General features: G+C 46.0%; 1 protein-coding gene across 7 annotated transcripts; it reads left to right on the forward strand.

Annotated features, from left to right (window-relative positions):
• Positions 1 to 48,995: 48,995 nt before the first annotated feature.
• On the forward strand, positions 48,996 to 53,928 carry LOC103698200 (putative E3 ubiquitin-protein ligase RF298). Of its 7 annotated transcripts, none has more exons than XM_008780188.6 (4): positions 48,996 to 49,211; positions 49,510 to 49,550; positions 49,770 to 51,849; positions 53,264 to 53,928. In XM_008780188.6, the coding sequence occupies exons 3-4, from the start codon at positions 49,801 to 49,803 to the stop codon at positions 53,780 to 53,782; spliced, it is 2,568 nt and encodes an 855-aa protein (XP_008778410.4). In that variant the 5' UTR covers positions 48,996 to 49,211; positions 49,510 to 49,550; positions 49,770 to 49,800; the 3' UTR covers positions 53,783 to 53,928. The 7 variants fall into 7 exon arrangements, with proteins under 7 accessions (XP_008778410.4, XP_008778409.4, XP_017696328.4 ...); XM_008780187.6 differs by having other exon boundaries at positions 49,014 to 49,319; XM_017840839.5 differs by having other exon boundaries at positions 49,032 to 49,319; positions 49,510 to 49,579.
• The last annotated feature ends 18,161 nt before the right edge of the window (positions 53,929 to 72,089 follow it).

Consider the following 72,089-nt stretch of genomic DNA (forward strand, 5'->3'; position numbering starts at 1 on the left):
TCCAGACAACCAACCGAAAACCTTTTATTTTTTGGGATCACAAACAACCCAGTTGGTTTTCAGACAAACCAACTAAAAATTTTATACGGTTTGTTTTTTCGGGCTCACAAACAACCTAGTTGGTTTTTTCAGGCAACCAACCAAAAATCTTTTATTTTTCGGGATCACAAACAACCTAGTTGGTTTTCAAACAAACCAACCAAAAATTTTACACCGTTTGTTTTTCCGGACTCACAAACAACCTAGTTGGTTTTCAGATAAGCCAACCAGAAACTTTTTTCTTGCTGAATATTTTCGATTCAACAACTTCTAATCGAGGCTTGGAAGAGTCTTTACAAGTTTCAAATCAATGAAACTGTTACAGCAACAATTAATCCAACTAAAAGAATACTGTAACTAAAAAACTTAAAGCTTCAGAGCATATAAAAAATAAATCAATGAAAGTAAAAACTGAAGCCGATGAAGAAGTTGGCTGTGGAAGGATGTTCCAATGTCCGAACAGCAGCTCTTCATGATGTAGTGAGAAACTTCGACTGAACTCCTCACAAGAGAAAGTTTTAGATTACAATGCTGGTGAGGAAGATGAACTGTTAAGCTTTTCTTCTCTTTTTCTCAGTGGAAATCTTTTGTTTTCAATAGAATCTTTTTCTTTTTCTTATTTTTTCCATTCTGAGGTTCCTTCGTATTTATAGACAAATTCTTCAGCAAGATTTGAATTTCTTTCTTTCTGTTCTGATGAGAATCTTTTTCTGTTACAGAAGAAAACAAAAGTCATTCACAGCTTCCCGTTGTGGTCCCAGCAGTACAAGGGTCGACTCATGTATCTCAGGGGTCGACTCCTGTTCATTCTGGATTGGCACTTCAAAACGTGGAGAAAGCTTTTGCTATGTCATCTTCAGAGAGTCGACTCTTAATTCTTAAGAGTCGGCTCATCTTCATCAGGAGTCGCCTCTTTAAATATAAGGATCGACTCATCGTCTTCAGGAGTCGCCACTTTAAATATAAGAGTCAGCTCATACCATAATTTTTCGGCTGTCGCTTAAACTGAGCTGGGATCGACTCTTCAATTTTGGGGGTCGACTCATTTTGAGCAAGGGTCGACTCTTCAAGCTTATCTCAGGCAGTAAAGACTTTCTGTTTACTTTCAACTACACAAGGGTTGACTCATGTTTTGCGGGGGTCGACTCATTGACTATGTTCTTTGAATAAAATTTATCAGAATCAACTTAAACTTATCCTTTTTGCTTAGGAATTGACTCAAGTCTTTTAAATAGAAAACTTTAGACTTCATCTCTGATCTTCATGGATTAGATTAAGATCATTTTCTTTTAGAACATATCCCATGAGACGTTTGCGAAGAACTTTTGATTTTGCAGTGCTTCATTCCTTCTGATTTTTCTTGACTTAGAAATCTTCACAATTAGACCAATGTCATTAGTACACAACATGATCTCAAGTGTTTTGTAATCATCAAAATTCATCCTTTAGGGTTAACACATACCTATATTTTTCTAATTAAATGGATACGAGTATCCGGCTGATAATGCCTCCAATGAAATTATAATATAATTAGTATTTGTCGCAGCGATGGAGAAAAATAAATAAATAAGAACACTAGTAATTTTTTTAATATTTTTAAATAAAGAAATTAGAGTCGAATAGCTATTAAACATCTTGTTTGGCGCCTGCTTGGGGAATGCTAATTGGAATGCGAAGCATTATTCTATTTCAAAACATTTTTTTTTTACTAAAGATTTCAAAACGTCTCACTGGGAATGAAGTGGCGTTGCGTGGACGTATGAGTCCACTTCCAAGATTTCCATGTCAATACGTATCCGACACGTGGGACATACGGGATGCGGCAGTGGAAGTTACCATGGTTGCCAGGTTTGCCAAGGCTCGGACTCTTCCAAAGGTGAGTCCAACACAGCTCTTGCCGGATCGAGTTCGCTCGAATCCACCGTTGGATCGCACAATGGTGAATGCTTTGACATCCATGCAGGGCGTCGTCCAACGGTTGACATCGTGAAAAGCACGATCTGATGGCAAAGAGTGATTTTCATCTCAGTTTGGATTCTTTTTAGGGCCGGATCAACTCCTAGGCGATTGAGCCTCGGCCCCCAAATGCATTTATGATAGTGAGTTCCAAGATGAGCGTCCAAATGCATTGAGGCCCAATATATTTGGGGGGCTCAAATGCTACATACTTTATAACTATAAATGTATTGAGGCCTCCAAATGCATTTATATTGGGACGTATCTCTTATCTAAAAAAAATTATTGTTATTTTTATTTATGCATTAAGGCCCCTAAATGCATTTATATTGGGGCCTTTGAGTTCGTCTTAGGCTTCCAAATGCAATAAGCTGCTCCCGGTTCTTTTGCAGGGCGGAGAATCCACGTTAGAAAGGAGGCATGCTGCAAAAAAGGACAAAGGCCGACTTTGCTGGTAGGGTTGGACCAATCTCATACTTCTCTAAGCGGAAAAGAGAACAACAAAGACTAAAATTGGCTCACGACACCAACTTGCATGGCTTAAAATAATAGTTGTTGTTGAGGTTTGGAAGGCCCCCTTATTTATCATACGTGTGTATATGACCAGTGATTGGTATAACAATTGTTATTTGAGATACAACAAGGTCGAAACCTAGCACCAATAGCGATCAATAGGACCTCAAAGTTGAATTAGAATAGATAATTATCTTTTAAAAGTGAAGTGGGTAGTTATGACCAAATGGAAATAGCGTGTGAACGTTGTGGATGAAGTGTCTCGCATGCGATGACCCTTAAGACTAGCTAGTTTGAGCTGTGTCCGGAAATATATCATGCAAACAAGAAGCGTCCTAAGAGTAGACTTGGGCATCAGGCCGTGCCGGGCCGGCCCAGCCTAGGCCCACCCGGCCCGAGGTCTAAACGGGCCGTGCCTGGTCCGGCCCGCTTATGAAGCGGGCCGTGCCGGGCACGGCCCGTTCAGCACAGAACGGAAGCCCGACCCGGCCCCAGGCCCGTCTATTGGCGGGCCGGGCCGGGCACGGCACGAGACGGGCCGTGCCTGGCACGGCCCGTCTGGAGAGGGGGGAGAAAAATAGCCGTTTCCAACGGCTATTTTGGAAAATTTCCAAATTTGCCCCTCCCAACAGTCCAAAAACGGCTAAATTGAGGGGTATTTTGGGGAAAAAAATTTGGGCTTCTATAAATAGCCCTTTCCTCCCTCATTCTCACCACACCAAACCAACTATTCTCTCCTTCTCTACTACTATTATTTCTCTCTTCTAAAGTGCTCTTCTAGCAATTTAATTTTTAGTTTGCATTTAGCAAGTGTTCAAGTGCTACACAAGAGGAGGTTCCTGTTGAGAACAGAAGGTCACTCCTGTTGAGAGCACAATAGGAAGCTCAGAATTTCGGCTCTGCCTCTGCCCTCCGACCCTCTACTCAATTCCTCCTTGTGGTTAGTTTTTATTTTTTGAATTCATCAATTTAGATATGTCATCTTTTGAGGAAAGTCAGTTTGGCATTCCTCCTGTTTCCGAGGGAGAAGAAACTAATCCCCAACCCCATGTTCCTAGTTCCTCTAGAACTAGTGAACCGAGTGAAGATCAAACCTCTTCTCGTAAGAGGACTAGTGCTGTATGGAATAAATTTGATAGAGTTATGGTTGATGGAGTCTGGAAAGCTAAATGTAAAAAATGTGCCAAACTTTACAGTTGTAGTAGTAGTGGGGGAACAGGGCATTTAAAAAGACATCAAGAGAGTCATAGGATGCATGATTCTCATGCTCAAACTCAAAGTACCCTTAATATACAAGGGGGATTACTTGTAGGTAATTTTGCATATAATCATGAAAATCAAAGAAAAGCACTTGTAAAATAGATAGTTAAGGATGAATTACCTTTTAGTTTATGTGAATCTTTTAATTTTGAAGAATATGTTCAATTAAACCTACAACCTGCTTACAAAAGAACTAGTAGGCGTACATTTAGAAGAGTAGCTATGACTAACTTTTTAGCAATGAGACAAAGTTTAATTGAAACACTTTCTACTTTAAATGTAAAAATTTCATTAACTTCTGATATTTGGTTAACATCTGTAGGTAGTAATTGTTTTATTGCCATTACTGCTCATTATATTGATAATGATTGGCAATTAAATAAACGTATTCTTGCTTTTCGTGCTTTTGATTTTCCACATTCTGGGCAACAAATTTCAAATGTCATTTATCAAACTGCATGTTCATATAATATTAATGATAAAATTATGTCTATTACTTTTGATAATGCATCTAATAATAATTCTGCTGTTGCATTATTAAAAGACTCATTGCATCCCATGTTAGATGGAAATTTATTGCATATTAGATGTGCATGTCATATCTTAAATCTTTCTGTTCAAGCTGGCATGGGCATGATTCAAGATATGATTTCAAAAATTAGAAATGCAGTTTCTTTTATTCATGCTTTAAGATCAAGACTTCAAGAATTTAAGGAACTATGTATAAATCATGGTAAACGTTTTAAAAAATTTAAACTTGATGTAATTACTCGTTGGAACTCAACATATAGCATGATACATGATGCATACCCATATAAAAACTTATTAAGTGCATATATTAATGATCGTGGATTAGGCTTTACATTGACTGAAACTGATTGGAATAAAGAAAAAATTTTGGAAGATTTTTTGCTTAGTTTTTATAATGCTACCAATGTTCTTTCTGGTATTTATTATCCAACTTCATGTTCATTTTTACAACAAGCATATATAATTAGTCAAAAATTTGCAGAACATAGATATGATGATGTTTTAATGCCTATTATTGACCTAATGAAATCTAAATGGAATGAGTATTGGGACAAGATATGTCCTATGTATAACTTAGCTGCTGTATTTGATCCTAGAGTTAAATTAAATGGCGTGCTAATTTTACTTGATGCATACTGTGAAAATATGAATCAAGATCCTGAACCTGCTAAAAATGAGGTAAAACAACTTCTTTATGATATTTATGCTATATATGATGAAAAAATTTGTGGATCTAGATTTTCCGTACAAACCTCTATTTCTTCTTCTAGTAGTTCTCGTTCGTCATCTATTTTTTCATTCATTGCACAGAGAAAACACACACATGCTTCAAGTTTATCTTCATCTTCTTCATCTTTAAGTAGTGAACTAGAATTTTATTTACGAAATGATCTTCAGACTGCATATGATGAAAATCAAATAGAGAATCTAGATGTATTAACTTGGTGGAAGAGTGTTAAAAATCAATATTCTGTTATGTCTGCAATTGCACGCGATATTTGAGCTGTGCCGATGTCCACGGTAGCATCGGAATCCGCTTTTAGTGCAGGTCGGCGTGTTCTTGACGAAAAGAGAAGTAGGATGACGGGCGAAACGGTGGAGATGATTCTCTGCTTCAAAGATTGGTTGGATGCTGAGGCAAGACTTCAAGATAAAGGTGGACATAATACAACATCCTCTGATGATGATGATACAAACACTACTGAAGAGTGAATACTGATTCACTAAATCACTGATGATTAGTAAGATTTCTTAATTTTTTATAATTGTACATTTTTATTGTATTCTGGAGGTCAGACCAAGGTCCAAACCTCGGCCTTTTCTTATTGTATTCTGGAGGTCAGACCAAGGTTCAAACCTCCCTTCATGTACCATTTTGATTTAAATTAATAAACTGGTAGGGGTCTATGCCAAACCCCCCACCATTAAGGTGGCTTTATATTAATAAATCCTTAGTTTTCAATATTTATTAATTTATTAAAAAAAATTTATGAAGCATTAATTTTTATGGAGACGGGCCGTGCCTGGCCCGGCCCAGGCCCGGACCGGGCCAAGCCCGCGGGCCAGCCCGGCCCAGGCCCTTATGGGCCGTGCCGGGCTAGCCCGCGGGCCGTGCCGTGCTTGGCCCGCGGGCCAAGAGAGGGCCGTGCCGGCCCAGGCCCGAAGCGGGCCGTGCCGGGCTCGGCCCGCGGGCCAGAAACTCGTGACCCAGCACGGCCCCCTTAAATGGGCCGTGCTGGGCCGTGCCGGCCTGCTTCGTGCCGGGCCGTGCCGGCCGTTAAAAATGGCACGATTTTTTTTTGTTTAATGCCTCCCTTCCAAGTTTCAAGTACCGCTAACAATCAGCCGTTAGAATGGGGGCCAATTATGCATATAGTAGTATTGATGTGGCACACAGCTGGATTGGTGGAATCAATCTGACTGCACCCTTTAATTCAGCTAGCCACTAATTTTATTTTTCGTTCAATATTTTGCACGATAATATGGCAGGTAATATTTTGTATGGGTCAAAAAAATAAATTTATTTTTAAAATCTATTTAGATTTTTTAATAGAATTGTACTAAAAGTTCTGTATAATTTATAAATTGGACTGGTATAACCAGTAAGGTCACTGGCTACGCGAAATTTGTATGTCTAATATATTCAAAAATATTTTTGGGGCAGGGTAACCCAAATTTTATATAAAAAAAACGTAAGGTCTTCTTTTTTATTTCTGTGGACACAGGTCAACTAACTTCAATATTATTTTTGATTATTTTACTTATCCACTTCCTACCCTACGATATTATTTCTGAATCTCCAATATTTCGGTACTTGACGTCAATTCTCCAGGGGTATGGTTCGACTCTCCAGTTGGCATCACCCTCTTCGAAGTTTGGCGCCTCTAGCTATAGAAACGGCAATGATGTAGAATTTTGTCACCGTCGTAGAATAGGTAGAAATTTACAAAAAAGGATTAGATTAATAATGCTGCTGGCTGCATCGTTTTTTTTTGCCGCACAGCATTTGGAAGATTTTTTTTTTTTTTTTTTTTTGTGGATGAGCCACGAGTTTGTTCCGTTAAAAAAGATTGGATTGCACATCCCATCAAGTAATGATAGCACCTCCAGGCTCCTACCAACGATGACGGACTTTTCCCATCTCCTAGCTGTAGAGCACAAGTTAAGTCATTACAAGGTCGATAAAATGATGGAGCTAGTTTCTCTGAGTCACTGATTCGTCAGCAACCTTTTGCTAGTGGTGCAGAAGGACACGTAATAAGTAATAAAATACGTAAGGTGATGAGAAGTTTTCCCTGTTTGCATGAATCATTCATTTGGTGGCACATGATGATTCTAGAGCAACTGCAAATGCTACGTACGGCACAATAAAAGACGATAGGACTTCTTCCAAAGAATAATAGAAGATGGAACGATGCAGTGGACGGGCCTTCACGGCAGGGCTTCTGAGCTGATTGGAAGCGAGCCTGATTTATTTTTGCCATTGTTTTGGTTGTGTGGTGTTTCTTTGATTGCCACGATCTCACCTATAAAATACCTACCTATGTAGAAGTTGTCTCTCTCTGTTTTTTTTTTTTCAGGAGTTTCATCTACATCGCAATTTTCTTTTTCCAAGGATTTTCAGATTGATGATTCCTTCTTTTCCTCTACGATGACTATTCCTGCCAAAATCAAAGAAAACTTCAAACTTTTGCTTCTTTTGTCTGGCTCGGTTGTCTAACTGTTCATTCCTCCTCCCTCTGTTATTTTGACAGAAAATGGCTGCTTCAGAGCTCAGGAACATTCCCTCAAAGGTGAGACGGAGCTAAATAAGACCAGAACTTGTTAATACGTCATACTGGGAAATGGTTAAAATAATCAGCTCCTAGGCATGCAGTTGCTCTCCACACGGCTAGTTAGACTAGCTTAGTGCATGGTTTTAAGGTTTTTCCATACATACAAGTCCTCCATTGATCTTAGATGCATTGGGTCAGCTAGTTCATTTTTTCCATGTGCCTAACACAGACCTGTAATTAATTGGTCTGGCTAAAATTGATTCCACGGATTCGTTTGATCTGGTTGATGAAATTGGCCAGGTGGTGCTTTTTCTAGCCTGTGTTGGGATTTGTATTAGTTTAATACTGGACTAGCAAAGCTTGATCCGGTCCATCTGCATCTTAAGTTTTGACATACAACTTTTCTGCCCAATTTTTATCTCAAAAAACAAAGACATATAACTCTTGTGATATGGTTTCTATCTTAAAATCTAAAACAGCAGCAAATGGCGCTTGAACAGAAATAGTTGAATTTTTCTCAAAAGAGGGGAACAAAGAACTGTTGGAGTTGTTACAGATTTACAAAAATAATACTGTTCTGCAATCCTTGTCAAAGTTGTGCTTTCTATCCATCATCCTTGCTCTTTTTATGTCACTAGCAAGCACCGAAATCCACCAAGCTCGTCAAGCAACGCCTTGTTTAGTTCTGAAGGCCAATGTTGTGGCATCAATTGGCTTTTGGTGGTAGACATCTTGACATTGAATAGCTTTCAATGGTAGCGATCTTGCCGTTAGATCACGGCTTGGCTTGCTTTATATGCTCTTTAGGTGGATCTAGACCCTACGTTGTAGTCTTTGGAGGTTCCAATACAAACAAAACCAGGGTCACCACATCCCAGGGTCAAGCATCCCTCCCCTTCCCCCACCTCTCCAGCTGGGCTCAAGATAATGGTTGTGGGCTCGAGCCGTGTAGGCCCAGGCCTGGAATCTTCTTTAATGAATTTCCGACGGGCTAGAACTGCCCGAAATTTTAGCCTGGAATCTTCGTTTCCGAGCTCCCTACAGCCTCAAAACCCCTCCAAGGGGCATTCTTGAAACTCCCGTGGGTCCCATGTTACAATCTGTCATTGGCACTCCAATTTCGAACCTTGTCAGTGCGAAACTGCGAGTTTTAGGGTTTAAGCCTCATCGACGCGTGCCGCTCCCATCCTCCTCCCAAGATTTCAAATCTGTTTCTTTCCATCGGATTTTTAGGGTTTAAGGAGCCATAAGGACTGGAGTGAGGAAACAATGGGGATGGCCTACGTCTCGCTCGAACAAGTGAATTGGTGGGGCTCGGGAACTAATGGAGGCCCGTTGATGTCGCTCACCTCCTCTTTTTTTTTTTTTTTTTGATGGGTTCATCATATAATGCGTATGCGAATACACCCAATAAAATCAGAAAAAACACAAGCTCACGGAGTACCCGAGATAACTCTCCCTCTCCTGACCATATGGTACTCCTTGAATGGTTAGCCATATAAGCAGCCACCCAAGCGGCAGCTCCATTAGCCTTTCTAAATATATGCTTGGCCTGAAAGGTCCCACTATCACTCGTCATCATCTAAGTATTCCGAAGCAATGGGTGGTCCGAGCTTACCTTCTTCCACAGAGCGCCTTTACATTATCAAATATGCAGAGATGGGAAGGAGGGTGCCAGGTAACTCTTGACATCGACAATGCTAAAGGATAAGACTTCAATCGTGTCGTAGGAGCCATCGAGCCAATGTGCAAAGAGGTGAGATGTGAGAGAGGAGGATAGGAGGTACTAGAGTAAGTAGGATGGGAATTTGAATTTATGGTATAAATTTTGGCCATCTATTATCATTTGATGGAGTCCAAATCTTGCACCAAAATTTTATCCCTCGGGGGTCGAGAAAGACGAGGTTATATGGATATCTAATTTTATGTGAAATATTTATTTTCAAAAATATCTGTTTGTTTTAACTTTCAAGCTTTGGTCTGGGCATGGTTGAAGCCAAGCTTTGGTTAGATGCAGCCTGAAACTCATTTGGGTTTTGGATTTTAGGCCCAAGCCTGACCCATTATCTTGACCCAAAACACAGCCTGAAGCCAACTCGGCCCACAAGTTTCGGTCCTGTTTGAGCCTATTTTCATCCCTATAAACAACAGAGATATATGAAATTAAAACACAAATGTAAAATAAAAATGAAGGAAATAGGAAAGATAATAGCAGACCCACTTTGGACCTCAAGACTTTTAAAACCCTTAAAATACTGTCACATGAAATGGTTACTGTTAATGTAGTGCAAATAGTACCATACAAATAGTACTAGTACAATAATGGACCTGTGAAGTTACTAAATGGTAGGAGATCTTTCTGATACAACTCTTGATTCAGAACAACCTACTCAAAACTAAAAGTAACCAAAAATGAAAGAAAAATACCTCAATTTGACAACTAAAATGAAGTCTAAAAGTCTCCAAAGTCTTGAAGCCCTCCACTGCATCATTACTCATCTTAGATCTCCATCATTTTGTGAACTAAAAAGTTGTTTCTATTCCAATAAAAGATCTAGAACTCTCATCAGATAGTTTTTGCACCAAATTAACTTCTCTTCCTTTTCCTCTTTTTTATGGAGGGGTTTTAAGATGAGTGGTTTGTCTTGTATCAATATTAAATATAAGAGATTTTTTTTTCTAAAGTATAACATCCAAGTATTATCTATAAACCATCAAGTAACAATAATTAGTCTTTAACTTCATCATTATTTAGACTAAACTTTTTATACGTAAATCCAAGCTTTTGGGCCATTATCCCATTCATCAGAGATCATGCAAATCTTTTCATCATATATGGGTGCATGGCGACTCTAAGGTGACGAGTCTCCATACAAGGATGAGCAGATTTTACTGCTAGACGTTGACCTGACAACATCTCTTGAAAAGTTGCTGCTGAATTCGTCAGGCAGATTTTGGCAAGAGAGTGATGTACTGTGAAATCTATGAAGCCAGTTGACAACTATATAAATCTACCTCGTGGATTGAAGTTTAAACTGGCCTCCAAAACCCCTGTGACTCTGGAAAGTCTTATGGACTCTTCAGCTGCAGCAAAAACTTAAAATTGCCTATGCTACAATGCCGTGTGATATTCTGTGTTTCTGCCTATGCTTCTTTAAAGATTCAGAAGATCTTATCAGTTGGGTGTAGGTTGATAGCAATCTGTGAGGACACCTATGCTGCACGGGCAGAGGGTGAGTTAGAAGTGGAAGAAGTCCTTTACTGGACACTCGTAAAAATCTACAGGTCACCACGCATGCTTCTGGAGTCCACCAAGACTGACTAAATTTGGAGTTCATGATGGCTACTTTGGAAATGATGGAAGATCATGCTGATTATTACCAGCTGAATACAAGATCACAGTGCATGGGGGCAAAATGGAACCTCCATGGGTGAATTTAGTGATGATTCTCTGGCTCATCCAATGCAGGTTTTATTTGTACATGTGTCATTGCATTTCTCTTGAATTCCTTTGCCAGATGAGTTGGTTGTATGCATCGAGTTGTTTCCATGGGTGGAAGGCTCTTTCACATGTATACCTGAGAAAGAAACTTGTAGTTCAATTCATTTTGTAAAAATGATGTTTATATGGAAAAGTAAAGAAGTTCAATTCTTTTTGAAGGTTTGCTTCTCTCATATAATTTATATTTCTATACCGTGTTACCACACTACCAATTTGTCCTTCGGGGGTTGATGCATGCATCTTTTTACTACTGTTTGTGGACCCGATCAACCACGCATGCCTTCAAAGATGGTAGTTCATTTAGAATCGTAAGTTTGTAGCAGGCTTCTTTTTGGAATTCTTGATCATGCCATCTTCAAAGTTATTTCTGCAGTTGCCAGACATGCATTAATGTAGAAGAATACAAGGATACAGATATGCATAACATTACTGATGCACCGTATTTTGACACAAACACTGTATGGACTCTCATTATTACATCCTTCTCAGGTCTACTTATTGTGAACTTGGCCTTTGACATTATCAATGATGAGAGCACACCAACCAGTTGAAAAATTTGCAGCTGCAAAAAAAAAAAAAAAAAAAAGAACGGTGTTGATTTGTGTTATTGCACGCAGTTTGATGAGATTGCAAATTCAGAAACAGCTGAATATTAGAAGAATTCTATGGCCAAACCGGTAGCTCCATGACAAATGGAAACTATCAATGAAGTACTTTCTCTTCCCTACTGAACATATCAATGCTCCAAAGGCATGTCAGCTGTAATCCCTAGAATCTCCTCCATCTACTGATTATTTATGAGGAGACCCTGTTCTGGTGGTGGTAGAGATTTGAATGTAGCAGGTTGGCAATGGCATTATCTTTAATTTTTTGGTCGCTGGCTGTCAATTGTAGAATATATTTCGGAGGAATAAGGGAGAGTTGTTTGGATAAATATGGAGGGTAGAGCTATCCTCTTGAATAAAAGTTCTATACATTTTATTGGATGATTAAGCGTGGGATTCCAAATCCCTGCAGTACATTTTTTTTAACTTTATGCTGTAGAGAATATGTGCACACCTTGCTATCATATCCTCTATCTTAGAAATGGAAGGCTCTCGCTTAATCTCTACCTGTGATGTATTTGGCATCTCAACATGATACTCCCTTGGCCAGAGTCAACCATTTCCGGTGTGGGCAACGTAGGGCCAATCCAAGCATGCACCACTCAATGTGGTCCAAAAAATGCACTGCAGACAATCTGTTTCTTCTAAGTCCAAAGGTTAATTGTCATGATATTATTTGGTGGAAAGAAAAGTGGTGATTTTTCTCTTACAGAGCGGAACTTAGGGCAACATGAAAGGAAATCTTTGATGCGAGGCGAGCACTATAGACCGACAGTATCATCCTTGAGGGGGACTTAGTAAAGATGATTGAGCGGATTCTATAGGAGAGATCGGAGAAGGCAAACCATCCACTTATAGAGAACATCAGAAGGCTACTAAAGGAGTATGGCGCCTTCTAGGCTGCGCATATTTACAGAAAGGCGAACATAGCTGCAAATTAGGTCGCCTCTTTTGCCGTCCATATTCCGAAGAATTTTTTCAGAGTCGTCTTGTATTTGTTTCTCCATTTCTAGATTGTATCCTTTCTCTTGACTCCAATGGCAGTGCTCACATGAAATTAGTGTGAGCAGCCGATGTACCAAAAAAAAAAATTATAAAATTTAAAATTTTAACAACTCTCCATCGATGCCATTGTTTGCTTCATTCTCTTGTCCCCTGTCACGTTGGTAAATCAAGATACCTCAAATGTCTAACCCACAAATATAAATAAAATATAAATTTTCATAAAAGAATTAATATTGCATCCAACCTGTTGCTGGAAATTGGACCCGGGGGCGATCTTCGGTCGGGGAGAGGGAGCGGGAGGTCCTCGCAGGGGAGCGGCGATCTGTCGGCGGGCGGCGTCCTCCGTCTGGGTGCCTGCACACGAACCGGTGGCCGGGTTTTCTGGCGCCGGCCCTCCGACGCTCAAGTCAGAAGGGGGGCAAAGTGTGTAAAGAGGCGATAAACAGTGTTTGTAGAGCACGGAATTTTCCAACCCCCTCCTGAGAAACCAAGGCTCCCTTTTATAGGCGGGGGTCGGTTTACCTATGATGTAACAGGGCGAGGCCATAGTACGGCTCGGCATGTGGCTCAGGTCGGCGCACGGTCAGGCGAATCATTGTGCTGATGTCGGCGGTGAGGGCGTCGTACGACCCGAACTAGCACGCTACCAGGCGAATCATTGCACTGATGTCGGAGGTAAGGCCGAGATCAGAGACTTATCATAATTGACTAGACTCTGCTGGGCTAACTTGCCGTGGAGAGCTGAGAGTCCGTAGATGACAGGAGTCATGCGCATTAAATGTGGAGTAAGCCGGAGATCCGCATTAATTGTGGAGTAAGCCGGAGGTCCGCATTAATTGTGGAGTGAGCCGGAGATCCGCATTAATTGTGGAGTAAGCCGGAGGTTTACAGGGGCCATGCGCAATAAATGCCGGGGCAGTGGCAGGATATGGTCCTCGATCGGACCTCGGAGGGGTATGGCCGTAGTAGGTGGCTGACAAGGATAGATCTTGGGTGTCAGGATTTTCCCAGGTCGGAAGTTCTGAGGTCGGATGTCTCGAGGTCGGACGTTCCGAGGTTGGACGTCCCAAGGTCGGACGACGACTTCGGCTGTCCAAGGTCGGCGATTGTGCGACTTCTTAGGGGCATTTGTGTCACTGGGGGGGGGAAAATCTTGTTCCCCCAACACTACCCCCCGACTTTCGAGTTCGAGCGGCTTACAGGCTCGGACGTGGGAAGTAAAGACTGTCATTAAAGCCAGAGGGAATCTCGTCCGCACCCTTACGCTTCTCGGAGCTTTTATGGCGAAACCTGCGCCCTTTGGTGCTTCGAAGTCGCTTTATTCAGCGAACTTATGATGGGGCTCGTACCCTTACGTTTCTTGGAGCGGCTGTAACGGGGGTGGCGCCTCTTGGATCCCCGAGATCGCTTCGTGCGGCGGACCCATGATGAGGGTCCTCGAGCTCGACGAGGCGGCGCCTCGATCCCGTGGTCGAGGCTCCCTGCTCATCAATGAGTATGCCGTTTTGCGTTTCAAAATGGACACGCGGCATGATCTGAGGTCGGACGTTTCCAGTCTCGTGTTAGTAGACTATAGATCTGGGGAGGTGGAGGCTATATCGGGGCTCCACGTGTCCCAGATCTTCATTTAATAAGGAGAGCGGGGATGCCGTCCGCTCGTTCTTCAAGGTGATTTGATTCTGCGGACCCATGATGAGGCCCCGAGATCCGATGGGACAGGGTTTCGATTTCGTACCCGATTTATTGATCCGGAGTGAATGCGGTGTCTCGGCCTCCGAGGTCGACACGTGGCGCAATCCGGTCGGGGGATGGAAACCGACCCTGCCGATCTGGGCCGTCAAGGGGGTCTATATAAACCCCGCGAGTCTGCCCTAAGAATTCTATTTGGCTGCCTCTCATTTTTGCTGTCTTCCTTCCTTGCTTCCTTCCTCAACCAAACCTCGCCGTCGGTGCCCGGAGCGATTTCCGGCGATGTCCCGTAGGTTCCTACCCTGCAACTGCTAGGGTTCCTCTTCCTTTTCCCTCCCCAGTTTTCATCCTCTGTTTTCGATTTTATTTCGCTCTTCCGTAAAATGGGTCTCGGTCCGGAGGAGGTAGGGTCGAGTCTGTCGGGGGAGGAGTTGGAGTTGATCCGCTCCCGATTTTTCTTCCAGCCCGGGTTTCGCCACGAAACTGCAGGGCCGGAAGATAGGGTGACGCGGCCGCCCCCAGGTCGGATCGCGGTTCATCGCGAGACTCTCTGGGCCGGTCTGTGGTTCCCTGTTCACGAGTTCGTGAACAACTTGCTGGTCGAGTACCAACTCGTCCCAGCACAGCTTGCTCCGAACTCGTGGAGGACTATCATCGGGTTCCTATCCCTGTGCCTCAGGCATGGGATCCCGATCTCGGTGAGCGTTTTTCGCCGGTGTTTTTTATTGAAGAAAAACCCGGCGGACGCGGAGTGGCTATAATTCGCCTTTCGGGGCGGTATGTCACTTTTTCACGGAGCCCCTTCCTCTATTCATGAGTGGAAGGAGAAATTTTTCTTCCTCGCTTCCGAGGCGCCGTGGGGGTTCAACCCGAGGTGAGGGCACCCTCGGTTGAAGACCCTCAACAAGCTCTCCGAGCCCTCGGGGAGGGAGCTGAGGGTTCTGGACTCTCTGCGGGCCCTCGGGAAGGGGTATAACCTGACCGAGCTCTTACGGAAGGACGCCCTGGCGAGCATGGGTCTGAGTTCGGCGCGCCCCGAGGGTAAGAGCAGTCGCATTACCTTCTTGTCTGTCTTTTCTTTTCGCTTTTATTGGTCTAACGCTTGGAAAATTTTTGGTTTCAGATATTCCCCACATGCCTACCAGCAACGTGTCCCTCTTCTCCCGCCTGAAGAGGCGAGAGGCCGAGGCCGGGGGAGCTATTCCCCAGCCTCGGAAGAAGGCGAGGTCGGCCGGTGCTTCCACATCGGCCGGGACGAGTGGCCCCGAGGCGGGGGCCTCTACAGCCGACCCGAGGCGAACGCGGGTCGCCAGCGACGCGGGCCCAGCGGCCCCTCCTTGCCCTGCCCCCATTGCCCAGCGGGGGGAGCCGTCCATGATCCGGCCGCAGCGCCCGGGGCCCGAGCTGACCCGAGGCCCCGAAGCGAGCGGCTCCGGGACCTCGGGCTTGGGCGTGCCGGGCTTTTCCTGGGCTTTCCGGGAAGAGTCGGTCGAGCCGGACTCCCCTATTCCCGAGGGGAGCTCGGCTATCCACGACGCCGAGGTCGCACGTTCCGTATTTCGGCGTGCGATACTTCCTGCGGACCGGGCCGAGTTCCGAAACCTACCGTTGGAGGAAGTCATTGACAGTACTTACTGCAACACCGCCCGGGTAAGTTTTCTTCTTAATCTCCTTAAAGTAATTAGTGAACTTGTATGCTTTTCAACTCACGACCATCTCTGTTCCTTTCTTTGCAGCATATTCACGAGCTCGACACCTTGGTGTTTATCGCCCAAGGATGTCAAGAGGAGGCTCGGCGGCTTGGCCGGCAGTTGGAGCCGGCCAAGAAGAGAATCGCCGAGCTAGAGGCGGCGTTGGCCGAGGCCGAGGCTCGGCGAGAGGCCACCGAGGCCGGGCGCCTTGCTATGGCGAAGGTGCTCGAGGAGGAAAAGGCCGGCCACGCCCTGACCAAGTCGGCCCTGCGCGCTTCGGAGGCGCGCCTGGGGGAGGCCCAATCCGAGGTTGCGGGCCTCAAATATGAGGGCGGGGTCCTCCGCCTTAAAATCGAGCAGCTCGAGGCCCGGGAGAAGAGGGCGCTCGAGCGGGCCGAGCGCGCCGTGGAACTCTTCAAGGAGTCGGAAGAGTTCCGCGATATGTTGGAGGAGGAGACGGTCGACGGGTTTCTCCGGGGTTTCGATAACTTCCGGAAGCAGATGGCTCGGATCTGCCCCCAGTTCGATCTCTCGACGGTTCGTCCGAGGATGAACCTAGGTTATGGGCCCGACACGGACGACATTCCCGCCATTCTGACATCCGAGGCGGGATTGTACGAAGGCGACGCCGCCGAGCCCGCGACGGCAGTGGCCGAGTCGGAGGCACCTGCCGAAGCCCCCGCTGCCGACCCCGAGCCCGCACCTGCCGAAGGCCCCCAGGTCATCACCGTGGACGACCTCGAGGGTGATGCGGATGCTGCTGCCGCCGCTTAGGGCTTGTGTACTTTTTCTTCTTTTTCATTGAATCGGGGTCGGCTTTTGAATGGCCGACCTCCAATTTTGTAATTGGCCTTCCAGCCCTTTATTAATGAAAGGCCATTTTTATAACTTCGTTTCTCTTCCTTTTCCTTGTCGTGAATGAGGCCGGAGTCTTAATCTATCGATTCTCCGACTTTTAACTTTGTATCTTAGTTTTCGAGCTGCTTAACGAAGTCGCCCTCTTTCCTTGGCTATTTTTTGGCCTTCTCGGGTTCCGGTCATCCCAACCAAAGGGGGCTCCGAGCTTAGGTTTTTAGAAAATTTCTCTAAGTCCTACAACTCGGATCTTAGAGTCGCAGGAGTTGCCGTGCTTGGCCTTTAGGTTCTTAAGGCATCGAGATCGGGCCTTAGCCTTTCAAACGAGATTGTGTTAGGTTCGTATGTGGCGCTATTTGAGGAGTCTAGTCGGGTTTCCGAACTCAACTCCGGACCCTTCGCAGGGAGCGTGGGCTAATAATCAAGTTATTGCCGGGGGTTTTCATAGTCATCGTTCTCGGAATTTACCGAGGTTTCGGTGAGCAAGGCTGGAATCTCTAAAGATTGCCTCGGTGTCTTTGTGTTCGACTGGTACACCCGCGGCCAGGATCACTTTCTTAGCTAGGTATCGGAGTCTACGTACGGGGGCCGAGTTGGGCCCTAATTTATGAAGACTTGCACAAGTTGTGGAGATTTGACGGTCGGAGCATGCATAATGTTGTTAGGAGATCGGTCTTATGCCGACTCATTGGGATAGCCCGACTTTGGGCGAAATAAGGCTCCAACTTTGACCGGGATTCCGCTAACAGCATGTAGATAAAATTTGACAAGGAGGGCGTCGAGTTAGATGTACCTTTTGCATTCCCAGAATTGTGCTCCACATGGCGGAGCGGGTTGTTTCCCTTCCTCGTCGACTTTCGGAGCCACTTTTGACTTGTAAGGGGGCTCGGGCTTCTCACGGGCCCGACGACACCCGCCGAAGTTGAGAGGATCTGGGGAGGCTTTACTGATTTGCAGCTCTTTCTGAGGTCAAGGGAGCTTGAGATCCTACGGTCGGACCTCGGGGTGCCCCGACCTTGGTCGAGGGACCTTACGTCAGGTCGGCGGGTCTGAAGATGCTTCGCTGACCTGTGGTGCATCCCGAGGTCGAGGGAGTTTGGGACTCTACGGTCGACCCTCGGGGCATCCCGACCTTAGTCGAGGGATCGTTCGCCAGGTCGATGGGTCTGGGCATGCTCTATCGACCTGCGACGCTTTCCGAGGTCGAGGGAGTTTGGGACTCTACGGTCGACCCTCGGGGCATCCCGACCTTAGTCGAGGGATCGTTCGTCAGGTCGATGGGTCTGGGCACGCTCTATCGACCTGCGACGCTTTTCGAGGTCGAGGGAGTTTAGGACTCTACGGTCGACCCTCGGGGCATTCCGACCTTAGTCGAGGGATCGTTCGTCAGGTCGATGAGTCTGGGCACGCTCTATCGACCTGCGACGCTTCCCGAGGTCGAGGGAGTTTGGGACTCTACGGTTGAGCCTCGGGGCATTCCGACCTTAGTCGAGGGATCGTTCGTCAGGTCGATGGGTCTGGGCACGCTCTATCGACCTGCGACGCTTCCCGAGGTCGAGGGAGTTTGGGACTCTACGGTCGAGCCTCGGGGCATCCCGACCTTAGTCGAGGGATCGTTTGTCAGGTCGATGGGTCTGGGCACGCTCTATCGACCTGCGACGCTTCCCGAGGTCGAGGGAGTTTGGGACTCTACGGTCGACCCTCGGGGCATCCCGACTTTAGTCGAGGGACTCTTGCGTCAAGTCGATGTTTCATCGTCCTGCGATACTTCCCGAGGTCGAGGGAGTTTGGGACTCTACGGTCGAGCCTCGAGGCATCCCGACCTTAGTCGAGGAATCTGAGGATCACAAACGACCCAACATTAGAGGCGTATTGTAATCATCAAGATGGGAGAATTATTTGCAGAAAAGAAGCTGAGTCCATTGTCCTGATTATCTTGAACCCCTAGGGGTTTCACTGGTAGTACATTCGCAGATTCTCGGAGTTCCAGCTTCGCGGAATCAGAGTCCCCTCTAGGGACTTCAATTTGTATGCTCCGGGTCGCTGTACTCGGGCGATTTGATACGGCCCTTCCCAATTTGGGGCGAGCTTTCCTTGCTCGGTAGGTTGAGAAGCCTCGGCTCTCCTGAGGACGAGGTCCCCTACTTTGAAGAGCTTGGGCTTGACTCTGGAGTTGTAATATTGGGCCGTCCTCTATTGATATCTCGCCATACGGACCCGGGCGACCTCTCGGGTTTCTTCAACGAGGTCCAAGTTGCTCCTGAGCTGGGAGGAATTGGTGTCGGGGTCGTAATGCTCCACCCTTGGAGAAGGAAGGCCGATCTCTAGCGGGATGACGGCTTCAGTGTCGTACACTAGGTTGAAGGGGGTCTCTCCCGTGAGCAATCGGAATGTAGTCCGGTACGCCCAGAGGACATTGTACAAGTCCTCGACCCACTGTCCTTTGGACCGATCAAGCCTAGCCTTGAGCCCCTGCAAAATAGTACGGTTAGTTACCTCGGTTTCTCCGTTTGTTTGGGGATGGGCAACCGAGGTGAAGCGGTGGTCAATGCCAAGCTCGGAGCAAAACTTCCTAAAGTGGACATTGTCGAACTGCCGACCATTGTCGGAGATAAGGATACGGGGCAGTCCGAATCTGCAGATTATGGACTTCCACACGAAGTCTCGCATCTTTTGCTCGGTAATCCGGGCTACAGGCTCGGCTTCAACCCATTTGGTGAAGTAGTCGATGGAGACGACCAGGAACTTTCTTTGTCCAGTGGCCAGGGGAAAGGGCCCCAAAATGTCGATCCCCCATTGGGCGAACGGCCAGGGGGCGATGATGGAGGTCAGCAGGGCCGAAGGTCGGCGCTGGATATTAGCGTTCCGTTGACATCGGTCGCACTTGCGGACGAAATCGGCCGCATCCTTCTAGAGTGTGGGCCAGTAATATCCTTGCCGCAGGATCTTATGGGCTAATGCCCGACCCCCCAGGTGATTTCCGCAGATCCCTTCATGGACCTCTCGGAGGGCATAGTCCGCCTCGGAGGGGCGGAGGCACCTGAGAAGAGGAGAAGTAAATGATCGACGATAAAGTCTATTCTCGTACAAGACATACCGGGGGGCCTGGCGCTTGATTCGGCGAGCCTCCGTCTCGTCATGAGGTAGGGTCCCGTCTTTGAGGTAGCAGACGAACCCGTCGATCCAGCTCGGTTCAAAGTCGTGCACATGGTAGGTTCTGGCTCCTCTGTGCTGGGGGTCTGAAGATACTCGAGCGTTGTTCCCTTGGGAAGCTCGCTCATGCGGGAGGTCGCCAATTTGGACAACTGGTCTGCCCTGAGATTTTTCGCTCTGGGAATATACTGAATACTGAAAGAGTTCAGGGCAGACGTGAGTTCCCGCACCTTTTGGAGATACTTTTGCATGGATGGCTCTTTAGCTTCAAAGCCTCCTTGAATCTGGTTCACCACCAGCTGGGAGTCGCTGAAGGCCCTCAGGTCCTCCACTTTCAGTTCTTTCGCCAGCTTGAGCCCGGCGATGAGAGCCTCATACTCAGCCTCGTTGATCGAGGCTGGGAACTCGAGGCGCAAGGCTTGCTCGGCCACCACTCCGTCTGGACTGGTGAGGATGAGCCCGGCTCCGCTACCCCCCCGAAGTTGAGGACCCGTCCGAGTGCAGGACCCATGGCGGCCTTGGTGCTTCCTCCATGGATTCGGATGGCAACTCGGGGTCGTCCGGCAGGGTGCACTCCACGATGAAATCGGCGAGTATTTGAGCTTTGATAGCCGGCCTGGGCCGATATTCGAGGTCGAATTCTCCGAGCTCGACCGCCCATTTGGCGATTCTCCCTGCACGATCCGACCTTTGCAATATTTGCTTCATGGGCTGATCGGTTAGTATAGCTATTGTGTGGGCCTGAAAGTAAGGCCTGAGTCTTCGAGCCGAGATGATGAGAGCGAAGATGGTCTTCTCAAGCTTGGAGTATCGGGTCTCAGCATCCCTGAGGACCCGACTGATGTAGTAGACCGGCCTTTGGAGCTTGTCCTCTTCCCGGACGAGGACTGAGCTCACTGCAACTGGGGAGACGGCCAGGTATAAGTAAAGGATTTCGCCCCTCTGTGGCTTGGTGAGTAGTGGGGGAGAGGCCAGAAGGCTCCGGAGCTCTTCAAAGGCCTGCTGGCATTCTTCTGTCCACCGGAAGTCCTTCGGCCGTTTGAGGCTCTTGAAGAATGGGAGGCAGCGTTCAGCCGATTGGGAGACGAACCTCCCCAAGGCAGCTACCCGCCCTGTAAGCCGCTGCACCTCCTTGACTGTCTTCGGAGGTGCCATTTCTTGCAGCGCTCGGATTTTCTCGGAGTTGGCTTCAATTCCGTGTTGGGTGACTATGAAACCCAGGAATTTGCCCGAGGTGACTCCGAACGCGCACTTCGCCGGGTTGAGCTTCATTCGGTATCTCCTGAGCTTGGAGAATGTCTCGTTGAGGTCAGCTACATGGTGTTCCGCCGCTCGACTTTTCACCAGCATGTCGTCTACGTAGACTTCCATATTTCGGCCGATCTGATCTTTGAAAATTTGGCTGACCAGTCTCTGATAGGTGGCCCCAGCGTTTTTCAGACCGAAGGGCATCACCTTGTAGCAGTAAGTGTCCTTGTCGGTGATGAAGGCCGTCTTTTCCTCGTCTTCCGGCGCCATTCGAATTTGATTATACCCTGAAAAGGCGTCCATGAAAGTTAGCAGTTGGTGTCCTGAGGTGGAGTCGACGAGCTGGTCGATGCTCGGGAGGGGGAAGCTGTCTTTTGGGCAGGCCTTGTTCAGGTCGGTGTAGTCCACGCACATGCGCCATTTTCCGTTGGCCTTTTTTACGAGGACTACGTTGGTGAGCCAGTCCGGGTAAGAGACCTCCCGGATGAAGCCGGTTTCGAGGAGTTTATCCACCTCCTCGGCTGCAGCTCGTTGTCGTTCCGGGGCGGAGCCCCTTTTCTTCTGCTTTACTGGTCTGCTGGTCGGCTTCACCTGGAGTCGATGGACCACGACCTCAGGGTCGATTCCCGGCACGTCCGCGGGCGACCAGGCGAAGACGTCAGCATTGTCCCGTAGGAAGCTGACGAGGTGATCCCTCTCACGGGCTCCAAGGCCGGAGCTGACCTGCACAGTTAGCTCGGAAAAATTTTCTTGTAGTGGAATTTGGACAAGAAGCTCACTGGGCTCTACTTGCTTCTTCCAGAGGGTATCCCTCGCATCGAGGGTTTCTATGGGTAGTGAGGGGCCCGTTGGCTGAATCGTCGCCTCGGTTGGTGGCTTTACTCCGTGGGCCGCCATGTAGCATTGCTTGGCGACCAGCTGGTCTCCGCGGGCCTCGCCTACTCCTTGGCCGGTGGGGAATCGCATGAGCAGATGGCGGGTTGAAACCACGGCTCGAAGGGCGTTTAGCCCTGGCCGTCCAAGGATGGCGTTGTAGACTGAGGGCAGACGGACCACAAGGAAGTCCGTCCTTACCGTGCTCTCCCGGGGAGCGAGGCCAACTGTGACAAGGAAGCTGGCCTCCCCTTCAACTGGGACCGAATCTCCGGTGAACCCAACCAGTGGGGCATTAATTCTCCGGAGATGTCCTTCTGGCAACCCCATTTTTTGGTAGGCATGATAATACAAAACGTTGGCTGAACTTCCATTGTCAACTAGGACACGCTTTACATCAAACCTATTTACAATCATAGAGATGACCACAGCGTCATCGTGAGGGGTCTCAACCCCTTCTAAGTCCTCGTCCGAGAACGAGATGACTTCATCAGCGCGGGGGCGCTTCGGGGGTGCTCCCTGGGCGGCCGTTCCTGCCGAGGCCCTTCCAATCATGTTGATGGTGCCGGCAATGGGCCTGTTGTCGTCTAGATTTTCGGTCGGTATGGCATTCTCCGTCGGCCTCCTTTCCTCACGTCGGTTCCTCACGAACCGGTTGAGTACTCTCCGACGGATGAGCGCTTCTATCTCGTCCCGGAGCTGGAAGCAGTCCTCCGTGTCGTGCCCACGGTCTCGATGGAAGCGACAGTACTTCCTGGGATTACGGGGAACTCCCGTGTCTCGCATAGGAGGCGGGGGTCGGAAGAAGTCCCGACCCTCGATTTCCATCAGGATCTCGGCCCGGGGAGCATTGACAGGCGTGTAGTTCTCGTACCTCCCTGTGCACGTCCGAGGCCGTGGTGGAGACCTCAGTCGAGGAGGGGTCCTCTGCTGAGGTCGTCCCTGCTGCCGGGGCGGGCTCCTCAGCCGGGGGAGATTCTTCTCTCGACGGGGAGATCGACTCCTTTGTCGGCCGCGTTCCTCGTGGCGTTTCTTCTGCTTCTTTGAGGCGGGCTCAATTGCTCCCCGCCTGGAGGCGACCGCCTCCTCGGCCTTGGCGTACTTCCGGGCTCGGGCCAGCATCTCGGTGAAGTCGGCCAGGAAGCTCTTCTCGATGGAGAAGAGGAATCGATAGGAGCGAACCCCAGTCTTCAAAGCCGACATGGCTATTGACTGGTCTAGCTCGCGAACTTCCCAGGTGGCGGCGGTAAAGCGATCCAGGTACTCCTTAAGGGATTCCCCCTCCTTCTGTTTGATGTCCAAGAGGAAATCTGACGTCCGGCGTTGGCGTCGGCTGGCAGCGAAATTAGTGGCGAACTGCCTGCCGAGTTGCTCAAAAGAGGATACCGTGTTCGGCTTCAGTCCAGAGAACCAAAGCCGAGCGGTCCCTCGGAGGGTTGCTGGGAAGGCCTTGCAAAGTATGGCCTCCGAGGACCCTTGTAGGGCCATGAGGGCCCGATAACTCTCCAAATGGTCGAGGGGGTCGGTGATTCCGCTGTAGGGCTCCACCTGAGGCATTTTGAACCTTGCGGGAACCGGCTCATCCTCGATCTGGCAGGAGAAGGGCGACTTGGTAGTGAACTCAAAGTCTCCCTCCTGCCTCGCCTTCTTACTGTGGAGCGCTGCAATTTGGCGCTCCAAATGCTCAACCTTTCTGTCGAGCTCCCCCACCCGCGGGATTGTCGCAGTGGTTTGCGCCGGCTCATGGCGGTCCGGGGCTGACTCAGCCTCAGAAGGCTGGAGTCTTCTGTTGAAATCTTCCCCCGGTAGCTCTCTCTGGGGGGAAGTCCGCTCTTCGTTGTTGGCTCTGGAGGAGCCATGCAAATTCTGGCCTGGGAGAACCGGGCCGTTGGGAGGAAATTCCGGCAGGACCTGGGCCTGCGGGGGGAACGCCGGTAAGCCCTCATCGCGCCGTAGGCCTTGAACGGCGGCGGCCAGGGCCTGGACCTGCTGTACCAGGGCATTGAACTGTTCCGGCTGGACCTGAGGAACCGGGTCAGCCGGAGTAGGCGAATTCTGGACGGAATGTGCAGGACTCTGTGGGGGACGCCGGGAGATGTTGGAGACTCCCTTGCTTCTCAACTTCATGATCGCTACTCGGGCCTTTCCTCTAGCGCCAACTGTTGCTGGAAATTGGACCCGGAGGCGATCTTCGGTCGGAGAGAGGGAGCGGGAGGTCCTCGCAGGGGAGCGGCGATCCGTCGGCGGGCGGCGTCCTCCGTCTGGGTGCCTGCACACAAACCGGTGGCCGGGTTTTCCGGCGCCGGCCCTCCGACGCTCAAGTCAGAAGGGGGGCAAAGTGTGTAAAGAGGCGATAAACAGTGTTTGTAGAGCACGGAATTTCCCAACCCCCTCCTGAGAAGCCAAGGCTCCCTTTTATAGGCGGGGGTCGGTTTACCTGTGATGTAACAGGGCGAGGCCATAGTACGGCTCGGCATGTGGCTCAGGTCGGCGCACGGTCAGGCGAATCATTGTGCTGATGTCGGCGGTGAGGGCGTCGTACGACCCGAACTAGCACGCTACCAGGCGAATCATTGCACTGATGTCGGAGGTAAGGCCGAGATCAGAGACTTATCATAATTGACTAGATTCTGCTGGGCTAACTTGCCATGGAGAGCTGAGAGTCCGTAGATGACAGGAGTCATGCGCATTAAATGTGGAGTAAGCCGGAGATCCGCATTAATTGTGGAGTAAGCCGGAGGTCCGCATTAATTGTGGAGTGAGCCGGAGATCCGCATTAATTGTGGAGTAAGCCGGAGGTTTACAGGGGCCATGCGCAATAAATGCCGGGGCAGTGGCAGGATATGGTCCTCGGTCGGACCTCGGAGGGGTATGGCCGTAGTAGGTGGCTGACAAGGATAGACCTTGGGTGTCAGGATTTTCCCAGGTCGGAAGTTCTGAGGTCGGATGTCTCGAGGTCGGACGTCCCGAGGTCGGACGACGACTTCGGCTGTCCAAGGTCGGCGATTGTGCGACTTCTTAGGGGCATTTGTGTCACTGGGGAGGAAAAAATCTTGTTCCCCCAACACAACCCACAAATATAAATAAAATATAAATTTTCGTATTGCATACAAATAACATTGCAAGTAATGAGTCCCTAATGGGGTTGGCAAATTCTCGTGTTCTTTTCCATCCCTCGCTGTAGAATCACCTTGCGCGCAAGTACCCTTGCAATTTAGGATGGACCCTCCAGTCGTCCTCGGTCTCCTCCTTTCTCCAATCTATGGTGATTGCGCCCAATCTTCGACAGCTTCCCACCTCTCTCTCTCTATCTCTCTGGCCGTCAAAAACACCAGTCTCCGACCTCAACCCCAACAGCGCATCCTAATTCTCAATCGCTGCCTCATGCGGCAGCCTGAAAAAATTTTCCAATCACGAATTTAATGATCGATAAAAGGAGCGGTTGCAGTGGGAGAGGACTGATCTGGCGACATCCTTCTCATCAAGCAGGAGGACGAGGGTGCAAAGGTCTCGGAAGAGCTGCAAGGCAGGGTGGTGGATGGCGTCCATGGCATGGACTTGATGCTTAAGATCGAACGGCTTTTCATATCCTACGAACTCTACTTTGTCTCCTGGGTGAACCAACAATGGAAATGATAATATATATAAATACCGTATCAATTTGAACTAGGCTTTTTCCTATCTCAAAAGAAGAAGAAACTATGTATGGATTTCCACTAAGGACCTTATAGTCTAAAGCAGTGGGGGGGTGTGAAGGCTGTCATGGCGAGGCTCATCTCTACCAAGAGGAAGAAAGAAAAGTTTGGAGAATAGGCCTTCTCTGATCGGTTGTAGGTCCTTTCCTGCTGGTCATGCTAGTTCTTTCCTGGAATGTTCGTGGCTTAATGGCGCTGACCGAGACGCAAAAAAATAGAGATCTAATTGTGATGCTGTCTCATTAGAGGAATTAAAATATCACTGCCCCTTTTGATGCTTTTCTCAAATCCTTGGGGAGTGGGTAAATATCTAGCTGCATACACCGCGATGCTATTGGCTTTCAACCACAATTCCACCGTGGTTGACATCCAATTTGAAAGAGCTTCAAAGCTAGGGCTATTATGTTCAAGTGGTTGAAGATTAAAATATGGAAGGCCGAATAAACCTTAAAAAATTGTGCTATGATTAAGTTTCGAGCCTAAAGCAAGCTAAGATTGACTCAATTTGTCACTAATAAGTATCCCAGTAAGTAATATAACACCCCAAAGTGGAGTAAAAGCATATTAGATAATTAGTTAAAAGCACAAAATATTAGCTGAGAAATAAATTATTTCTCGAATAATGTATATTTATTTTTGAAGTATACTATTATTTTCACAAAGAAATACCAAAAACCAAATATCAGAAATTAGGCTATGGCCATGTAACCGAGTAGCATGGGTCAGAATGTACAAAGTGCCAAAAAACATTATTATTAATCTCTGGTGTCACGATGTCCCAAATACCACTATTTTTATCACTGGTGGTGCGATGTTGAAACGAGTTCCTCACACATTACAAGTCGACGAGGCTAATGAATAACCCCTATTGGCGGAGCCAGAACAGATTTTAGCCATGCTATGAATGCATACTTATAAAACAGATTTTTTATGATTTGCCCGGTCGCATTTTTTTTAGATATAATATAGCACATAACATATCATAACATTAACATGCCCAACCCGTTTAACTAAATATAAGATATATATCATAATTAAATTTAATCAATTAATTATTATTTTCTTAAAAATTTAGAAAATATACTTTAAAGCATTAGGTTGCTAGCCTCTTATCACTTTAAAATCCCCCTCCAGTTAGATGGGTTAGGTCCACCTATTTTAACATCATAAATTTCATCATCATTTCAGAAGTCAAGCAAAGTCAAAATTAAATACTACTCGAGAACAACCTCATGCCCCCAAATCAGGTTGGTCAAATGACAGTGCCCGACTGCCCAAGTTGGTCCGTGCAAGAAGGATTCAACTGGTTAGGTAAAGATCAAAAGTGGCCAAATTTCAAAATATCTAGCTAGGGCTAAAGTAATGGGCTGATCTACTGCTCGGGTTCCGGGGCGATTTAGGGCTTTTACAATAGAGTCAACTAAGATCCGAATAAAGAGAAACAAAGCTTCATGCTCGATGAGAATGGAGAAGGATAGGGCTGATCTAGTGGTAAGTGTCTGGCACCCTAATCGGTCCGATCAAAACGGAATTCATCTAATCATACTCGCACTAGGATACAAGAATTTAGAGAGAGATAAGGGTGATCAATGCTAACAATATCCGAGAAGGTCTAAGGTGGGGGTTGGCGCGTTGCCCGCTAGCCATGGATCAGGCCCTCATAGGGTTGATCCAAAATCACCGAGAGAGGTACCATATCTGGATCCAACATCTCTAGAGAAAAAAAAGTAGAGAGAGCAAATCTAGATAGAAAAAGAAAGTCCAGTAGAGAGAGAAAGTTTTGTAGATAGAGAAACTTCCGTATAGAGAGAAAGTCCCATGGAGAGAGAAAGTTTAGTAGAGAGAAAGTCCTACGGAGAGAGAAAGTTTATTAGAGAGAGAAACAAGAAAGATAGGATGGGATAGAGAGAGAAAGGAAGCTTCTCACTCTCTAACTAAGGAAAAAGGAAGAGGGGGGCTACAGGTGGTGCCTGAGATCAAGGACCCACGGCCGGCCAAAGGCGACCGACGGCGATTGGCAGTCGACAGCACTAGTTTGACTCAAAACAGGAGTTTTCTGTTAGAAGTATGCCCTAGAAGCCAACGTGGCTAATGCATATTTGTAATTTGGGGTACAAATTTGTAATTTGACTCTTATTAATAAATAAGATTGGGCAATTTATTTTTCATTCACGTTTGTATGTGTCCATGAATCGTTCAAGAAATTAATAGATGATGACACATATTCTCAAGGAGTTGAGAATTTGAGGCATGTATCCTTAGGGATTAATTTCTAAATGCTCCTGATCGATGGATCCATCACGAAGGACGGTGATCGATCTGCTGAGATTAGTGCACAGATCACTTTTAGTCAGATGGACGAGTCTCGAGTCCAAGGTATAGAGACACTGGAGTGATTATGCAAGTACTTGTTAGAGAATAAAATACTGAGCGTGACCAAAGATAATAGTCACATGGATGTCTATCCACTCGTCAGTGACTACTTATGCTGCAGTTGTATGACTGGTCCTTTGACCTGCGATGCCTCAGCTATTCACTGTGAGGTTGCTGTAGTTTAACGAGCATGTGAACTTGGGTCCTAGCCATTCGGGTCCTTGTAGTGCGGATTGGCTACAGTAGGTTCATTTTGGAATAGGGTTGCATCTAGAAGGGATCTATCGACCTTGATAGATTAGGAGTGATCCTATGTGATTTATGAGACTAAGTTCGATAAATTTTTGGGCAGGTATTTAGGAAAAAGAGTTTTCCATATCTCGAACTGGAAGTTGTATAAATTTGACATATGATGGACGATGGGGTTTGACGAGATTTTCATAACCTCCGTCACGTCAGAATCCATGATAGAGGGACTGTATTATACACTAACTGCACCTAGAGGTTCAGACATTCCATTCTACTAGGTTGCCATCACATACTGGTAGGTGTCACTAGCGGATAGTGAGACTCGAAGGCATTCACTTGGTGATCAGTGAACCCTGAGAGTAGAACTGAAATCGTTTCAGTCCACTGAAAGGAGTTTCAGTGATATTGAGATGGAGATCTCAATATGTCTCACTACCAGTCAGAATAGAACCTACGGGGTCACACACATAGAGGATTTAATTAGTCAGACTATCATAATTGTGATTATGAATCACAATAGAAATCAATCATCAATATGATTGGTGATTAAATTAACCCACTAAGTGTTAGTGAGTTAATGGAAGAAGAATTAAGTGGAATTGATTGCAATTGGATTGCAATTGGGCTGATTTAATGAGCCAAATCAAATTGGGTTCGACCCAAATTGATTTGGGTTCATGATTGGGTCAATTTGATTAAACCAAGGTTTGTGCGGATTTTAAAGACCACATGTCATCGTAGGATGAATATGACTTAAGTCATGTTCACACTATGCGGACTTTAAAATCCACATGGCGTCGTACGATGCATGCTCCCAAATCAATTAATTTTTCTAATAAGATTAGGAATCCTAATGTGATTAGAAAATTAATCAATTGATTAAGTGGACACATGTCATGCATCTATGAGCACAAGGATTGGACACTTGGCATTAATCCAAGGGTAGGTCATAGTCCCATACTCCTAATAAGATTAGGAGAAGCCTTAAACCCAATCTATAAAAGGGTAGCAAGGGAGACATTATGAATTAATTCTCTCCTCTTTCTCCCCACGTCTCCTCTCTCCCTCTCTTCTTCCTTCCTTCTCCACAGCAGCAAGGGGACCTCGTCTTCCTCTTCATCCACAGGAGCAAGGCAAGGAAGATCCACGTTTAAAGCTTCATCCCTCATCTTCCTCCATTGCGAGCAAGGTTGAAGAAGAAAGCGTTCTTCTTCAAAGAGGTATGCTGCAGATTTTTATCTTCTAATATTACGATAGTCATGAGAGGTCTTTGCAAGGAGCCAGCACTCTGGTAAGACCTATTCTCAGATGATTAGATCCTCGCGTGGATACCTGTAGAGGCCGGACAATTGTGCGGCTCAAACAGGAACCTATAATAGATCATCAGGCTGCGGTGTTCTACACCTGCAAAATTTTTGAAGATGAGATCTTCAAATTTATAATTTCTGATTTTTGTTTCAGTTTTATAAATCTTAATCAACCCTCCTCAGATCCTAATCTCCCCTTCCTAATGAGTTCAAAGATCTTCTGGATTTGGATCCAGAAAAAATTTTGAATTCTACGATCCAAAGCACGTTCATACGATGAACGACGTCCCGTTCGAATTCCTCTGCGAACGTCGCATCGAACGGGGCGTAACTCAGCAGTAGTTTCAGAGCCAAAGTTCTAGGGAGCATGAATAGGATTTAAGGATTGATTACCACGTTCTTTAAAGGAATTATACTTGCTGGATTTTCTGCGTGCTGAAATTTTATGTTGCTGAAATTTTCAGCATGCAGATTTTTATTTATTATGATCTTGCAAATTGTTTTAGAATTACAATTAGATTACAATATTATAAATCAAGTAATGCATGATCTGAAATCTATAGAATAGCATAATAGGTTTAAAGTTTCGGATTTGAAAATATACATGAGATGCATGTGGTAATCATAATGTTCATACTTGTTTAAGGTTATGTTTAAAACAATGTATGCATGAGATGTATGTATTAGTTAAACAAAATTTATTTGCATGAGATGTAAATATAATCTTTAAATAATATGACATTTACATAAGATGTATGTGGAGTGATTGGTTATACCCCTATTTAATTTTGATGAGCTCAAAGCATTTGAGTATATTTTAAGTTATACTAATAAATTCAATCTAGAGTTTCAGGCAAATATATATGAATTTATCTTTATTGTTCAAGATTATTCGGCTAAGTGTTGAACACAATTAAGCCAAAGTCTGAAGCTCGAGTCGACTCCGGAAGCTTGCGAGTCGACTCCAAGTGTTTCAGAGATTCTGGCACAAGCTCGAGTCGACTCCGACTGAGAACTGACAGAAGGATAGAAAGTTGATTTTCAGACCCTGTCAGCGAGTCGACTCCAGAAGGGTTCGAGTCGACTCCGATGGTTGCCGAGTCGACTTCCGACGTTTCCGAGTCGACTCCTAAGGGTAACAGAAGAAAGACAGAACGATGTATTTCAGACCCTGCAACCGAGTCGACTTCAGAAGGTTACGAGTCGACTCCGAAGTTTGGTGAGTCGACTCCTAGTTACGTCCGAGTCGACTCTCAAAGGAAAGCAAGACTAAAAGTTAGAGAACCAACTTCGGGCTCTGAGAGCCGAGTCGACTCCAAGACGATCCGAGTCGACTCCGAGGCAGTTCAACTTCAAAGACAGAAGATCAGTTTTTGGGCTCTGAGAGCCGAGTCGACTCCAAGATGATCCGAGTCGACTCGAGAAAGAAATGCAGAAAAATAGATCTCTGGAACCCTGAGAACGAGTCATCTCCAGAGGGCCGAGTCATCTCCGGATATTGGCGAGTCAACTCCAGGTTTGGCCGAGTCGACTCCAGAACGGGACAGCACTTTAATTCAAATCCTGACCAGTGGGCGAGTCATCTCCAGTAAAGCATGAGTCGACTCCAGCAACATCGAGTCGACTCCAGATCGAGCGAGTCGACTCCGACCCCAACGGATACATTGTCAGGAGTTGCAGATTGTGTAGAATGGCTACAAACTAGTGTCTAACGGCTAGTTTTCAAAGGGGACTGCTTAAATAGCCAGAGTGAATAGTAGTAGACATCAAGAGAGCTATTCCATTCAAACAAAAAGGAATTTCCACCTACCAAAGACTCTCAAGAGTAAATACATGAGGAAGAAGAAAGAAGTGCATTGAACTCCATCCAACAAACTCTTTCTTTCGCATTCAAGGCTCTCCTTCTGACATCAAATCTTTAGCGCATTCAAAGAGGAGACTCAGAGTTCGAGAAGCCCCTTCTTCCACTTCCAAAATCTGTTTGAGTGCTTCTAACTCTACTCTTTTCATATTGTCGAATATTTGCTTACTAAGAAGCTTACTTTGTAACTTTTTCCAAACTATTTTCTTACTTGATTCAATCAGGGGATTGAATCAAGGGTTGTAAGGTTTGTTGGTGAGCCAAGGTTAAAACCAACGGTGTAAGGGTTCGATTGTGATCCCGAAAAAATAATCGGGTGGTTCTAGTCGGTGAGCCTGTGAAAACCGACCGAGTTCGTTGTGATCTCGTGAAAACAACAAGTTGTGTTGTGAACTTGTAAAACAACCGGCTGTAATCCTAGAAATTATAGTGAACTCCCAAGTGAAGCTTGGGGAGTGGACATAGGAGCAAGGGTCAGCTCCGAACTACTATAAAACCTCTCGTGTTTGTAATTGGTTCATTGTCTCTTCCATCCTCTCCACTCACTACAACTAGTAATCTAATTAATCTGCCTGCAATAATCTTAATTAGTTACTCATTAAGTTTTAATTTGTAATTATTACTTAAAACCCAATTCACCCCCCCCCCCCCTCTTGGGTTGTCTTCTTGGGCAACAAGTGGTATCAGAGCCGGAGCTCTTATATTAAAAGAATAAAAGATCAAAATGACAACCCCTTTTGGATCTTCTCTTATTGAGGGGCAATCCATCCATAGGCCTCCATTCTTCAATGGAACCGACTACACCTATTGGAAGGCTAGGATGAGGATATTTATCTAAGCTCAAGACTATGAGATTTGGAGCATCATAGTTAATGGACCATACATTCCTTCTATTTTTGAAGATAACATTACTATACCCAAACTTGAAAAAGATTGGGATGACAATGATAGAAGGAAGGCACAACTAAATGCCAAAGCAATGAATGTGTTTTATTGTGCCTTAGACCGTAATGAATTCAATAGAGTCTCTACTTGCAATTCTGCAAAAGAGATATGGGACAGACTTGAAGTGACCCACGAGGGCACGAATCAAGTCAAGGAATCTAAAATAAACATGCTAGTTCATAAGTATGAACTATTTAAAATGGATTCTAATGAAACTATCACTTGCATGTTTACTAGATTTACTGATATTGTCAATGGTCTAAAAAGCCTTGGCAAAAGTTATGCTAACAGTGACCTTGTCAGGAAAATTCTTCGATCTTTGTCAAGGTCATGGGAAGCCAAGGTAACGGCAATCCAAGAAGCTAAGGACTTGAATAAGCTACCACTCGAGGAGCTTCTTGGATCCCTGATGACGCATGAGCTCACGATGAAACAACATAGCGAAGAAGAATCCTCTCATAAGAAAAAGGTAATAGCCCTCAAATCTACTTCTTCTAACAAAGATTCATCTTGCAGTAGCAACAGCGAAGAAGAAGACAATGAGGAAGATGATGAAGAGGCTCTTCTCGTGAGAAAGTTTCGAAGATTCATCAATCGGAAGAAGTCCGTTTATCAAAAGGGAGGTTCCTCAAGTTCCTACAACAAGGATAAAGGTAAGGAAAGGGAAAGTGAGGGAATCGGATGCTATGAATGTAAGAAGCCGGGATATTTCAGAGTCGACTGTCCCTTGCTGAAGAAGGGCAGCAGATACAAGAAAAAGAAAGCTCTCGTCTCCACTTTGACGGACTCCAATTCATCATCATCATCATCGGATGAGGAACAAGAGGAAAATGCCAACTTCTGTTTTATGGCAAATGAAAATGAGATAACATCTGAAACGCATTTAGATTTTACCTTTGATGAATTGTATAATGTTTTTAATGAACTAATGGATGAATATAAGACAATAAATCTTAAAAATAAAGAATTAAAACTAACTAATCAATCTCACTCCCATAAGTACGATAAATTAATTAAGGACAAAGATTCTATCATCAAAGAAAATTTAGAACTTAAAACAAGCAACCAAATGCTAACTCAAAAAACTAATACCTTAATTAAAGATAACGAAAAACGAACTAAGAAAGTTTCAGAACTTAAAAACAGTAAACAAATTATAAAAGATAATCTTACAAAAGACTTAAACCTACTAAAAACAGAAAAACTGAAGTTAACAAAAGAACTTGAAAAATACAAATCTATTGTAGAAAAGTTTACATATAGTTCTGAAAAATTGGAGATGATACTTAATAATCAACGAGCTGTATTTAATAGAGCTGGTTTAGGGTATAAGCCTAAGAATAAGCAAAAGTTTCTTAAAATTTTTTTTGTAAAAGCTAGGAAAAGTAAAACTAAAAATAATACCTGCTTTTGCTGTGGAAAAGTAGGACATAAAGCCAATGTGTGTGACCATAGGAAAGTAGAAGCTAAAAGAAAAATTAAAAAGGTTTGGGTTCCAAAAGGAACCAACATTACTAACCTTGAAGGACCCAAGAAAACTTGGGTACCTAAAATTATATGATTTTCTTGTGTAAGAATGTCTTGCAGCCAAAGTCGACAAAAACTGTTGGTATTTGGATAGTGGTTGCTCAAGACACATGACGGGTGATAAGGAGCAATTTTTCACCCTAGAGCCTAAAAAGGGAGGTGCTGTGACTTTTGAAGATGATAATCAAGATCACATCGTTGGCATAGATAAAGTACAAATCACCTCTTCAACCTTCATTGATAATGTACGATTTGTAGATGGTCTTAAGCATAACTTTTTAGCGTTAGTCAATTATGTGATAGAGGTTTTGATGTTCTATTTAAGCCATCTCTATGCATCATAACCAACTCAATTGACAATAGCTTAGTATTCAAAGGAATAAGACGTGGCAATGTTTATGTAGTAGATCTTGAAGATCTCACCAATAATAGCCGTTGCCTAGTAGCTAGTGATTCTAAAGTCAATGATGCAAGTTGGTTATAGCACCGTAAATTAAGTCATGCAAGTATGGATACAATATCAAAATTAGTTAAAAGAGATTCTGTGATTGGTTTGTCAAAGCTAAAATTTGAGAAAAATAAAATTTGTGAAGCATGTCAATATAGCAAACAATCTAGAAGTTCTTTTAAATCCATAAATTGTGTCTCTACTGCTAGACCCCTTGAACTACTTCACATGGATCTTTTTGGACCAACTAGAACCACAAGCCTTGGTGGAAACAAGTATGATCTTGTCATTGTAAATGATTTTTCTAGATACACTGGGTCATGTTTTTAGCTCATAAAGATGAAGCATTTTCAGTATTTAAGAAATTTCATAAGGAAGTAACTAACTCAAGAAATGCTTCAATTATAGCTATTAGGAGTGATCATAGAACGGAATTTGAAAATCATCTATTTGATGAATTCTGTAGTAAAAAGGGGATAACTCATAATTTCTCTGCACCTAGGACACCACAACAAAATGGAGTTGTGGAAAGAAAGAATAGAACCCTAGAGAAAATGGCTAGAACCATGTTGTGTGAAAGTAACCTCCCTAAGTATTTTTTGGGAGAAGCCATTAACGCATCATGTCATATATTAAATAGAGTTTTATTGAGACCAATTATAAAGAAAACACCTTATGAACTTTGGAGAGATAGAAAGCCCAAAGTAAATTATTTTCATGTTTTTGGGTGTAGGTGTTTCATTCATAATAATGGGAAAGATAACTTAGGTAAATTTGATTCTAAATCTGATGAAGGTATCTTTTTGGGATATTCTACATCAAGTAAAGCTTATAGAGTCTTTAACAAAAGAACCCTTGTTATTGAAGAGTCTATACATGTTGTTTTTAATGATATTAATGATATCTCTTCTAGCAAGAGAGTAGTTCTTGATGATGATGCAGAAATACTTGAGAAAAAGATAGATGATATGACATTACAAGAGAATGAACCGAAGCAAATTGGAGAAATTTCAACAAGCCAAGAGGTAATTGATGATCATGGGCTTACAAAGGCTAGGAGGTATGCATACGGTCACCCTAAAGAATTAATATTAGATGATACATCACAACCTATTAGAAGTAGAGCTTCTCTTAGGAACTTAAATAATCACCTAGCTTTTGTTTCATATTTAGAACCTAAAAACATTGGAGAAGCTGAAAATGATGTAAATTGGATAAATGCTATGCAAGAAGAACTAAACCAATTTACTAGAAATAAAGTATGGAACTTAGTTGAACGACCCACTGAATACTCAATAATAGGAACTAAATGGATATACAAAAATAAACTTGATGAAAATGGAGTTGTGATTAGTAACAAGGCTAGATTAGTAGCAAAGGGCTATAATCAAGAAGAAGGTATAGACTTTGATGAGACTTTTGCTCCTGTAGCTAAACTTGAAGCAATTAGATTGTTACTAGCATTTGCATGCTCTAAAGACTTCAAACTATTTCAAATGGATGTAAAAAGTGCCTTTTTAAATGGGTATATTAATGAGGAGGTGTATGTAGAACAACCTCCTGATTTTGAAAATCATCAATACTCCAATTATGTTTATAAACTAAACAAAGCACTTTATGGTCTAAAACAAGCTCCTAGAGCATGGTATGAAAGACTTAGCAAATTTCTATTAGACCATGAATTCTCTAGAGGGAATATTGATACAACACTGTTTTTAAAGAAGAAAAACAAAGATATGTTAGTAGTACAGATTTATGTAGATGATATTATTTTCGGTGCTACTAACAATCGCCTCTGCGAAGAATTTGCTGACCTAATGCAGAGTGAATTTGAAATGAGCATGATGGGAGAGCTGAACTATTTTCTCGGGCTCCAAATCAAACAATCTAAAGAAGGCATCTTCATCAATCAAGCAAAATATATCAAGGAGATGCTTAAGAAGTTTGATATGGATGGAAACAAGCCAATCAGCACACCCATGAGTTCATCATGCAAACTAGACAAAGATGAATCAGGTAAATCAGTAGATCAAAAGATGTATAGAGGTATGATAGGATCTTTATTATATCTTACAGCAAGTAGACCTGATATCATGTTTAGTGTATGCATGTGTGCTAGATATCAATCTAATCCTAAGGAATCATACCTAATTGCAGTTAAGAGAATCTTTAAATATCTCATAGGAACAAAAAACATATGTCTATGGTACTCTAAAGAATCAAGCATAAACTTAATAGGGTACACTGATTCAGACTTTGCTGGTTGTAAACTTGATAGAAAAAGCACCAGCGGGTCACGTCAATTCTTAGGAGAAAACTTAATCTCTTGGTTTAGCAAGAAACAAAACTCGGTTGCACTATCTACGGCTGAAGCCGAATATGTTGCTGTCAGAAGTTGTTGTGCTCAAGTCTTGTGGATTAAACAACAACTTGAAGATTATGGCATTAAACAAGATAAAATTCCCATTAACTGTGATAATACAAGTGTCATTAATCTAACTAAAAATCCAATTCAGCATTCAAGAACTAAACACATTGAGATAAGACATCACTTCATAAGAGATCATGTACTGAATGGTGATGTGACACTTCAATTTGTTTGTACTGATGATCAACTTGCTGACATCTTCACAAAACCTTTGAGTGAAGATCGATTTTGTATACTTAGAAGAGGGTTAGGAGTAATTGATCTATTCTAGTGATACTCTCCTCTAATTCATTGATTTTGATGATTAGCTTATGTTAGACATAGGGTTTCTTATCTATGATCACCAAATCAGTTCTTAAATCTTTGATAGTTCCATAACTCTCTCTTTTGGCATGAAAATAACAAGCTTTTTGGTCATGTGCCAGAGTTCGAATCGACTCGAATAGATTTTAGAGTCGGCTCGTGGGCGAGTCGACTCGAGGTCGAGTCGACTCACGACTTACCAGAGTCGACTCGAGGTTGGGAATCCGACTTTTAACCCTAAGCGGAATGTTTTTCTCTTCACTTCTATTTTCGGCCGCCACTGTTCAAAAGCCCTAGAGTCGTCTCCGACCTCTTCTCCGACCCGTTCTAGGTCCTCTCCGTCGAGTTTTCCTCCAGTTTTCTTGTCCATCATTCCATGTTTAGGTCAAAAATGCCTAGGAAAGCCGTTGTTCCAAGCCGGAAGAGACCCGTCTCTGTGAGTGGGGTCGAGCGACAGTCCAAGGCTTGGAACGAACCCACGAGGCCACCACCTCCGGTTCCTTCCCCGCCTAGGCCGGTTCCCTCGCGCTCATGCGCCGGGAAGGTTGTCTCTACCGGGAGGCAAGTCAACTTTGACTTTCTCTCCCAGGAAGGGTTCAACCTAGGGCATCACCTTAGGGCCCAGGGCTTAGAGTTCTTTTATTCTCTTGACCTCCCTACCTATCCAGGGTTAGTTAGAGAATTTTATGGTACTGTCGCACAGGGTAGCGGCGGTATCCAGGGAACTGTAGCGGGTGCCCCAGTTTTCATTTCCGAGGACTTCATTGCTCGAGTCCTCCATCTCTCCAGAGAGGAATCTTTTCCACACACCCCTCAGATAGGACAGAGACCCTTACGGCCATCTTAGGGAGTCCACCTCAATCCTCCATAGAGGAGGTGTTCGCAAATCAGCTTTCGGCTGAAATGCGGCTTCTCCTAAGTATCATTTCTAGGACTCTCTTCCCCAAAACTGGTAGGTTTGACTTCATCTCAGAGAGAGACCTAGCTTTGATGTTCCACATACTCCAAGACACTCCTATCAACTTCCCTAAACTCATCTACAAGTATCTCTGTGAACCCCTAGACAAACCTAGGTTGAGTCTCCCATATGGAATGCTATTCACTCTTATCTTTAGGGAGTTAGAGGTCCCTATCCCTAAGGGCGAACCCTCTCGCTCACTGCATTTTACAGATCGCATGGGTGAGGGAACCTTCCATCGAATGGAATTCCACAAGGTCGGGAGAGTCTGGGTACGGAAACCATCCACATCCACACCATCTGACCCTACCACTCATCACTCCCCTAGCCCTGACCATGACCAGGAGCACTATACAGATCTTCCAATTTTTCCTTCCACTTCTGGTCCTTCATTCCCATCCACTTCAGCCGGACCATCTACAGCTCCACCACCTCAGCAACCTCTCGAAGTCCGGATATCTTCTGAGCAGCTCCGAGAGTTGAGGCAGGAGATAGTGAGGGAGCTGAGAGATGATCTGCTGAGGGAGCTACGAGGTCCTCAGATTGCTCCCTCCACCGAGATAGTCCCCTCCTTGGCAGCCGTGACAGAGATGACTGCACACCTGAAGAAGGAAATATCCAATGTACGAAGCCTAGTTCAAGCTCAATACTGGAACATGAGTGACGTCAAGGACGACACAAGGAAGATGCGAGACAGCATCAGACATGAGCTAGGCAACCAGAGTCAGGGTGCAGAGCGGCTAGCTAATGTATTGATTCTCAAGCTTGACACCTTCCAAGAGAGTGCGAACGAGATTTCCTCGACACAGTCTAGAGTCACCTCGGAGATTCTCGAACAACTAGGGAACATCAATGAGGGGTTAAGCATGGTCATCAAACACACTAGACTGAGTACGGGAGCCACATCCTCCACTACAAAGAAAAACTAGTGTATTCTTATCTATTTTTCTTATGATGTACAGTTCCTTGAGGACTTCTTTTGATATGTAATCATACTTGTACTCAAATTTGGATTTAATACAATGAGTAGAAATCTCCTTTCAAAATTGTGCATTCTTGAGTTCTAATTCTGTGTCTTTTTGCTATGATGACAAAAAGGGGGAGAAAATATGTAGATTTAAAATGTAAAGGGAATTACTAAAAAGAAAATCCTTAATGCAAAAAGTAATTTGTTCTTAGTGGATTCGATACCTCGAGGCTCATTATCTCTCTATTGGGGCTCCTCAAGGAGTAATCTCCAGAATCTATTCAAGGGATATTCGGAGATTAGTTGAATCATACTCAAGAACAAATTGTCAGATTTTTCCTCTAAAACTAAAAATTTAAGCTCAAAAACTTCAAGACATTAAAAGAAAATTTAGAGAACCTAAACAAAATTGAATGCATATGTTGAGGGGGAGAATCTGAAATCTTAAGAAAGCAAATTCATTAAACACATATAAGCCAAATAATTGATTGCATGATATGAAGGCTTATATAATTCCAAATGAAAGGAGAAGCTTTAATTTCAGGATTTACTGTTTCATACCTTTCAATTTTGGATAAATTAAATGACTAGATATTTGAATTCATTTCAAAACTCTATTATAGATCTCCTCTTGGTTGAGCAATTCACTTTACAAATACTCAATGTTTTGTCATCATCAAAAAAGGAGAGATTGTGGAGTGATTGGTTATACCCCTATTTGATTTTGATGAGCTCAAAGCATTTGAGTATATTTTAAATTATACTAATGAATTCAATCTAGAGTTTCAGGCAAATATATGTGAATTTATCTTTAAAAGCATCGAGTGTTTGTTCAAGATTATTCGGCTAAGTGTTGAACACAATTAAGCCAAAGTCTGAAGCTCGAGTCGACTCCGGAAGCTTGCGAGTCGACTCCAAGTGTTTTAGAGATTCTGGCACAAGCTCGAGTCGACTCCGGTACACTACGAGTCGACTCCGACTGAGAACTGACAGAAGGACAGAAAGTTGATTTTCAGACCCTGTCAGCGAGTCGACTCCAGAAGGGTTCGAGTCGACTCCGATGGTTGCCGAGTCGACTCCCGACGTTTCCGAGTCGACTCCTAAGGATAACAGAAGAAAGACAGAACGATGTATTTCAGACCCTACAACCGAGTCGACTCCAGAAGGTTACGAGTCGACTCCGAAGTTTGGCGAGTCGACTCCTAGTTACGTCCGAGTCGACTCTCAGAGGAAAGCAAGACTAAAAGTCAGAGAACCAACTTCGAGCTCTGAGAGCCGAGTCGACTCCAAGACGATCCGAGTCGACTCCGAGGCAGTTCAACTCCAAAGACAAAAGATCAGTTTTTGGGCTCTGAGAGCCGAGTCGACTCCAAGATGATCCGAGTCGACTCGAGAAAGAAATGCAGAAAAATAAATCTCTGGAACCCTAAGAACGAGTCGTCTCCAGAGGGCCGAGTCATCTCCGGATATTGGCGAGTCGACTCCAGGCTTGGCCGAGTCGACTCCAGAACGGGACAGAACTTTAATTCAAATCCTGACCAGTGGGTGAGTCGTCTCCAGTAAAGCATGAGTCGACTCCAGCAATAGCCGAGTCGACTCCAGATCGAGCGAGTCGACTCCGACCCCAACGGATACATTGTTAGGAGTTGCAGATTATGCAGAACGGCCACAAACTAGTGTCTAACGGCTAGTTTTCAAAGGGGACTGCTTAAATAGCCAGAGTGAACAGTAGTAGACATCAAGAGAGCTATTCCATTCAAACAAAAAGGGATTTTCACCTACCAAAGGCTCTCAAGAGTAAATACAAGAGGAAGAAGGAAGAAGTGTATTGAACTCCATCCAATAAACTCTTTCCTTCGCATTCAAGGCTCTCCTTCTGACATCAAATCTTTAGCGCATTCAAAGAGGAGACTCAGAGTTCGAGAAGCCCCTTCTTCCACTTCCAAAATCTGTTTGAGGGCTTCTAACTCTACTCTTTTCATATTCTCGAATATTTGCTTACTAAGAAGCTTACCTTGTAACTTTTCCCAAACTATTTTATTACTTGATTCACTCAGGGGATTGAATCAAGGGTTGTAAGGTTTGTTGGTGAGCCAAGGTTAAAACCAATGGTGTAAGGGTTCGATTGTGATCCCGGAAAAACAATCGAATGGTTCTAGTCGGTGAGCCTGTGAAAACCGACCGAGTTCGTTGTGATCTCGTGAAAACAACAAGTTGGGTTGTGAACTTGTAAAACAACCGGCTATAATCCTAAGAATTATAGTGAGCTCCCAAGTGAAGCTTGGGGAGTGGACGTAGGAGTAAGGGTTAACTTCGAACCACTATAAAACCTCTCGTGTTTGTAATTGGTTCATTGTCTCTTCCATCCTCTTCACTCACTACAACTAGTAATCTAATTAATCTGCCTGCAATAATCTTAATTAGTTACTCATTAAGTTTTAATTTGCAATTATTACTTAAAACCCAATTCACCCCCCCCCCCCCTCTTGGGTTGTCTTCTTGGGCAACAATGTAAACTGAAACAATTATGTCATTTACATAAAATGTAAGCACATAATATATGAAAGGGTTTCATAATTACATAGGATGTAAACCTGAACCAATGTGACATTTACATAAGATGTAAATCGAATGACATATGGTATTGGGTAGATGGTTACATTAAATGTAAATCCCAAGAGACCTAAAATCTTCCTAAATCAATCGAGAGTGAACGATACATTGAGCTAGCCATATTTGATTAATTGATCTAATTAGTGTCTAGGCAAGCTCAAAGGTGGTTACTTAATTAGGACCTTACTCTCTGAGTAAGAAGAGCCTCCCACCTGCTTACCTGGCCAATTGATCGATTACCTCCTATGGAAAGCTCAAAGTTGGAATGACTAAGATCTGATTACCCAATATTAAGTCGATTGGTCTTCCACCGTAGTAGAGTTGCTAAGATCTTTCCGACGTTGATTAATCTCGGCTAGATACAGTGGGCTAGTTACATTGGAGGATTGGACATCTCTATTAACATGAGATGTTGTGGAGTAAATGTAGAGTTGGGCTGCAATAACTGTTAGGTGAGGACCCAATCACAGCTTTATTTTCGCAGGATATACGGTAGGTCTGACTTAACCAAGGAACGGGTCCAATAACTGTTAGGTGAGGTCCTTATGACTTGGAGACCATGTTAGCTCAATATGCTTATGAAGCATTGCACAAGAGTTGTACACTCATCGTCTGTGTCTCCAATAACTACTAGATGAGGTGACATGTAGATTGGTGGGATGGCAGCACCCCACTCGAAACCCTAAGTTGCAGGTTTCCGTATCTTTACGAGGGGAGTGTGAGAGATCCGAGAAATAGTGGGAGGATTTGATCCAATTTGGTTTTAAAAGTCCCTAAAACAAATTAATGTCAAATACAAATTTCTAATTAGAATCTTTACTCTCTGCAGATGTCAATGTCTTCCAACCCGATAGTTCGAATTCTAGATAACAATAGGTTGACCGAACCAAACTATGAAGATTGGCTTCGCAACTTAAAGATTGTCTTGAGTTGTGAAAAGATAGCTTATGTTCTCGACCATGAACTCCCGGTGTTACCAACCCGTGCAACCAATGAGCAGCATGAGACGCATGCAAAATGGTTGGATGACGACAATAAGGTTAGGTGCTACATTTTGGCATCCATGTCCAACGAATTGCAATGCCAGCATGAGAGCATGAAGATTGCTAAGGATATACTTGATCACCTACAAGAGTTGTATGGTGAACAGAGTCGCGCAGCGAGGTTTGAAGTGTCCAAGCGGCTCTTCAAAGCCAAGATGCGCAATGGGCAGTCCGTCCATGAACATGGTTTGACCATGATCAAGGATCTTGAGGAGCTTGAGAAGCTTGGCATGACCATGCATAAGGATTTGCAAACGGATTTGATCCTACAATCGTTGCCACGTTCATATGGGTAGTTTATTGTAAACTACCATATGAATAAAATTGAATGCACCAAACTTGAATTTTTGAATATGTTGGTGACAACTGAGGGAGCCTTGAAAGTTTTAAGGGGCACAGTTCTCGCTGCTGAGCTAGCTTCAACTTCCAAGAGAAAGTCTACTGGAAAGAAGAAGAAGCCTGCGAAGAAGCAGAAGACCGAGAAAAAGCCGAAGAAGGAAGTTCCTAAGAAGAAGGCCGAGCCCAAAGAAAAATATTTCCATTGCAATGAAGACGGCCATTGGAAGAGGAACTATCCTATCTATATGGGAAACATAAAGAGCAAGAAGGGTGACACGCCTTCTGAAAGTATGCCTAATATGCTCATTATTAAAACTAATCTAACGGTTTCTTCTATTTCCAGTTGGGTTATAGACTCTAATTCTAGTGTTCACTTGTGTACTACCATGCAGGGACTAAAGGAAAGTAGAAGGCTTACGGAAGGTGCGGTAACCCTACAGATTGGCAATGGAGCAAAAGTTGCTGCTGTTGCTGTGGGCACATTCCCTTTACATTTACCGTCAGGATTTAGTTTGATACTTAGTGATTGTTATTTTGTACCTAATATTAGCAGAAATCTGATTTCTGTATCTTGTCTAGCATAGGAACATTATGAATTCAATTTCAATAAAGACTACGTTTCCATTTATTTGCAAAATAAACTGTTTGGACGTGGTTTTATGATTGACGGTCTCTATCACTTACATATGGATGTATCTATAAACGTATCTGAGCATACAGTGAGTACTATAGGATCTAAAAGATCTAAAGATGAGATAAATCAAAAATATTTGTGGCACCTCAGACTTGGTCATATAGAAGAAGATAGAATTAACAAATTAGAGAAACATGAGCTTTTGAGTTCATTGACTTTTGAGTCATATCCGATTTGTGAATCCTGCCTTCAAGAAAAAATGGCCAAATTACCCTTTGTAGGACACGGGGAGAGGTCCGCTGAAATACTTGCCCTAGTACACACTGATGTGTGTGGCCCATTCGATGTGCAGGCTAGGGATCAATTTTTCTACTTTATTACTTTTACCGATGATTTCTCACGGTATGGTTATGTCTATCTTATGAGACATAAATCTGAAGCATTTGAAAGGTTCAAAGAATTCAGATTTGAAGTAGAAAAACAGACTGGAAAACTCATTAAAGTTCTTCGATCAGATCGAGGAAGAGAATACCTTAGTGGAGAGTTTCGCGATTATCTCAAACAAAATGGTATAGTTTCACAATGGACACCTCCTAGAACACCTCAACTCAACGAAGTGTCAGAAAGGAGGAATCAGATCCTATTGGATATGGTCGGGTCCATGATGAGCTTCACTGACTTACCCTTATTCTTGTGGGGAGATGCCCTACTTACAGCTATCTACATATTGAATAGAATTTCCTCTAAGTCCGTTCCTACCACACCGTATGAGATATGGCATGGTAAAAAACCAAGTCTTGGTTATCTCAAGATTTGGGGATGTCCGGCCCAAGTCAAACGACAACAGGCGACAAGATAGAGGCTAGGACAATTGGTGCTCATTTCATTGGATATCCTAAAGAGTCATTAGGATATAAGTTTTACATCCCAGAAGACCACAAAGTGTTTGTGAGCCGACATGCCATCTTCTTGGAAAAACAGTTTATCCTTGATAGAGGCAGTGAGAGGAAAATTGAGCTCGAAGAGAAAGTCTCTCAAGAGCAACAAGCAATTAAGCCTAGTGAACCTATTTACATTGAGCCAATAAATGAAGAACCTCGTCCACTTTGTAGATCCAATAGGATCTCCCATCCTCCTGAAAGATACTTAGGTATTCTTACAGAGAAAATAGAGGAAGAGTTCCTCATGGAAGAAAGAGATCGTAGTGATGATCCCAAGACCTACAATGAAGCGATGTTAGACATCGACTCCGAAAAATGGATGGATGCGATGAAGTCAAAAATAAACTCCATGCATTCCAACCAAGTATGGACCTTAGTAGATCTGCCGGAAGGTATAGTACTTATTGGGTGTAAATGGATCTACAAAAGAAAAATGGGTTTGGATGGCAAGGTAGAGATCTATAAGGCAAGGTTGGTGGCACAAGGTTATAGTCAGCGCGAAGGCATTGACTATCAGGATACCTTTTCACCGGTAGCTATGTTGAAGTCCATTCGAACGTTGCTTGCCATTACAGCTTATCATGATTATGAGATATGGCAGATGGATGTGAAAACTGCATTCCTTAATGAATATATTAAGGAAGATATCTATATGGAACAGCCTCAGGGTTTCACTTCCAGTGATGGTGATTATAAGGTCTGCAAGCTGCAAAGATCCATTTATGGACTAAAGCAAGCATCTCGGAGTTGGAACACTCGTCTCGATGATGTGATCAAATTGTTTGATTTCATCAAAAATGAAGAGGAACCATGTGTGTACAAAAAGGTCAGTGGGAGGGCTATAGTATTCCTCGTATTGTACGTGGATGATATACTCCTAATTGGGAATGATATTTCCATGCTCACATCGGTCAAGTTATGGATGTCTAAGAAGTTCTCCATAAAAGACCTAGGTGAAGTATCTTATATTTTGGGGATTAAGGTCTATAAAGAAAGATCTAAGAGGATGCTTGGGCTATCACAGAAAATGTACATAAAGGAAGTGCTGAAGAGGTTCGGCATGAAAAACTCTAAAAGGAGATTGTTAACCCTAAGGCATGGGATAAATCTCTCCAAGAAGATGTGTCCCAAAACATCTGAAGAGATTCAGCGCATGAGTAGGATCCCTTATGCATCGGCAATAGGGAGCCTCATGTATGCCATGCTATGTACTCGACTTGATATAGCTCATGCTGTGAGTGTCACGAGCAGATATCAGTCGAATCCAGGCGAGGAGCACTGGATAGCTATGAAAAATATTCTTAAGTACTTGAGAAGGACTAAGGATATGTTTTTGGTCTTTGGGGGAGGCACAGAGTTAAAGGTGGAAGGATATACTGATTCAGACTTCATGACTGACCCTGATGCTAGAAAGTCTACATCAGGATATATATTCTTATGCAATGGAGGATCGGTAAATTGGAAGAGTACCAAGCAACCGATTATTGCAGATTCTATCATGGAAGCAGAGTACATTGCTGCATCGGATGCTACGAAGGAAGCGTTCTGGTACAAGAAGTTTGTCGAAGAGCTAGGAGTCATGTCATCAGATACCATAACCCTTTTCTGCGACAACAACGGTGCCATAGCACTGACTAAGGAGCCCAGGTCTCACCAGAAGTCCAAGCACATAGAGCGGCGATTTCATCTAATTCGCGACTACCTTGAAACAAAGTATGTAAAGGTGCAGAAAGTAGACTCCACTGATAACGTGGCGGATCCATTCACTAAGCAGCTGAGTCAGAAGAAATTACAAGTCCATCTTGAAAAAATGGGACTTAAATACATGTCTGATTGGCTTTAGTGCAAGTGGGAGATTGTTAGAAGTATGCCCTATAAGCCAACGTGGCTGACGCATATTTGTAATCTGGGGCACAAATTTGTAATTTGACTCTTATTAATAAGTAAGATTGGGCAATTTGTTTTTCATTCATGTTTGTATGTGTCCACGAATCGTCCAAGAAATTAATAGATGATGACACATATTCTCAAGGAGTTGAGAATTTGAGGCATGTGTTATTTGGGATTAATTTCTAAATGCTCCTGATCGATGGATCCATCACGAAGGACGGTGATCGATCTGCTGAGATTAGTGCACAGATCACTTAGTCAGATGGATGAGTCTCGAGTCCACGGTGTAGAGATACTGTCGTGATTATGCAAGTACTTGTTAGAGAATAAAGTACTGAGCGTGACCAAAGATAGTAGTCACATGGATGTCTATCCACTCATCAGTGACTACTTATGCTGCAGTTGTATGACTGTTCCTTTGACTTGCGATGCCTCAGCTATTCACTGTGAGGTTGCTGTAGTTTGACGAGCATATGAACTTGGACCCTAGTCATTCGGGTCCTTGTAGTGCGAATTGGCTGCAGTAGGTTCATTTTGGAATAGGGTTGCATCTAGATGGGATTTATCGACCTTGATAGATTAGGAGAGATCCTATGTGATTTATGAGACTGAGTTCGATAAATTCCTGGCCAGGTATTTTGGAAAAAGAGTTTTCCATATCTCGAACTGGAAGTCGTATAAATTTGACATATGACGGACGATGGGGTTTGACGAGATATCCATAACCTCCATCACGTTGGGATCCATGATAGAGGGACTATATCATACGCTAACTGCACCTATGCGGATGAATATGACTTAAGTCATGTTCACACTATGCGGACTTTAAAGTCCACATGGCGTCGTAAGATGCATGCTCCCAAATCAATTAATTTTTCTAATGAAATTAGGAATCCTAATGTGATTAGAAAATTAATCAATTGATTAAGTGGACACATATCATGCATCTATGAGTACAAGGATTGGACACTTGGCATTAATCCAATGGTAGGTTATAGTCTCATACTCCTAATAAGATTAGGAGAAGCCCTAAACCCAATCTATAAAAGGGTAGCAAGGGAGACATTATGAATTAATTCTCTCCTCTTCCTCCCTATGTCTCCTCTCTCCCTCTCTTCTTCCTTCCTTTTCCACAGCAGCAAGGGGACCTCGTCTTCCTCTTCATCCACGGGAGCAAGGCAAGGAAGATCCACGCTTAAAGCTTCATCCCTCATCTTTCTCTATTGCGAGCAAAGTTGAAGAAGAAAGCGTTCTTCTTCAAAGAGGTATGCTGCAGATTTTTATCTTCCAATATTATGATAGTCATGAGAGGTCTTTGCAAGGAGCTAGCACTCCGGTAAGACCTATTCTCAGATAATTAGATCCTCGTGTGGATATCTGTGGAGGCCGGATAATTGTGCGGCTCAAACAGGAACCTAGAATAGATCATCAGGCTGCGGTATTCTACACCTGCAGAATTTTTGAAGATGAGATCTTCAAATTTATAAGTTCTGATTTTTGTTTCAGTTTTATAAATCTTAGTCAACCCTCCTCAGATCCTAATCTCCCCTTCCTAATGAGTTCAGAGAAAGAGAAGAAAGCTCGGCATATGAAAACAAGGGAAAACAGGGTTGCCCTTCTTAGCCAAAATCCGGTGACCACCAACTTGCCATCAGGCTCCAAAGAATCCGGAGAAAGGGAAAGAGGGTAGCTCGAGGGAGGCCAGGCCCTACTTGATTTTTCGGCAAGAATTGGCCGTGACAATGATGAGAAAGTGATTGGCCTTTGGCGAGGGAAAACTAGAAGATCGCCAGTGGCAAGCTCTGATCTTGCCTGCAACTCCGGTAAGGATAAGAGAGAGAACTCAAGAGGCCTCTAAATGGAGGTGGTCATGGTCGGAATTCAACTTGGAGTTGGATTTCATCTGGCGAGATTGAGAGAAAGGGAGTCCTCTTCCTCTCCAGGCACGTGAGCGGCACGTGCCAATCTTTCTCTCTTATTTTTTTTGTGTTGCGGGTCAAATTCAATTGAGCCAGTCAAATGAACAAGACCTAATTCGCTTAATGGGCTGGGTCTTACATAAGTACGTTTAAGCTTGGCTTGAACTTGATTAGTTCTTCCACCTGGCAGGCCGAGTTAGAGAAGCCCCAATTGCCATGCCCAATTGAACTCTGAATCAGAAAAAAAGTTCAATTGGCACTTGACCCAAACCTAGCCAAAATAGTTTAGGGTCTGGTCGGACCTTTTGGTCAGTCTTAGGGTTTTGGTCACCCCCACCACCACGAGCCGAATGTGGGTACGAGCGCCTGTTAACAGTTGACACCAATCGGTGACACGTTAGGATGACACCCTTGACAACCAAACCCCAAGGCAGCGGAGTAAATAGAGGCATAGAGAAGAAAAGGCGGAGGTGATCTTCTCCACAAGCTCCAGCAGAACCCTCATCGCCGCCTCCGTCAGTCCCTCCGCCCGCCGATCTTTCGCCAATCGATCCGGCTCCCGTTGTTCCGGAACGGGTGGGTGTCGATCCTTCTCAATCCGCTTTTCTCTGGATTTATTCCGATCTATATTCAATCCAATCCAATCCAATAGAGTCTTCTTCTTCCCTCGTCGATTTCTTTCGTGTAAGTTAGATTTCCTCCTTCTCGAATGTTTTTTGATTGATTTTTGTGTTAATATTTGGAGTTTTATGAAAGCTATTCTTTTTTTAGTGCTCTTGCAACGAATTCATCTTTTTTCAAATTGATGCATGATTCTTTGATTTTTATGTTTGGTTATTGCCATTCTTGATGGATATCGACTGTTCTGATGCAGGGATTTCACTCGGATTATGCGATAATCTCCACAGCGATAAGGTCGGGTCGTCGCCCATCTCTTGCTCTGAGTTAGTTAATCACAATGATTCCTTTGATTGGATTTTCTTTTTTTTAAAAAAAAAGAGATCTCTTGATAGGTTTTGAATTATAATCAGACGTTGGCACCTCTCTCTGATCATGTTCCTTTTTTGCTTTCTTTTCATGTGTTTTTGTTTGTCTGGATTCTGGATATGGGTTCCGCGTTGATGATGCATATAGATAGAGACTTGTTGAGGGATCAGTTGTTAGCATGGCGACAATGGTGGCTAGGGGTAGCAGTCCTCTGTCTTCGTCGATCTCTATTCAAGAAAAGGGTAGGAGGAACAAGAGAAAATTTCGAGCTGATCCACCTATAACTGACCCAATTACAGCCAACCCTCCATTGCAAACTGAATGCTCTAGTTATGATGAATTATTCCCTGTTGAGAGGAACTCCGACGATCCCAGCCTTGAGCACCATGTAGGTGCCTGCAGTACATGTGGGGCGCTTATGTGCGGTCCTCTAGAAGGGCTTGGATTGGATGAATTCCAAGACACAGATTGGACTCAGCTCACAGAAACCCAACTTGAGGAGATCTTGTTGAGTAATTTGGATACCATCTTTAAGAGTGCAATTAAGATTATCACTTCTTCTGGATACTCTGAGGAGGTGGCAACGAGTGTTGTCTTGAGGTCCGGGCTTTGTTATGGGTGCAAAGATACAATTTCTAACATCGCTGACAATGCATTGGCATTTTTGAGGAGTGGGCAAGAGGTTGAATCTTCTAGAACAGAGAATTCATCAGAGGATTTGCAGAAGTTGGCAAAGACTGTGTTGGCAGACATGATTAGCGTGCTTAGGGAGGTCCGACCATTCTTTAGTACAGGTGATGCAATGTGGTGCTTGCTGATCTGTGATATGAATATTTCTCATGCTTGTGCATTGGATGAAAATCCCTTGAGTAGTATTGGAAATGGTGAGATCTCAGGCAATTCTGCTTCTCCCCGAGTGGAATCAAGCTCAAACTCCAATAATATTTCTGCTCCAACCACTCCTGAATTGAATGCTCCTGGACCTGAGAAGTTGAAAACTGTTTTACCTTATCCTGAGAATACTTCACCACTGGAAATGTCCACTGTGGTAGGGATCCCAAATTTACCTTATGGCAGGTTCTTGGCCTCAAGCAATGTGCACGACATGGTTCCAAATCTTAGCACAGAGAAGGAGAATCCAATTTCTTCATCTGGTCATATGGAGGAATCCTCTTCTTCAACCATTTCTCAATCTCTACAAGAAGGGAAGCCGATAGGTAGTAGAAGGGTCCATTTACGTAGTTCAAAGAGGGAATTTATTCTCCGGCAGAAGTCAATTCACTTTGAGAAGAGCTACAGAGCATTGGGATCTAAAGCAGCTTTTAGAGCATGCAAACAAAGTGGTTTGGGGGGTTTAATATTGGATAGGAAAAGCAAGCCCATTTCCAATTCTAAAATTATAAACATGAAGAGCACCTCCATTAAGGTAGGCAAAGCAATGGGAATTGATAAGTCAAAAGCAGATGCGACACTTGAACTTTCTTTTACTGCTGGACTTTGCTCTAGTGCATCATGCAGTACGAAAACAGTTAGCAGTCCATCTCCAACACCTTCTGCAAACACTGAACTTTCTTTGTCTCTGCCTTCTGCAAGCAGCAGTGGTGCTGGTTTGAAACCAGACTGTAGCATTGAGGCTTCAAATTGCTGTAATCTTGCTGGCATCCCCTCTGATAAGATATCTACAGATTGGGTACCACAGGACAAGAAGGATGACATGCTGGTTAAACTAGTTCCCCGGCTACGGGAACTGCAGGCACAACTGCAGGACTGGACGGACTGGGCCCAACAAAAGGTGATGCAGGCTGCCCGTAGACTGAGCAAAGACAAGCTTGAGCTGCAAACCTTGAGGCAGGAAAAGGAAGATGTCGTTCGTCTCCAAAAGGAGAGGCGGAATTTGGAAGATAACACCAGAAAAAAGCTTGGAGAGATGGAAATCGCGATATCAAAGGCGAATGACCAGGTTGAGAGAGCCAGTGCTTCTGCACGCAGGCTCGATGTTGAGAATGCCAGGCTGAGGCTGGAAATGGAAGCTGCAAAGTTACAGGCTGCAGAAGCAGCGGCTAGTTGTCATGAAGTTACAGGAAGGGAGATAAAGAGTAATAAAATGTTCCAGTCATGGGAGAGACAGAAGTCATTATCTCAAGAGGAGCTTGTAAGTGTAAAGCAGAAACTCTCTCTGCTGCAGCGGCAATTAGAACAAGCTAAAGAGCACCAAGATCAATTAGAGGTCTCTCTCTTTCTCTATCTATTTATCTATCTATCTATCTATCTATCTCTATCTCTCCTCCCTCTCTCTCACACATGTTTATGTGCCCTGTGCTTGTGCAAGTTTTTGTTTTGGTGCATTACTACATGTAACTCCATTTGAACAGTCTAAATGCTTTTCTTTAATTCATGCAATTATTATACTCTGGCACATGTTTTAATGTTTCAATCCTGTATCTAACAACCTTAATTTCCTCTAAGTGGATTAATCTATATCTATATTATTTTTTTTCTTTTCCTGTGTGAAAGTGTCTTTGGTTTGAGTATCGCAAAAAGATAAGGTGAAGGTCTAGTTAAGTGCAACGGAGGCCTCTTTGCCTCCCTCCCTCTCCCTTTCTCATTCTCTCTCTCTCTCTCTCCCTCTCTCTGTGCGTGTGTGCAAATGAGTGGTGTGGTGTATGTTCCTTTTACTTGTGCAGGTTAGTTGTGTGGTGCATTACATGTAACTCCCTTTGAGCAGTCAAAATTCTTTGCTTTAATTCATGAGATTATTATGCTCTAGCACAGCACCTTTTTGAATCCCGTACCTGAATATCTTGCCTTTCTCTAAGTGGGCCAGTTTATATTTGCAATGTTTTCTTTTTCCTTTTCTAGTGTGAAAGTATCTTTTGTGTGAGTATGTCAAAAAGATAAGGACTTTTTTCTTTGTGTGAAAGTACAATGGAGGCTTAGTAAAGCTAAGAAAGGGTAGCAAATTAGATTGTAGGTGCACAGCATAGGGGCATTTTTTACTCACGGACTGAGATGTTTTCTGAACATATGGAATTGAAATCATTCTTCAGTTTCTGTTTATGCCTTAAAGCAACTTTTGTCAGCATTCTTGCTGCCAAATTGTTCGAAGGTGTTTGCAGTGATGATGACGAAGAATGATTTGTTCATAGTGATTAACTTTTCAAATAAAAGGATGTGGTAGTCGAGGATTTGGTAAAGCATTTTGCAAGTTCACCTGTTTCTTTCACTGATAAAGGATAATTATTGATTTTCATACCCCAAGCTTTGATCTGATCTTAGCCTAATATTAAGCTGTTATTTTCTTGAAATGTTTCACTCTAGTGGTATTTGAAAAATAAAAAAATCAACAACTATTGCAGGAAGGAAAAGACAACCTTTTCTTCTTTTTGATTGTTAAAAATATTCAAATGAAAAAAAACATATTGGGAAAATCCATGAAGAGTAGGCTTGTCTTTGGTATCTCATTTTCCATTACCTTCTCTTTTTTCTTTTTCAATCAGGTTCCTTGAAGAGCTGCGACCTTTTATCTTGAATTGCTAAAATCCTTTTCACCATCTGTAACCATCTCTCTGTTTTGATACCTTGTTCTTTAAATCAGAGTTATCTAATTCTTTTGTTCTTATTACACATGAAAAATATTACAGGCTAGGCGGAGACAAGAAGAAAAAATGAAGGATGAAGCCCTCTCACTGTCCAACTCTGAAAGAACTAAGCAAGAAAAATTTGAGAGTTCTGCAAAATCACAGGAAAATGCATTAATATTGAAAGAAGAAAATGACTTACAAAAATACAAAATGGAGATCCGGAGGCTTGAGCAGCAGACTGAGCAATTGCGGCTAATGACAGACTCCTCAAAGTTTGCAACATTAAAATGGGGCACAAATAAAAGTTATGTGTCATGCCTTTCTGATGGAAGAAAGAACAGTAATGCAAATTATTTGACGAAGATTATTTCCCAGTACCTTGGATCCGACGACATACAGCCTGAACGAGAGTGCGTGATGTGCTTGACTGAAGAGATGTCCATTGTTTTCCTTCCTTGTGCCCACCAAGTTGTTTGCACCAAATGCAATGAGCTTCACGAGAAGCAGGGTATGAAGGATTGTCCTTCATGTAGGACACCCATTCAGCGAAGGATTTCTGTACGCTCTGCTGACTCTTAGCTTGCATATACATTCTGAGCTCAGTTGAGTTAAAGAGTTCAGAAATAATGATATGTGAGACTTTAAAATGAATAACGCATCCTTGAACATTTGACATTGGATATGGACAAACAATTGCTCAACAAATTGCAATCTTTTTTTTGGTACATCTATTGATCCTTCTATATTGTGATATGTGTATTTAAGTAGTTGATGTTTTGAAGAGGATAGGGATGCCAGTTACAAGTTTTAATTATATAGAAATGTCATGCAAAAAGCATGGCATATGCTGGTAGTTTGTCATGATTAATTCTTTTAAATGTTTTAGTTCTAACGTCATATTTGTTAGCAATGCCATCAAACATCATCCAATTCTGGTTGTTTTTGTTTTGTGTTGTTATATTGACATCATTCTTTGATCTTCTTTCCCCTTCCCTTATTATTCATTGTGCCAGCAGGTATCTCAAGACCTTGTGTTTTATTTTTTTTATAGCAAACTTCACTAATTCTGAATTAACCCTCTTGAGGAAGTGGTGTTTCAACACTTACATCTGCTTTGACATGCAAGCAATTTTATATGTTCCTTATCTAGCACTAGGGTACAAACGACCTTTGGAAAATTTATGTTTTATATCATGATTAACATGTTTTTGTTGTTTGAATTAAGATGTGGATTTGAAAGTGTAAGGGATCTACAAGAGTAATCCATCTTAATTTTTTCTTGGAGTTTAAACATTATTCTCAGTTGCTGTTCCTCTGTTCTGTTTCCTTCCAATTCTTCTTGTCCGGTACTAGGATCTGAGCTTGAATAGGAACCGGTGATTCACAAATCTGACCTCCAGATAGGTGAGAAATGGCATAATCAATTATGTCAGTCCAAAGAATAAAAAAGAATTATAGTTTCAGTGTCCATATCTCGGTATAATCTTAATACTAAATGAATGTCTCCATAATTTTAGTCCATATATGGATCTTTAAAAAAAGGCCAATAACAAGTAGAGTTGGAATTGGCTAGTAGCAGTCTCTTTGGTTTTTATTTACTCATAAGACCAACACCTGGAAGTTTGAAAAATATCATAATAAATGGCTGGTAGGTCTAGGGCTCAAGTAGCTGAAACCCCAAGGGAGAAAAAAGATGGAAAGACTCAAGAAAGCAAGCCTTAGGTTCATGATATTGATCATCAGTTATGCATTTCAGTTTGGTCTTACTAGACTTCTATGAGGAAAAATAGCCTAAAAATCAGAAGCCTTGCGATATATTTTTTTCACAATTTCTTCTAGAGTTAGAACTTTATATAAAAAGTGAAAGGAAAAAGGCGTAACAACGTACTTGATTTGTGTCACATGACATAGAAATGATGGTTATGAAAAGCAGCTCAAATAATCCATTAACACGTAATCTAGGATCCGATTTTTAAGTGTTTTAAAATTAGGTCAAGTAGATCATTGGATAGATGTATTGTCAGCATACTTGCATATACTCAGCTACTATTCTGCATTAAAAAAAATAAAAAATGTTATCTAATCATGTTTCTCTCTCTCTTTCTGTGTTTGTGTGTGAGAAAGAGATCGATCTAAAAGGATCTAACTTGATCAAATTCACCGGCGACTGTGGAGATGCTGAGATAATTAGGCATCATACTAGAGCTGTGCTGAAAATCAAAATTTTGATGTGACACTGTTTAAAATTTCACCACACATATAAATGGCAAACAAATAGCATCTTGTTTTGGAAGTCATTAGCGTCGCCTAGAGTTGAAACCGGATCAGATACACAACGAATATCAGTATATCCATATCCATATTTATTTTATTTGATGAATATAGATACGAATATGGATATTAGTTGGATTAAAAAATTTATATCTATATTTATTTTTAAATGAATATCGATATAAATCGGATATTGGCAATATAAAAATAAATACGGATATAAGTCGAATAGTTAAATTTTATGGCCACAAAATTAAAGATATTACTAAGTGGATGGCAAATTAAGTTAATAGCATGGTAATGTGGTTATATATTTTTATTCAAAGTTTATAAGTGCTATATAAAATTAAATAGAGTTATTAATAAACTAACATATTTATATCCTACCTCTCAATTCAGTTATCTCTTTTTATTGGTAAGAACTTCAATTATTCATTTAGGTAGAATGTTTTAGAAACACAAGGATGTGATTTTAAAATATGGTCGTAAATAGTGTTGTGAAAGGCACTCCAAATGCCTACTTAGGCGCTCACACAAGGCAAGGAGGCCCTTGAGGCGAGTTTACAAGGGATATGCCGAGCCAGGTGCTTAGGGCAAAGCAAGAGGTGTTTAGGCAAGTGCCTCTCCAATGTCCATTAGTGTTCTTTCCATTCTATTTTTGGCCATTGTTCTAGAGTTTACTAGCTTTATTTCAACAGTTATTTTGGTATATTGGAGTCCTTAAAAATAAAAGAGCTACTCTAGGTTATTCATTGATTTACCTTTTGGTATTATGTTTTGTTTGGAAACATCAAAGTTGTCTTGGAAAGTGGTATTTACTATCATATTTGAATTTTGAAGCTACAAAAGGATTTCCAATGTTTATTTTTGCTGATTTTTGTTTAAAAACATGGCATAAGGAGTGATACTTTGTTGTGATATTTTGAAAGATGTGAAGTAAGATATCTGATGTATAAGATAATTATGATTTTTGCTGCTGGAACTTGAATAAGTAATCTTATAAGGTTTGTATTGTTTTCAAATGCATGCAATATTTATTTTTAATATATTTATTGAACTTTTTAAAATTAGTACGTCTTCGGGCAAGCACCTTTTTCGTGCCGTCAGGCATTTTAGGTGTCATGTAGCCTTAAGGGGGCCTTTTGTTTTTCACAACCTCGTTTGCGAAAGTACAAAGCTCACCCCTTGCTTGAAGTCCTTAAACTCCCATAACAAGTTTGCTAACTTTTTTTTTTTTTTTCTAGACCGGGTAATTCATACAACACGTGTACGGACGCATCAAATAAAATCAAAAAATAAAATATCACGAAGCTCTCGAGACAACTCTCCATCCCCCACTCATAGGGTGCTATCAGCATGGTTAGCCACATAAGTAGCCACCCAATCCGCAGCCCTGTTGTCTTCTCTAAATACATACTTCGCCTGGATATCTCCTCCGTCCCTCATCATCATTCATATATCGTGAAGCAAAAATGGTCACCAGCAGCGACCCTCGGACCCTCTTGGATCCAGTTGATGATCGTAGCCGAGTCACCCTCCAAGACGACTAACTTTAGTGCTCAAGAATTACTAGTGATAAATAGGTGTGCGAACAAGTTGAACATAAGCAAGCTAGGCTCAGCTCAAGCTCGGTTTTGAATAGATTATGCCTATATTGAGCATAGATAAGCTAGGAAAATCATGCTCGCTCAGATAATTAGAAAAGCTAGCTTAAGCTTGGCTCTGTCAGGCTCAAATGAAAAATAAAAAAAACAAAAATGCTAGTTGGTTGACAGCTTCATTGACTAAGTGGGCAGCTGTACGTTATGTGAACAAAGAGGGTTAGGCAAATCGCTCGACGAAAAAAGAGGGCGAGATGGATATCTTGGTTGAGTGGAGATGAAGAGGGCTAGTGATAAAATCAGAGTTAGATACTAAACGGAAGCATAAAGAGAAAGAGAACGAGAGATTGTATTGAGAATGAATTTTCGTCTGTCTTGTTGTCCTGTACATGGTCCTATTTATACACAAAATTGGAGAACAAATTACAAGATTACAGGAAGCAAATAAAGTGGAAATCACTGTGATTGAACCATCAACGGGATTGCTAGCCGCTGTCCTTTGACCCTACGATCTTGCCAAACTCTTCAGGTCCATTACTGCCGTGATGGGAGGACCTAGATTCTTCGAGTCCTTCCTTAACAGCTAGGGCCAGCATTCCCACTTAGTCAACATGGCCGCATGGACATCAACATGGTTACTCATGTTAAGAGTCAATTGGTCTATTGTATTTTGCATCTCTAAAAAACATGCTATCACAGGTGGATTTGTGCAGCAGAGTACATGAACCACAGTTGAAACGGAAACAAAGAACACATTACCTTAATTATGCTCTGTGGAGAAATAAACCTTCTCTTATATATGCACCAGTTCACATTCATGATGACAAGGTTTTGTCAGGCCCTAACGCTCGCGGCAAACACAGGCCCCTTGATCAGCCTTAATCCATACAAAGAAGAGACTACGAACAACCTTGTTTTGCTGCCTGAATACTCTATTTAGGAGCATTCTTTAGTTACCAGGCCTGAACTCTCTTTCTACAGGTCGGCTTCCATATTCAGTGCATCTGCATCCAAAGCCATATTGCAATCAGCCCATACTTAGAATACAGTGGCTAATGCACCGAGGATTCACCAAATCGCCAATTGCAATAAATTCCTTTACCGTCCCTAATTTGATTTTGAGCAAGATTTCAAGATATATTCTTTGTTGCCATCACATCTTGGTTGGAATCCTTCTCCTGCATCCGAACTTCTTGAGAACATTAACCCATGGCCAGACTTGTGAGCGATGCCAGCGAATGGGTACAATCACCCGTAGAGATATGATGCCACTTAACCCTATTTTAATTATAGAAATTTTTGATGTCTGGGGTATTGACTTCATGGGTCCTTTTCCGCGTTCTTTTGGTATTGAGTACATTCTTGTCGGGGTAGATTATGTCTCGAAGTGGGTAGAAGCTGTTGCCACTAGGACTAATGATCATAAGGTTGTGGTTAAGTTCTTACAAACAAATATATTTAGTCGCCTTGGCACACCCCGAGCTATCATTAGTGATGGGGGATCACATTTTTGCAACCGATCTTTTGAAGCTTTGGTTCGCAAGTATTCAATCACCCACAAAGTTGCCATCCCGTACCATCCCCAAACAAGCGGGCAAGTTGAAGTTTCCAATAGGGAGATAAAACACATCTTAGATAAAACAATACGCCCTGATAGAAAAGATTGGTCTTAGAGGTTAAACGATTCTCTCTGGGCTTATCGTACTGCCTATAAGACTCCTATTGGCATGTCTCCCTATCGACTGATTTTTGGGAAAGCTTGCCACCTACCGGTAGAACTTGAGCATAGAGCTTTTTGGGCCATTAAGAAGTTTAACTTTGATATGGCAGCAGCTGGTTCTAACCGAAAACTTCAACTCAACGAGCTTGAAGAGTTACGCAATGAGGCATATGAAAATGCCAAAATTTATAAGGCAAGGACTAAGGCTTTTCATGACAAATCCATTAACCGTAAGTCTTTCGAGCCTAACAAAAGGTTTGGCTATTCAATTCTAAATTGCGTCTCTTCCCTGGTAAACTTCGCTCTAGGTGGGATGGTCCCTTTTTAGTTAGAAAGGTTTTTCCTCATGGTGCGGTAGAAATTCTAAACATCAGTGATGGTCATGTCCTGAACGTCAATGGTCAAAGACTGAAACCTTATATAGAGTGTGTTGCAGATGGACAGTTAATTGAATCCCTTGATTTGATGGATCCTATTTATCAGGATAATTAAGGATGCACTGCGTCTGGCTGAAGACGTTAAACTTAGCGCTTGTTGGGAGGCAACCCAATTTTCATAGGTTATTTTTGCATATTTTTTTTTCGCATTTTTTTCAGGTGTCCTCATATTACTGATACAACTAAGGTACAATGCTTCTATCCTCCATATATGCATCATATTTTCGTCCACAATAAAATAACAAAAAAATAAAAAAATTATATAATATTATTACCAAAAAAAAACAACATTGAGAACAATGTCTGATCTAGGTTGGGGGGTATAGGATTCGAATTTTTGAAGAAATTCTTCGCATTTTCGCATTTTTGAAGACATTTTTCAAATCTTAAAAAAATAAATTAAAAAAAAAACCTAATTTCTATGCCTTAGTGCTGAAATGATAAATGCACAAAGTATATAAAATCTAAACGCCCAATGATTAGTCAGGAGTAAGACAATTTGAGTTCTTAAAAGTTCTTTTAGTGAGTTGTAAAATAATTTTTACTTTGGAATTTCACAACACACATGGCCTGCACTTCTAAGGGTTAGATTCAACATTATGTTGTTAAATCTGGTAGCAACTTTGAGTCCTGATGAATCATACCTATCTAATTCACCATGATCTCATTAAAAAAAATAGAGAAAAAGAAAAAAGCGGTGAATTTAGTCAGGTACATTGAAAAGGGCTACCTATTGTCAAAGGTCAGCGGGCTTATATGAGGAACCCGAGCATAGGTCCGTAGGGGAGTCTTGATGCCCAACACCTTATGCCATCTGGTGTGGGAGTTGTTGACTGAATGCTCGCTACACGGAGGAATCATTACAAGAGTAAAAGTGCATAATTTATAAAATTGAAAAAAAAAATTGAAAAAAAAAGAAAGAGAAAATAATATTGACCTTGAAAAAGACGATAGTGTGAAAGCCGTCGTTGTAAAATTCCGAGTAAACTGGAATATTACAGATAAAGCCCATGAGGTATTAAAGTAAACATCCACAACTCTCGAAATCCTGCAAGATAGGATGATTTTGAATCAGTGATTAGGTCTTATCTGACCAATTCTTGGAAACTACTAACTTTAGCAGTATTTTGGAGAATCTAAATCCTTAGCTTGTGTATGGTCCAGATATCACCGAGCACCCAAGTATAAATAAGTCTTACAACTCCTTAACAGAAACTTAATGACTTCAACTTAAGTTGCATACTGACCTAGGATTTGGGCTGATTAAAACTTTGTGTGCTTTTGAAATTCTTGGTGTTACGGGGGAACTTAGCCACCATGCCCCACGTGACCGGCACGCGCGCCCAGGAAGACTACGGCTACCCCTTGATCCAGCAATCCGACCTCGGGTCGGATATCTTCGGCTCCGCAGCCCGACCCCGAGTCGGCTGCCCCTTGATCCAGCAATCCGACCTCGGGTCGGATATCTTCGGCTCCGCAGCCCGACCCCGAGTCGGCTGCCCCTTGATCCAGCAATCCGACCTCGGGTCGGATATCTTCGGCTCCGCAGCCCGACCCCGAGTCGGCTGCCCCTTGATCCAGCAATCCGACCCCGAGTCGGCAATCTCTCGACAACAACAGACTGTTCCTCTGAGGCACGCCGCGGCCCCCTGCTCCACTACTCCCTACAACGGCCGTATCCGGCGCTGCCCCACGATCCCCTGTAACAGCCGTACAAAGCGGAGCTCCACTATGCCCTGCCATGGCTGTACCCAGCGCTGCCCCACGACGCCCTGTAACGGCCATGTCAGTGGAAGCCCCATCGTGCCACACGATGACGAATCCCCGGAAAAACCCCCCAGCCTGATATATATGAGGCTGGGGGGGAAGGGGGAGGGTAAGATATATCTTCCAGAGTATCATCTCACCTGCTACCTTCTCCTTCTCCTTCTCCTTCGATCTCCTCTGACTTGATCGTCGGAGGGCCTCCACTACCCCGGTGGTGGTGCGAGGCTTGCTTGTAGGTTTCACGGCGGAGGGCGGAGCGCAACCAAAGCAACTCAAAGGGAACCCCGTTCACACCGCTGTGCCAATCGTTCTCGGTTTGGACCCCCAGCAACAGTTGGCGCTAGAGGAAGGGCCGGATCTCAGAGCGATCATAATGGCACGGCGAGGTGGTCGTGGAGCTTCCAATGCTTCCGGTCGCGGGGCCTCTCGCGCCACTGGCCGGGAGGCCGCTGCATCTCCAACACGCTCTCAGCAACACTCCACCGCCCCACCGCCCATTCAGATGGTCGAAGCCGCCCAGTTCGACCAGCTAACCCAGCAGGTTCGCACCCTCGCAGAGGCGGTGCAGAATCTGCAGGGTGCGATGTCCCGGGCGCCGCAGCGGGCTCAGGAGCCGCTGCTGCCTGAGCGTTCGCCTGTCCTCCTCAACCCGCGCTCCTTCCTCTCCCATGGGGAGGAGCGCCGGCGCGAGGAGGATTCTCGAGCACGCTCCATTCTGCCGGGACCTTCCCACCGGAGCTGCGCGGGGTACGAGAGGCGGGCCCGGGCGCGTTCCCAGACCCCCCAGTCCTCGAGGAACCCGCGCTCCAGTCGGTCCCCCTCTCGCCGCTCCTTGTCTCCCACCCACCGGTCGCGCTCCCTGGACCGGCGGGTGGACGATCTCCACCGACAACTCCAGGTCCTGAAGGGCCATTCCAAAGATCCCTTCGCCGACTTAGAGATCTCCTCCCAGCCGGCGCTCGCCTCGAGGATCCTGCGGACCCCGAATCCGCCGAGGTTCAAAATGCCGGCGATCGAGCCCTATGACGGGGCGGCAGACCCGCGGGATCACGTCGAGAGTTTCAGGACCCTTATGCTCCTCCACGGAGCATCAGATCCCCTTCTCTGCAAGGCCTTCCCGGCAACCCTCCGTGGCCCGGCGAGGGCGTGGTTCGCCGGGCTGGAGGCTGACTCAATCCGGTCTTTCGACCAGTTCACTTGCCTCTTCATCACTCATTTCGCCGTCAGTAGCCGGCGGCGACTAGTCTCCGACTCCCTCTTTGACGTCCGGCAAAACGAGGGAGAAAGCCTGCGGGATTATCTTACCCGCTTCAACAGGGCTACGCTGGAGGTCCGGAACCTGAGTCAGGAGGTAGCTCTTTCAGCCCTGAAGCGTGGCTTCCGGAAGGGCAGGCTCACCTTCTCTCTGGACAAGCGCCTGCCGCGGAGCTTCCCAGAGCTGTTGTCCCGGGCGAACCAGTATGCGGACGCCGAGGAGGCGGCCGCCCACCGGAGCAAGGAGGCTGCCGAGATCCCTCCAAAGCTTGGGAAGAAAAGGCGGAAAGAGGCACGCCAGAGGAGGAGCCCGACGCCCCAGCGTCGGCGCAGAAGCCCGTCGCCGGCGAAGAACCACGGCGCCCCACGCCCTCGTTCTCCGCCCCGGCGTTTCAACCGGTACACCCCTCTCCTGACTCCCCGGGCCCAGATCCTTATGGAGATCAAGGGGCGGGAGGACCTCCCGGCCCCGAGACAGATACGAAGGATCCCTGGAAAGAGGCCCTCCCGGGCGTACTGTGAGTACCACCGAGACCACGGCCACGACACAGAGGACTGCTTCCAGCTCCGGGACGAGATCGAGGCTCTTATCCATCGGGGGCGTCTCGGTCGATATGTGAGCGACCGACGTCCCCCCGCAGACCCGCGTCCGGCCGACCCGGCTCCTCCGGAGCCTCGGGAGCAGAATCGACCCGTTGCGGGCGTGATCCACACTATCACTGGGGGCTGCTCTCGGCCCGTGAGGAACGCAGGGGGCTCGACGGAAGCGTCAGGGACGGCCGTCGTAAAGAGGCAGAGGGTCGGCAATGTAATCACCTTTTCTGATGAGGATGTAAAGGGGGTTCAGACTCCCCACGATGACGCCATGGTGATCTCCCTCACTATGGCAAACTATGATGTAAGGCGTGTTCTTGTGGATAGTGGAAGCTCAGCTGATATTTTGTTTTACGAGGCCTTCCAAAAGATGGGCTTGTCCAGACAATTGTTGCACAAAATATCCACCCCCCTCATGGGATTCACCGGTGACGCTGTCCCGGCGGAAGGTGTCGTTGAGCTGCCTGTGACTGCGGGCGTCGCACCCGCAGAAGCCACGGTGCGACTCGGGTTCTTGGTCGTCCGTGTTCCCTCGGCCTACAACGCTATCCTCGGGCGACCCGGGCTGAACGCCCTTCGCGCGATGGTCTCCACGTACCACTTGCTCATTCGGTTCCCCACGGCGGTCGGGATCGGAGAGGTCCGAGGTGACCAACCGACCGCACGGCAATGTTTTCTAGCAACCCTCAAAGGGAAGAAGCCCGTGGAAGCCCTAAGCGTCGAGTCCCTTGATGCCAGAGACGAGGTGGCCTTGCGGCAGGGGGAGCCGGCCGAGGGTGTGGTCGAAGTCCCCCTCGAGGAAGGCCACCCCGACCGGGCGGTCCGGGTCGGCGCCAATCTCGATCCGGGAGCTCGGGCCCGGTTGGTGGAATTCCTCCGAGCCAATACCGATGTATTTGCCTGGTCGGCGGCCGATGTACCTGGGATCGACCCGGAGGTCATTTCTCACGCCCTCAACGTCGACCCGACCCACCGACCAATAAAGCAGAAGAAGAGACACTGTGCCCCGGATCGGATCCGGGTGGTCGACCAGGAGGTAGACAAGCTCTTGGAGATAGGATTCATGAGGGAGGTAAGCTACCCCGAGTGGCTGGCAAATATTGTACTTGTCCGGAAGGCGAGCGGGAAGTGGAGGATGTGCGTCGACTATACCGACCTGAACAAGGCGTGCCCTAAGGATAGCTTTCCGCTTCCGCGAATAGACCAACTGGTCGACGCGACTTCCGGATATCAGCTGCTGTCTTTCATGGACGCCTTCTCCGGTTACAACCAGATAATGATGGCCCCACAGGACGAGGAGAAAACTGCCTTTATAACAGACCGGGGGCTGTACTGCTACAAGGTAATGCCCTTCGGTCTGAAGAATGCTGGCGCCACTTACCAGCGCCTCGTCAACAAAATCTTCAAAGAGCAAATCGGCCGGAACATGGAGGTGTACGTGGACGATATGCTGGTGAAGAGCCGCCATGCAGACCAGCACATCGCGGATTTGGAGGAGACTTTTACCACCTTGCGGAAGTTTCGCATGAAGCTGAACCCAGCGAAGTGCACCTTCGGCGCTTCGGCCGGGAGGTTCCTCGGTTTCATTATCAACCAGCGGGGTATCGAAGCCAACCCGGACAAAATCAAGGCCATCCAAGGTATGTCCCCTCCGACCAAAGTAAAGGAGGTTCAGGAGCTCGCTGGAAGGGTCGCCGCGCTTGGACGATTTGTGGCAAAATCGGCCGAACGCTGCCAACCATTCTTCAAGGTGTTAAAACGCCCGAAAGACTTCCTCTGGACGGCCGAATGTCAAGCAGCATTCGACCAGCTCAAGGAATACCTGGCGTCTCCTCCCCTACTGTCCAAGCCGCAAGAAGGGGAGATGCTCTACCTCTATCTGGCGGTCTCCCCAACCGCGGTCAGTGCGGTGCTGGTTCGGAAAGAGGCAAAGCTCCAGAAGCCTGTGTACTACATCAGCCGGGTCCTACGGGACGCCGAGACGCGGTATACGAAGGCCGAAAAGATCGCCTTCGCGCTGCTGACCGCGACCAGGAGGCTCCGCCCCTATTTCCAGGCCCATTCTGTCACCCTCTTAACTGATCAACCGTTACGACAGATCCTCAGCAACCCCGAGAATGCGGGACGGCTGGTGAAGTGGGCGGTAGAACTCGGTGAGTTCGACATCCGCTACCAGCCTCGACCCGCCATCAAGGCCCAGGTGCTCGCGGATTTCCTCGCTGAGTGCACGGTGCAGGAGGCGGAACCTAGACCGCCGGAACGCCCAGCCTCGACCTCCCGACCTGGACGCTTCACATCGATGGGTCGTCGAACCCCGAGGGTGGAGGGGCCGGGCTGGTCCTTACCAGTCCTGATGGAGTGATAGCCGAGTATGCCTTGAGGTTTGGATTTCCAGTTACCAACAACGAGGCGGAATACGAGGCCCTAGTCGCAGGACTCAAACTCACCGGGGAGCTCGGCATCCGGCGTTTGAAGGTCTTCACCGACTCCCAGCTGGTGGTCGGGCAGGTCCGTGGGGAGTTCGAGGCCCGGAGCCCGACCATGCAGAACTACGTCCGGAAGGTGCAAGCACTCATTCCCGACCTCGGCAGTGTCGACATCCAGCAAGTCCCCAGAAGTAAAAATGCCAGGGCCGACAGGTTGTCCCGCTTGGTGGGCGCAGAGGCGCACAACCTGTCGAGGGCAATCTACCTGGAGACCCTGGATGCCCCGAGCATCGGCGAGGCTGGAGCGGTGATGGCAATTGATCCGGAGCCGTCTTGGATGGACCCGCTCGTCGCCTACCTCGCCGAAGGGATCCTCCCTGAAGACGAAGATCAAGCTCGGCGACTTGTCAAGAAGTCCGCCCACTACGTACTCTATGAAGGGAGGCTGTATCGGACCTCGTTTACCGCCCCCCTCTTAAGGTGCCTCCGCCCCTCGGAGGCGGCCTACGTCCTCGGCGAAGTCCACGAGGGCGTTTGCGGATCGCACTTGGGGGCTAGGTCCTTGGCGCACAAGATCATGAGGCAAGGCTATTATTGGCCTACCTTGTTGGAGGACTCAAAGGATCATGTACGGAAATGCGACGCCTGCCAGCGCCACGCCAACGTCCAGAGAGTCCCTTCTGTCCCCTTGGCACCAATCACCGCACCCTGGCCCTTCGCACAGTGGGGAATGGATATCCTCGGACCATTCCCCGTCGCTTCAGCCCAGCGGAAATTCTTGATTGTTGCAATCGACTACTTCACCAAGTGGGTGGAGGCAGAGCCGCTGGCCACTATCACGGAGGCGCAAGTCCGGAAGTTCGTGAAGAAAAACATCATTGTCCGATTTGGGGTACCCCGAGTCCTCATCTCGGATAATGGTCGACAGTTCGACAACAAGCATTTCCGTGATTTCTGCGAGGAGTTCGGGATCGAGCATCGGTTCACATCTGTGTCGCATCCCCAAACCAACGGTGAGGCCGAGGTCACAAATCGGACAATCCTCCAAGGAATTAAGGCGCGAATCGGTCGGACAGGGCAAGCTTGGGTCGAAGAACTCGAGAATGTCCTTTGGGCGTATCGGACCACGCATCGGACCCCTACCGGGGAGACACCTTTCAGCCTAACCTATGGCACGGAAGCGGTTGTTCCCGTGGAGCTCGGACTCCCCTCGCCCCGGGTGGCCGCGCACCGACCCGAGGCCAATTCGGAGCAACTCCGAGGGAACCTGGACCTCTTGGAAGAAGCAAGAGAAATGGCGCAGGTTCGGATGGCGATGTATCAGCGGAGGGTGGCCCGATATTATAACTCCAAGGTCCGACCGAAACTTTTCAGAATCGGAGATCTGGTGCTAAGGCGAGCCAAAGCATCTCAACCCGCGGAAGGTGGGAAGCTGGCGCCAAATTGGGAAGGCCCGTATAGGGTTCGCTGGGTAAACCGACCTGGCTCCTACCAGTTGGAGGCCCTAGATGGTCGAGAAATTTCGAGGAGCTGGAATTCCGCTAACCTGCGGGCGTATTACCAGTAGAACGACAAAGCCAGGAAGACAGTTCGAAAAATGTACAATTCTTTTCATTTCAATAATTTCTGGTTACAACGGTGTGTTCGTGTGATTACAAAAAATTCCCAGAGGGGAATTGGGGAGTAAAGAAAACAAGAAAGAGGTGGAGACTCCGTGGAGCTGAAGATCTGGGATCCCGAACCCTCCATCCGAAGCAGCTGCAATCCCACCGGGCGTGGGTGCTTCCCCCCGGAGGCGCCATCGACGCCTCACAAAAAAGATGAGGAGCCGCCGCAGAAGAAGTTCCCGCTGCCTCCAGAGGAACGCCACCTCCAAGGGATATTCCGGTCCTCCCCAGGAGAAGGGGAGGGAAGGAATACAAGGGAGAAGAGCGCGAGGAGGCGCGATCCCGGATGAAGCGTCTGGCGCAGAGCTCAATCGGGAGGCGGGGCTGAAAGGAGGGGGGATGTGATCCCGGATGAAACGCCTAGAGCGGAGTTCCGCCGGGGAGAACCTCCTTGTTGATCCCAGATGAAACGGCTAGTTGGCGGAAGTCGCGAGGGGCGCGCCTCTCGTTCCTCCGGCAGGGGTTTCCCAGCCACACGCCGGAGAGGAGGTCCACGATCCATGGCAACCTGAATAGCTCCGGCTTGGGAGGCTCCCCCGCACCTGCACTTATATTTATAGCCAAACTGTGGCCCCCCGGTCGTTCCGATGCGGGTGGCTCCAATAAAGGCGGGCGCACCGAATCCGGAGCCGTTCCAGCTCTCGAGGCGTATCCTCCCACGATCTCCTAAGCGTCGTTCTCCTTAATTGCATTCTTCATTCAGGACACTCCGGGCGGTGTGTATCCCACGGCCCACGTATCTCCGCTCGCGCCCAGGCCGCATCCGCCTCGAAGAGCGCGCGTATCGCGGCCGCTTAACTGACACTCCTTGCAAGCAGCAACTGGCGATCCGATTTCCCAGGTAACGCCTCAATTAGCATTACCCTTCTGGTGTTCCCCCAGGCGACGCTTGGAGAATAGGAGAAACACGATCGTAGCTGGCCACGGAGAAATCCCGTCGAGCGGCAAGCGACAGGCGCGTGGCCAACGAGCGGAATTTCTCGAGGCTCGGCCCTCGGATGCCAGGCTAACCAGATGATCATCCCGGGAGCAGACTAGCCTGAAGCCCCGACCGGTCGCCTCGGCTTGCGCCAGCCTTGGCCGACCAACGAGCGGAATTTTCCGAGGCTCAGTCCTCGGATGCCAGGCTACCCGATGATCATCCCGGGAGCAGACTAGCCTGAAGCCCCGACCGGTCGCCTCGGCTTGCGCCAGCCTTGGCCGACCAACGAGCGGAATTTCCCGAGGCTCGGCCCTCGGATGCCAGGCTAACCCGATGATCATCCCGGGAGCAGACTAGCCTGAAGCCCCGACCGGTCGCCTCGGCTTGCGCCAGCCTTGGCCGACCAACGAGCGGAATTCTCCGAGGCTCGGCCCTCGGATGCCAGGCTAACCCGATGATCATTTCGGGAGCAGACTAGCCTGAAGCCCCGACCGGTCGCCTCGGCTTGCACCAGCCTTGGCCGACCAACGAGCGGAATTCTCCGAGGCTCGGCCCTCGGATGCCAGGCTAACCCAATGATCATCCCGGGAGTAGACTAGCCTGAAGCCCCGACCGGTCGCCTCGGCTTGCGCCAGCCTTGGCCGACCAACGAGCAGAATTCCCCGAGGCTCGGCCCTCGGATGCCAGGCTAACCCGATGATCATCCCGGGAGCAGACTAGCCTGAAGCCCCGACCGGTCGCCTCGGCTTGCGCCAGCCTTGGCCGACCAACGAGCGGAATTCCCCGAGGCTCGGCCCTCGGATGCCAGACTAACCCGATGATCATCCCGGGAGCAGACTAGCCTGAAGCTCCGACCGGTCGCCTCGGCTTGCGCCAGCCTTGGCCGACCAACGAGCGGAATTTCCCGAGGCTCAGCCCTCGGATGCCAGGCTAACCCGATGATCATCCCGGGAGCAGACTAGCCTGAAGCCCCGACCGGTCGCCTCGGCTTGCGCCAGCTTTGGCCGACCAACGAGCGGAATTTCCTGAGGCCTAACCCTCGGATGCCTGGCCTAGCGCCGGATGAATTTCCTGAGGCCTAACCCTCGGATGCCTGGCCTAGTGCCGGAAGAATTTTCTGAGGCCTAACCCTCGGATGCCTGGCCTAGCGCCGGAAGAATTTCCTGAGGCCTAACCCTCGGATGCCTGGCCTAGCGCCGGAAGAATTTCCTGAGGCCTAACCCTCGGATGCCTGGCCTAGTGCCGGAAGAATTTCCTGAGGTCTAACCCTCGGATGCCTGGCCTAGCGCCGGAAGAATTTTCTGAGGCCTAACCCTCGGATGCCTGGCCTAGTGCCGGAAGAATTTTCTGAGGCCTAACCCTCGGATGCCTGGCCTAGCGCCGGATGAATTTCCTGAGGCCTAACCCTCGGATGCCTGGCCTAGCGCCGGAAGAATTTCCTGAGGCCTAACCCTCGGATGCCTGGCCTAGCGCCGGAAGAATTTCCTGAGGCCTAACCCTCGGATGCCTGGCCTAGCGCCGGAAGAATTTCCTGAGGCCTAACCCTCGGATGCCTGGCCTAGTGCCGGAAGAATTTCCTGAGGCCTAACCCTCGGATGCCTGGCCTAGCGCCGGAAGAATTTTCTGAGGCCTAACCCTCGGATGCCTGGCCTAGCGCCGGATGAATTTCCAGAGGCCTAACCCTCGGATGCCTGGCCTAGCGCCGGAAGAATTTCCTGAGGCCTAACCCTCGGATGCCTGGCCTAGCGCCGGAAGAATTTCCTGAGGCCTAACCCTCGGATGCCTGGCCTAGCGCCGGAAGGATTTCCTGAGGCCTAACCCTCGGATGCCTGGCCTAGAGCCGGAGGAACTTCAAGAGTCAGGAGTCGGCGAGGCGCTACCGAGAGTTAAAAAGAGGAAGGACGAAAGTAAAATGAGGAAACACTTTATTTGCATTAACTTTCGTTGCCTCAGGGCCGAGACCCATACAACATGGCAAAACGCCAACATACAAAGAAAAAATACAGAGGGTCAGCTTGGAGGAACCCCTGGGTCGGGAACGGCGAGCACACCCGCAAGGGGTAGGGAGACAGTTGGAGAATCAGCAGGCAATGGCATCGAAGGGGAGTCGAGGAGGGAGACCCCACTCAGGTCAATTTCGGGGTATCTAGCGGACACCCTCGCCAGGCCTTCATCGAAGCCTAAGACAAAGGAGTCGGACCCCGCGTCCGACATGTCACGGATGAACTCGGCGGACTGACGATAGGCCTGTACCGCCTGACGCCCGATTTCCGCGCTCTTCTCGGCCAGCGCCGCCTCCGCTCGCTCCGTAATCTGAGCTTTCGCCTCCATGACCTTCGCCACAATCCGGTCGTCCGCCTCGGAGGAGACCCTCAGCAGATCGGCCCGAGCCTCCATGTGCTTCGCCTCGGCAGCAACGCGAGCAGCCTCAGCCTCCTCCAGGCGCAAATGAAGCTCCTGGTTGCTCGCACGGGACTCCTCCAAGGCCGATTCCAATTCGGCCAGCTTGGCTTCAAGAGATCGGGCTCGGTTGCGGGCGTTGTCGGCTGACTGCTGGGCCTTCTCCCACCTCTCCCGGAAGTCGGCAGCCTTCCGGGACTGCTCTTCGGCCCGCTCCTCCACCTTCCTGATCTCGCCTTCGAGACCCGAGGCAACCTTGAGTTGCTCCTGAGTCTCCAACAGTTGCCTCTCGAGGGCGGCGAAGCCGAGTACCCGCTCTTCGGCCACCTGGAGCCTCGTCTCGAGGTCCCTGGTCGTCCTCCCCGCTGCAGCCTGGCCTCCCTCCTTTACAGCTTTCAGTCGGCTCTCGGCCCTCGCCAGAAGCCTCGCCTGTTCCTCGTGGCTCTCCTCCAGACGGATCATGTACTGGGCGAGCTAAGAGATAGGAAAAATGAGGGCGTCAGGCGGGGATCAATAGAGCCTATGAATGACGAGAGCGGCCAGAAGAACACTCACCGACATGAGACAGACGCAGCAGGCAGCTCCGACGTCAGGGATCCCCATCTGCCGGACCCGCCTACAGTCACTCTCCAGCAGCACCGTCTCGATGAGGTTTCGGGCGCCGGCGAAAGTGAAGGCTGACCCCGACTTCGCCCCGGAGCCGGACGGTGGTTCTGCGGCCTTACCCTTACCCATTGCTTGGGGGAAAGTCATGCTGACCGTGCTCGGGGCGGGGGCCGCTTCAGAAATCGACAGGGTCCCGCTCGGCCGGGGCCTCGGCGCGCTCCTTCTCGTATCATCCGAAGCCAACCGAGTCGAAGGCCGGGCTGGGGACCGATCGCGTCCGACCCGGCCGTCTCGGGCGCGCCCGGGTGACGCCTCCGGAAAAGCGGTAGTCTCATCACCGGAGGGCTGATACGGCGTCAACTGTCGGTCCGAGCCCGCGGCGTCCCCCTGATCGGTGGGTCCGAACCCGTCTGTCGGCGTCGGAGTCGCCTGCTGGCGGGACTTCTTCGCCGGTGGGACCCCGCTCGGAGGAGTCCGTTTCTTCCTCCGGACCGCTTCCAGTAGGGACGCCCTACTGACAGCCATCGCCTTGTCCGACCGCATGACGTCGTCGATTTCTGCAAAAAGGACGAGATGGTCGGAGACTGAGAAACTGATGGAAAGAAGAAACGAAAGAGGAGAAAAGAGCTAAAAAAAAAGTGGTGGCGGGCTCACGGTCGGCGGGGACCGAGCTCAGACCGACGTTCACCAAGGCATCCTCGGAAATAAGGCGGGCCACCGGGGGAAGCCGGCCCTCGGCAACCAGCCCCCTCAAGACGGCAACGCCATCGGACTCCTCCCTCGACAACCTCGATAAGCCGATCGGGGACTTCATCGGCGTCTCCCAGGTTGTCCCGATTCCCCAAGAGGGATCTACGTCAATGAAAAAGAAACGCTCCTTCCAGCCGTGAATGGAGGAAGGAGCATCCTTGACGAGGCCGCACCCTCGCCGCGCCGCGAAGCACCACCACCCTCTGTCCCGGGGGTGGCCGTTCAGGCCGTAGCATTCCCAAAAGACATTCAGGGTGGCGGGAACCTCATGCATGCGGCAGAGAACCTGGAAGGCCGTCAGGGTGCGCCATGAGTTCGGCACCAGTTGCGTCGGCGCCACTCTTAAACCCCGAAGCACCTGCACGACTAAGTCCGAGGGGGGAAAGCGGAACCCAGCCCGAAGGATGTCCTCATTGATGGCGACCTTCCCTGGAGGAGGATGGGACATCCTCTCCTCAGGCCCCGGGAGCG

The sequence above is a fragment of the Phoenix dactylifera genome, chromosome 2, assembly GCF_051530095.1.
Source record: "Phoenix dactylifera cultivar Ajwa chromosome 2, Ajwa_hap1_PhDact_Kaust_v1.1, whole genome shotgun sequence".
NCBI classification, from domain to species: Eukaryota; Viridiplantae; Streptophyta; class Magnoliopsida; order Arecales; family Arecaceae; genus Phoenix; species Phoenix dactylifera.

Coding starts and splice junctions, on each gene's coding strand:
- LOC103698200 (XM_008780188.6), top strand. CDS start 49,801: ATGGCGACAATGGTGGCTAGGGGTAGCAGTCCTCTGTCTTCGTCGATC. Junction 51,850..53,263: donor AGCACCAAGATCAATTAGAG/GTCTCTCTCTTT, acceptor AAAATATTACAG/GCTAGGCGGAGACAAGAAGA.